The sequence below is a fragment of the Cibotium barometz genome, chromosome 56 (assembly GCF_041138505.1).
Source record: "Cibotium barometz isolate CiBa-2024 chromosome 56, ASM4113850v1, whole genome shotgun sequence".
Lineage (NCBI taxonomy): Eukaryota > Viridiplantae > Streptophyta > Polypodiopsida > Cyatheales > Cibotiaceae > Cibotium > Cibotium barometz.
Genome location: NC_141101.1, coordinates 15,251,295 through 15,323,383, shown reverse-complemented (window position 1 = coordinate 15,323,383; position 72,089 = coordinate 15,251,295). Strand labels below are relative to the sequence as shown.

The window sequence follows — 72,089 nt, the reverse complement described above, 5'->3', positions numbered from 1 at the left end:
AGCTTCTTTCTGTCTAAGGTTATCCACATCTTCTGCACAATCTAGCAGCCCAGCATTAGTAAAGATGTTTGACATTAACAGATATGCAGCAGCATGCTTCGGCTGAAGACACACAGCACAATGAAAAAACTGTTTTCCCAGCTCCACATTCCCGTGCTTTTGACAAGCACTCAGCGAACACAACCACGTGATTAAATCAGGCTCCACAAGCATTATCGACAACATGTCTTTCACTCTAGTGAAATCTCCTGCTCGTCCCAGGAGGTCTATCATGCAGTTGTAATGTTCAATTTCTGGAGTTATGCCATAGTCTCTAGTCATGGATTGGAAGTACTCAATACCTGTGTCAACAAGGTTAGCATGACTGCATGCAGAAAGAATTGAAAGATAACTAACTCCGTTTGGTTTGATACCAGCATGCTGCATTTGCTTGAATTTAAGAAGGCTTGACGTATAATCCCCTTCATGGACATACCCAGCAATCAATGAAGTCCATGACACAACGTCCGGACTGTCCAGACCATCAAAAACAGCCTGAGCATCTGCCATGCTTGCACAACTCATGTATGTACGAATGAGAGTGCTTACCAGGAGAAAAATCCCATCATATCCAGCAAAGACAATCATGTGATGGATGTGTCTGCAAATCTCCATGCTCCCTGTCTCACAACAAGCTTGCAAAATGTAGGAAAGTGTAGTATCATCCACAGTTGCACCTTTTTCTTGCATCTGTTTGTAGAATTGCAGAACCTTCTCTCCTTTCTCCTGTTCCATGTATGCTGAGAGCATCGCATTCCATGACACAGCATCAGGCTTGGAAAACCGACCAAACATATTCTCTGCTTTTGTGATATTCCAACAAGTGCCATACATACTAACAAGAGTATTACATACAAAAACATCTGATTCTAAACCCTTCCTTCGCACATCAGCATGCAAAGCCTGGCCGATTTCTGAAGCCACCACTCTGGTCAAACAACTTTCAATAACAACAGCTGCATCTTTCTCAGCAAGCATGCAGCATGCCTGAAGAGCTGTCACGAGTGTCCGCTCATTCGGACTCACACCTTCCTCGTGCATCTGTCTGTAAAGTTGTAAAGCTCTCTCTCCTTGGCCCTGTTCCACATATGCTGCCAGCATAGCATTGAATAGCACGACATCCCTTTGAGTTAACCCAACAAACACATTTTCTGCTTCAGCAATGCTATGGCACTTACCATACATATTCACAAGAGTGCTGCCAACAAAGATATCCAAAGAAAAACCCTTCCTCCGACCATCAGCATGTATTGCCCGGCCAATCTCCAGAGTCGCCACTTTCCTTGATTGCCCATCGGGTTCTTCCTTCTCTGCAAGCATGCAACATGCTTGTAGGCTCACTACAAGCATCTGCTCATCTACATCTTGCATTTGTCTATAAAGCTGTAAAACCTTCTCTGCTTCGCTTTGCTCCAAATATGCTGAGAGCATTGCACTTCCTGACACAACATCATGCCAGGACAACAAACCAAACACTTTCTCTGCTTCTCCAGTGCTCCCACATTTTCCATACATGCTTACAAGGGTGCTACCAACAAAGACATCTGAAGCAAAGCCCTTTTTCTCAGCTTCAGCATGCAGCACCCTGCCGATTTCAAGGGTCACCAATTTGGTAAACCGCCCATCCAACATGACACCGGTTTCTTTCTCTGCGGAGGCACAACATGCTCGAAAAGCAATCAGATGTGTCTGCTTGTTTACACTCACATCTACCTCCTGCATATGGCTGTACGCCTGCAAAGCCTTCTCTCCGTCACACTGCTCAACATAGGCTGAGAGCAGTGCATTCCATGACACAGAATCAGGCTCTGACAATCCATTGAACACATTCTCAGCTTCTGCAATGCACCCACATTTGCCATACATACTAACAAGGGCGCTTCCAATAAAACCATCTGATGTGAAGCCCTTTCTCTGGGCATCATCATGCAGTCTCATGCCCTCTTGCAAGTTAGGTATGCTACCACAAGCTTTGAACACGCTGACCAAGGTGTATGCATTGGGCTCCACTCCTTCCTCTAGCATACACTGATACATATGCAAGGCGTCTTCACATTTCCCACAATCAATGTAACTGGAAATCATGGATGTCCAGGAGTAAACTGATCCATGTGGCAGTCTACGGAAGGTCCGTAGCGCGTCTGCGAGGCCGCCACATGAAGCCAGGGTGCTGACAAGGTAGTCACCAAGAAAGCTAGAGGTTTCCAAGCGATGTACGGCCATGTGGGCCTGCAATCTGGTGACATGGGTGAGGGCTTTTCTCTTGTGGCATGCTTTAAGGAGAGCAAAGAAGACATCACCTGAAGGGACAAGGCCATGTTGGGTGATGTAGGAGAGCGCATCAAAGGCCCTGTCCAGCTCTCCATGTTGACAAAGACTTTGAATTACACCAGATGAACTCTCGTAAGAGAAGCCCTGTAGCTTGTTGCCCTGCCATGCTGATGAGGTTGGGCTGCTTCTTGTGACCCTTGGAACGACACAGAAATGGCGGATCCACACAGGGCCACTGGCTAAGCGGCCCATAACTGGCCATTTACTTGGTGAGGCAACATGCCTCAATTCCCATGAATTATTTATCTAGAATAAAAATATATATACTATTAGATAAAACCATTTTCGTGAATAATGATGTTATTGCTAATGTTAATATAAAAACACTCATAAATTATAACCCAGCAATGTATCTAAGACACATATATAGACATTCCCACACAAAAACATTTATTTATTAATTTACTTGTAGCAATTTCAAACAAATAGCAAGTTAAATAAATATTTTATTGGTTCTACCTAATGCCAAGACTCATAAGTAGTTGGTTTTTGGGTCGACACTATACGGATCCAACGTTGGGAATAATTTTGGTTGTTTTTGTGTGTAAATGACTGGATAATTTTGGATTTACTTGAGATCCGTAAATAAGTATGAGTGGCCTAAACCCCTCCGCCGGGTCATTTGTGCTAACCGATGTAACATGCTTGGGGTAAAGTAATCTTGGACCTACCTTCAGCGGGTTTTGGCTTACTCTTTGGCATGCACAAATAATAGACATGCATGTCCTTGTACCGATTGTAAGGTTCTACGTAGACATATGTTTGTTCACATATGTCCTTGTACCAATTATAACTTCCTACGCAGACATATGTCTGTTCACATAGTGCATACTCGTAGCCTCTATACACATGTTTGTGTCTATGCCACATGCACATAGAACACATACACAAGCACATGAAGCACACATATAGAACACACATGCACATAGAATAAGATCATCCTTGCTTTGTAGGATGAAAAAGACCAATATCCAAAAAACAAAATAGTGAAAGAAGTGAGAATAAATCAACTGATCTAGCAGTCATTAGAAAAATGAAGCTTATGCTTCCTAAAGCAGATAAAGCTATGTTGGCAAGTGCTACAAAGAACTTGTATCGAAATGAGTAGCTCTATATGAAATAAATAAGACCCAGCCCCCTCTGGTACAAAGTAACCCTCAAAATAGGTGACATATGTCTCTATGTCATGGGCAATGTCAGAAACACACTCTTTCCTATATAAATATAACCCCAACTCCTCACCGGGAACACTAATCCCATATCTCTTGAAGCTCTCATCCATAACTTTGACCATGAAGAAGTTCATTGTAGGTAGAATCCTAAAACAAAGTAGAAATTAAGAAGTTACATAAAGAAACATGTAAATGTTTATATGATTTGTTATAATTTACATACAAAATTTACATACAAAGTAGTATCCTTAAATAAAGTAGAAATTAAGAAGTTACATAAAGAAACATGCAAATGTTTATATGGTTTGTTATAATTTATGTACCCATCCCTGTGGCCGTCTAGCATAATGCCTGTCGAGAGAAGGAAGGGATGCTATGTGTGAATTTCTCTCAAAAAGAACATATAGATTACCTAAGGAAAGTCTTTAAGCTATGCAGGCTGCTGAGTATAGAATTTCTCTTGACCCCAAAAAGTGTCAGTTCATGGTGCACCACGGTGTAATTCTTGGACACATTATCTCTAGGAATGGCATATCCACTGATGAGAGTAAGATCAAGGTCATTCTGTAAAGAAACTAAGTTATATAATGTCATATATTTAAAAAAGCTATAAATCAATAGAAAAAAATAGATATAAAAATATTAACCTTCATCAACCCTCGACCAAAGTGAATATGATGTCATACATCCTTGTCCCTAAAACAATTTGATTTTTTTCAAATACATACACAAAAGAAAGGACAAAGTGCCATGTGGCATCATATGGAGGCCTCTTTTAGCATGCAACCTCCTTATGTGCCACGTGGCAAGGGAGGGTACAGACAAAAAATTAGAATGCATAACTTTAATAAGATACCTAAAATAATCACTCGAAAGCATCTAAGATCTCTAACAATATTGATTGTCGTAAGCCTATGACTCTCAAGTAGAGCTAGTGCTAACACACTTGCTAGTGGGCCGAGGTAAGTCGGTCAGGGACACCTGCTAGTGGGCCGAGGTAGGTCGATCAAGGACACCTGCTGGTAACACACTTGCTACTAGTGGACTGAGGTAGCTAGGTCATACCTCCACCCCTTAGGAATCAACCTCGTATGTGACCACATAACGCTAAGGTTTGTAAAGAGTGGCAACACAAAATATCATTGAGTGTTGTTCTTAATGCCCACAATATCAAATAAATTGGGTCATTGACCAATTGATGAGGTGGATACCCATCACCAAAGTTAAGGTTGTTTAAATACTGTGTTGTATACAAAGTCTCTAAAAAATTTCACATTGACCATTTAGGTACTCTGTTGCATACAAAAACTAACCTTCACCAGTATCATTGATTGAATCCGCACTTAGTTGCTCCTTGTTCTCACCATGCATTACACTTAGTGCAGTGCTATTGATTTTGTCAACCTCGAGGTTTCAAGGTGCAAGAATAGCATGCTCCACAACACTTGAAATTCCTCTATACACCCATTCAATCAAGTATTCCATAGACTCTCTCTCTCTCTCTCTCTCTCTCTCTCTCTCTCTAAAAGCATTTTTGGTGGAATTATAATAATACCTTCTTTTATACCCCTGATTGTCCCATTGGCAATGTCTAGAACCCAATGTATGAATTCATGCTCCTTTGAGTTACTGCCATTTTGAAGAATTCGCATGTTCTGTGTAAGCTTCAATATTCTAGTGTCTCTAGATCTGTGAGAGTGACATAATGCGTCATTAACAACGTCCTCTCATCCTCCCTTTGGAACAACTAGTAAGGTCTATCTAAAAATGCTTCAAAGGCATATTGATGGGTCATAGCATATTGATGGGCCATGAGTTCCTCAACCCATATTATTAGCTTAGCTAGCTTCACAACATTTGCAGAGATGACCATTAACCTTTATATTAGCAGCATGTAGGTCTAATGGTATTTTGAACCGTGAGTGAGATGTGTAGCCAATCGCAAAGCAAGGCCGCAATGCCAGAAGATGCACATGCCAAAGCAATGTGCCCCTCCACATGCAATCAAAAAAGCAAACAATTATATGGAAAGCTCTTGCCAAACCCTCCAAGACTATCTAGAAAAAACACTTCACTAGCATCTGCATAGACTACTTCCAAAACACTTCATAAGCATCTGCATAGACTGCCTCCAAAATCTGATTAAGGGTAGCCTGTTGATAATCATTTAGAGTTGTTTTTCCATCTGATTGGCTGGCTAATCAGCATCAAACATTCTCTCTTATTACATTAAACCATTTTTAACCACCGACATAGTAGACGTGTCTTGCGAGATAGGAGGCATTCCCTTAAAATCAGCCAACCTTCATCCATACCTTCGGCCACGTTGTGGAAGAATGTGCTCTAAATGCAATAGAGACTCGTTCTTTGCCACTTCTTGCCAATCATTGAAATTTGCCATAATCATCGTAATGTATGAAAAAATTCGTCCGAAAGTGGCGATGAAAATCTTTCTCATAAAAGGTCAGGAGATACATGCTCACAAAACACCAAAATTGTGGCAAACAAGTGTCTCAATCGTGTGCTAATGGTTTGATGGAATGTAGCTTCTTACATACACACAAACCATTCTTCATCAATTTTTCAATAGACCTCTAGCTATACACATTGGACCTTGAAAGTAGGATAAAGTAGCCCATCAAAAGTGCATAAGTCATTGAAAGACTTACAACCCGTGTAAACAGTAAGCAACATATGTAGGAAATATTACTCACACCAATATTGTGTACATGTGGCCAATACTATTTCCTACCTTCTTTCTAGACCACTTCTTATTAATACCTACATTCCAAAACACACTTACATGGAAAGTCATTGTGAATCAAATCATTTGCATCATCGTGTAACTCATTGCATGTGAACCACTCAGCTTTTCTATTACTTTCTTTGCCCACTACACTCCATAAATCATTGTCATCTCGAAACATGATGTTATTATACATCATAAGATGAACTTGTAATCTTTAGACATTGGGTTTTTCATCATATATATCATATTCATAAATTCACCAACATGCTTTCGATGACACATAACGCACATCCAAGTACCCCCGCTGATCTCATACATAGTTGAATTTAACAATTTTCCTTGCCTTTCCACATGATTTACCCTCTGTATCTTGATTGTTGCACTAACATGACCCTTGTACACATATTTATATAAAATACTTAACTATTGTGATTGTGGAGCATACTTCAATGTTAGTGTGTGCCTTGTACTTTATGGAGAAGAAAGGATTAAATGGCATAATCCAACGATTGTCTACCATAACCCCTTTCAATTGTATGTTCCTGCCCCATCATCCCAATGCATGTAAATAGGATATCAATGGATATCTACCACATCAAATTGAGACAAGGTATGCGGATAACCATGACTATATTTCCCATCAATCATGCAAGGAGTAGCGGGATTTAGTGCACCACATGGACCATGAACATTACACTGTCTACTAATCTCATGTAACTCAAGAAACATTATCCTATTAGGCAACTTTACACATACTAATCAATCATAGTGACCAATCATAGTTGGCTTAAATTCATCTTCTAAAATCAATAATATGTGTGAGTGTGATAAACCTCTCTTTTTGTCTTATGCTTTTGATAAAACACACGGGTTGTTAGTTCTGATGAATCATGCACACTTTTCCCTAGCAGCAATGGTTCAAATATTTGAGGCCATTTTGGATTGCAAGTGAATATAATGAACAAATCTGGCTTACCCTTCTTCCTTATAATTACCATTGCATTCTGGTATAGCTGATACAAATACTATGGCCCTCCTAAATAAAAGAGTATGGTAACACAACTCTACGCCCTACAGTATTACCTATTACAATCCTTGCACCATCATTTGCATTAACCATGTTTGACAATCCTTGATACACTTCTTTACTTGCGCAAAGTTATTTGGTTATTGTGCATCCACACAAACCTTGATCATTCCTGGATATGCCTCATAATGTACTATTGGCAGTAGTCTCTCCCCACATAGAGGCTAATCATTGGTATCATGTATGTTGATATGTATAATCTTGTTCCTCTATCTTGTCCACTAGCTCTTCAGGCAAATAATCTTTCTTCCACCTAGAGCTTTCTATTTTGGTATCTGACTCCCTACTCAGTGCATCCAGCCACCCAATCTTAGCCACGAGAACATTATTAGATACGATGTTGCTTTGCCTTAAGTCTGTCGTAATGCTGCACCTCAAGTCTGACGTAGCACTGCATCACGAGTTTATCATTGTTGCCTTACTCCATTTGTTCCAGCTCATTGCTACAATGCCTTCAGCTCAGCTTCGTACCTTTAGCCAAGAATGATGAACAACTTACCTTTTTCGTCTAGTGAGACGGCTACCTCTAAGCTCCACAATCGCCTTCACAACACACAAAGTTTAGAATAAAAAGAACTTTAAATCAAGAAGTTATAGTGGATTCATACGATGAAATGCCACAAAAACTCTCTTTTGTGGGTGCCTTGGCAATACCATGAAAATGACTTACACTCTTTCCAATAAGTGGTGAGTGGACATAATATCTCATGTAGCAAGTTGTCTTGCTAAAGGGGCAATGCCTTACAACCTTGGAAAGAAAACATAGCCATGCACTTTTTGAGACTCAATAGGTAAAGGAAATCCTCATGCAAGTGAAGGAAGTGAAGGATGAGATAAAGGAAGAGGTGAAGGAAACAATTAGTAGCATAAGGGAAGTGTCACACATAAATTGAAGAAAGTAAATGAAGGGAGTTAGTGGCTCTCAAAATCCAAGCTGGAGGATTACTTGAAGGCTGGGAGAACTATGAGATTGATAGGTGGAAGGGATTGTGCCTAGAATCATAAAAAATAAAACTTAAGACATGTACTCATCATGCAATCCTCTCTTGGAGATACCAAAGTGAACAAAGTGGAAGTCTTGAAGTAGCACAGAAGCTTAAGGTAGAAAGATGTGGATTGAGCTCACCCCGTCATAATTGAAACAAAAAGGCATCAAAATTGCTAAAGTTTGAGCCACACATAAAGAAGGTAAATGGGTCGTTTTGCGTACTAGAAAAGCTCTTATCTAAAAACCTTCAACCTAAAGAAGCTAGCTGCTCAATCGTGACACCTATAGTCACCATAGCCTCAACAACATCCAATGTTGCATCTCCTAATTGCATAGTAAAATGGACATTCTTTTTTTGTTCCAATTTCTTTTGAACCCAAGATTTGGCATAAGACCTTTATGGCCTTCATTTATGTTTTAGGTCTCATAGGCCATTTTGGACTTCTGCAGATGTTAATAGAAATTTCTTTCTCTCACACACACATACACCCACCTCTCTCTCTCTCTCTCTCTCTCTCTCTCTCTCTCTCTCTCTCTCTCTCTCTCTCTCTCTCTCTCTCAACTGCACAGAGCTGAACATGATCATCTCATGAAGGACATCGTGAGACTGGATACTCAAAGGACTTGGCACCCACCTGTCTAGCCCCTTGGGACAAAGATGGCCTTTTATAGGGAGCATTTTCTTTGCTCGACAAAGGACGCCTTCATCACATGCCCACACTACATGGTGCGATGTGCGATTGGACAGCAGATCTACACCTCATCCCGTCAATTTAGAGTGGAGACAGCCAGATATAGGCCAAGGGTAGCTACACCAAAGGACATGATATGTCAGCTTTGTCACACAGAGGTTGAGACAGAGTTCTATCTCTCTCCCTCTCTCTCTCCACACACACACATGGACCTAACCCTAATTGTAACCTTAACCCTACTTCTAACCTTAGTCTATTTGTAACCTTAAACCTCAACCCTAGCTCTATTCATGTTCCTAGTCCTAACTCTACATCTAACCCTTGGTTTACCCATAGCTCTAAACCTAATTGAATGAACCCTAGTTTTGTAGGTGCCTAAATAATTTCAACCACTTCTTCCATGGTATCTCTTTTTTCCTCTCTTGTTTCCTTACAATCAACTTTTCTTTCCTAAGTAGTTCTCTATATTATCAATGGAGACAACAATTTTCTTTCCAAGAAGTGGCAACTATCTCTTAAAATTCATTTGGCAAAGTATTGTTAACAAATAATTTCTTGATCGTCAAATAGAACCTTTAAGTTTTTAGTCTATTGAAGCAGTCATTATCTCTAAAACTTCATGAGAAGCTTGCTCCACATATTGACATAGAAGAAGGCAAGCAGAGACCACTTCATTCTTGATGGATATTTCTCCCAATTATTTGAGCTAAATGCACTACAATTGTAATGGATAAAAGACCAAGCCAACAACTTCTAAAGTAAACTTTCTAGGTGTGCCCTTGTATTAGTGTGTTGGATTGTTTGCACAAAACATTTCTTTCTTCATATGCACTAGGGAAATAAAAAAGGTTATTGCTTTGTTTTCAACATGTCAATCAAAGGTCTAGCTTGGGTTGATCTAGTAAACTAGATGAGGTGATGAGCCGCTCTAGTAATAGTTATCTAAGGAGGGCACGGGTACAAAATTTGACCACACTAGGTGCATCAAGGATTGGGTAGTAACAATGTCTGGCCATATGATTTTATGACCTAAGGGATGTTCCATTTGCACTCTTTCTCTCATGACTATATCTTGGGGATAGTGGCTTAAACAATATTATAAAATGGGCATGGCTTGAGTGTTAGAAGATCACAACTCATGAGCATGATAAGACTACCATCTCGCATATGCAAAGACCAGTAGCCCACGAACGAAGATGTGCTAAATGAGTAAGCGAAGATGTTAGTTACAAAGAGAGAGTAGAGAACTTGCAACTTTCAGTGTGCCCCAAACTCTCGTTCGGTAAGCTTGGTCAATCTGAGAGAGAGAGAGAGAGAGAGAGAGAGAGAGAGAGAGAGAGAGAGAGAGAGAGAGAGAGAGAGAGAGAGAGAGAGAGAGAATTGGTCATTTAGAAGGTGAAAAGAATAGCTTAGGGGAGGTGTATATTGGAACCTTCTAGAATGTAGAGATTTTTATGGGAGGTATGCATGCACTTGAGAGTGTGTTCATGTTTGTGTGGATACGTTTGCTTGTGTGTGTTTGCAGTGTACATATGATTGGGTGGATGCTTGTGGATATGGGTTTGTATATGCTTATGAGTGCATGTAAGAACAATATAACACGTACATGTTAGTCACACATAATGCAATCCCTTATAAATGTGCATGCGTACACATACAAAGAGATAAAAATTATTAGGGATTAATATAGAGCACACACATGTTAGTCACACATAATATAGAGCACACACATGTTAGTCACACATAATGCATTCCCTTATATGAACGTGCATGCGTACATGTGCACACACAAAGAGATAAAAATTAATAAGGATTAATAAAATATTTATTATAGGTGAATATTAATATTAATAGTATAGGTCAATATTAAAATAAGTTTTTTAGAGTATTTATAGATTAATATTTAGTATAGATGAATATTTAAAGTATTTACAAATTAATCTTTAGTATAGGTAAATATTAATATTAGTAGTATAGGTAAATATTTAGTGTTTTTTATAGATAATAAAAAGAAAACAATAAGTATTAATGAAATATTTTTTAAAATAATTTATAGATTAATATTTAGTACATTTAAATATTAGTCTTTGCAATATAAGTTAATATTAGTACATATAAATATTAGCATTACCAATATAGATTAATACTAATATTGATATTGATAGTATCAAAATTAATGAGGAATAATAAGAAGATTTTTATAATATTTATCGACTAATTTTTTGTATGTTGGTAAATTTTTATTTCATATATTATTATTATTATTTTAAAAATATTTTATTTATCTATAACCTTTCATGTGCACATGAAATAAAGATTCCTAAGGATTAAATAAAATTTTAAACATAAATAAAAGGCCTATACAACTTATAATAAAAGTACTTAATTGTTCTTATATGTTTAATAACATGGACAACAAAGATCATAATAAAGGCCTTACTGCAACGTTCTTTGGAAGTTGATGACAAAAGGCCTTGCTACAGAGCATTCAAAACCTCAAAAAGGTGAGGTGATTTGAGATAGGAGCAAGTTGTTTTATTTGCAACAAATTTTGTGTGTATATGGGTGATATATGAAAAGGTCGGTAATAAGAGCGATGCCACACCGTGTGAAGAAAAGTGTTTCTCCAACTTCAAAAAAACTATTGCAATCCATGTGAAGAAAAATGTTTCTCCAAAATCAGAAAAACTATAGCAATCCATTGGTGTCACCACCAACTCGTGCATGTCTAATGTGGAGAGCATGATTAGTAGCTTGGGTTGCCACTTAAGTAATGACCATGCTGAAAGTAGTTCTACGAGAGAATCTATTGCTTCCAGTGTAACTAGCAATCATTAAATTAAGGAGATTGTGAAAAAGCTGCACGAACGTGTGTTATATTTGTGTCGATGTTTTTTGAGAGGACTAGGTTGTAAAAAGACTATTAATGTTATGAAGGAGTAACATGATAAGTTAGATGGTCATGTTGCCATGTTAGGTATAAATAACCAACTTAATATAACTTTGAATAAGATTACAACTTTAATAACCAAGATGAATCACACATTTGAAAAGCGTCTTGATGATCATTATGTATTCAAACTTATATTATTTAATTAACTTCTTTAAAGTATTAAAATGTTAATTATTTTCTTTAAGTACACATATATAGATACATACATACATGTGTGTATACGTGCCTGTATAAATACATGGAGAGAGAGAGAGAGAGAGAGAGAGAGAGAGAGAGAGAGAGAGAGAGAGCGAGATTTGGTGGGCTTAAAGTATTTGGGACTTAATTGTGTTTGTAAATAGAAGATGGTAGGACAAAGCAAAGATATACTATCAAAATTGGATAATGTTTCACATTTACCACATCTTAAACGGAGAATATTATTGGATTTAACATGTAAAGGACATCATTATATGGCTAGATAAAGAGAAATGTTTAAAAAACATGTGATTAGAAATGTAGAAGCAAGGGTGGTTTAAGTACACGTATATAGATAGATACATACATGTGTCTTTATGTATATATATGTGTATGCATGTCTGTATAAATACGTGAAGAGAGAGAGAGAGAGAGAGAGAGAGAGAGATACAACATCTTCAAAAGACCCAGTGGGTCTGTGAGACCAAAAGTGATACAATAGTGTCCATGTAATCTCAACATGGTACAAAAGAAAACAAAGCCTAGAGCTATGGGTGTGGAATGTCAAATTTGAGCCATATGATACAAAGTGGGAACATCATCATCGTACAACCTATGGAGCTAACCCATTGGTAGGTGGAGGGGGCTATCAAGGATATTGAGCATGGGGTTATTGTAGAAGGCTGCAGATCCGCCAGGTGTGGGAAGGTAGCTTTGTGCCTCTCCAAGATCTCCTGAAGTTGGGGCTGATGTTTGTGTTGTTGGGCGAGGTCCAAGGAGTCTGGGGCATTGGGTTCGTTGTAGTGCCATGGCCCGCTGGCGGTCTAGAGTCATGCCAGAGTGGGGTCTGGTGGGGGAGAGAGAGAGAGATTTGGTGAGCTTAAAGTCTTTGACTTAGTTGTGTTTGTAAATAGAAGTTGGTAGGATGAAGTAAAGATAGACTGTCGAAATCGGGTAATGTTTCGCATTTACCAGGTCTTGATTATTGGAGAATATTGTTGGATTTAACATGCAAAGCACATTGTTATATGGCTAGATAAAGACCAATGTTTAAAAAACATGCAATTAGAAATGTAGAAGTAAGGGTGGATTTTATTAGCATAGGAATTGGTTATTCTAGGTAGTGGCATTTGACAAAAGAATGTAGTGACCAAGAATGCAACTTGCGATGATATACTTCTCGAGAAAGGAATGTATAGATACACCGATTGGAATCAGTTCGATCCAACTAGGTCTTCTTGCCATTCAACTGCATATGAGAACATGTTTTTCACATCAAGGGTGTGATGACAAGTAGAGGAGGGTGCCTCTCTATTCTTCATCAATTTCCCTTAAGAGAGGGTATAGGGCACCTGGATATGTACATGCCCATTGGTGTTCAATACTCCTACTCTTCACTCATAGGATATTTTAATCATTTTAGTAGTTTTTCTATACTCAATTTTGGAAACATGAGACAAAAATATATATACGTTAGGTTGTGGGAAAGTGTTGTTGTAAAGTAAGACATGTGTCACTTTTGCCATTAGAGGAACCACCTGAGATTCTAAAAATTATATCATATGGCAATGATGCCATAAGAAGCAAATTATTTAGGAAGAACATATGGCTTACAATAGTGCCCTAGCTTTTGTATCATTGGGTTCTCATATTAATGAAATGTTTTATGAAAATGGAGGTATATATAACTTTTGAGTACATGGTAGTGTATATCATTATTGAGGTATATATAAATTTTGAGTTCATGGTAGTGTATATTATCATGGAGATGTATATAACTTTTGAGTTCATGGTAGTGTATATCATCATGTTGGAACTTTGTTGCTGCCAAATGAAGCAAAACAAGAGGACATAATTATACATGTACGATAGAGAGCATGAGCTACAAAACCGTTTGGATGGCAAGCCTGGTTTGGATCCTTGTATTTTGGGATTGTTTTAAGAGAATGATGCATGCAATCCATATATCCATGTATTTTTATGAGCTGTAGGGGAAGTATTGAGAAGCAATCCACATGCAGTCTTCAAGATGATAATTTACGAGAGCCACTCTTCCTCTAGATAGTAATTGGCATGCCCACGGCTAATGAGGTTGTTTCTATCATGTCAAGGCAAGGGGATGACTTCGATGTTGGCTATCAAGACATCCAAATTTTTAATCGATATCTAATTTGCATCGATCATACATGCCACTCCTATATATATCCAGTATGGTGATGTTCCTACCCATGTGTTAATACATGAGATTCAGAGTAAAAAATATGTTACTCATAAGTGCAACTTCTATGCCTTTAAGCTTTGGGTTGGGAAAATTATTCAAGGTGGCTTACAACGGTCTAATCTCTTCACTTGGCATGCTTTTCAATAGGATGGCAATGGCATCTTTTTCTTCTACAGGGGAAGCCAATACTTGCTAGTTGTTGCATGATGCTCTTCATTTTTGTTGACATGTGCGGGAAAAGAATCATTAATTTCATGTCCAAAAAAAGAAGAAGAAATTTAAGGCTGATTTTAGAGTTCTTTCACTTTAGCCCTAAATTTTTTTCCAATTCATTGTATGCCCCTTTTGAGTTCTCCTTTGATAAACTATAGTGTATGAATGCATCACTTAATCCCAATGTAATGATGGATATATGTTTTTTCATTTCCATCTATTCATCTCAATCCAAACTTCTCATACACTCCTCTTATCTCCCATTTACAATGCCCCTCTTATCTCCCATTTACAATGCCCCTCAAACTATAGCATACACTCCTCTTCTCTCGCATTTACAATCCCCCTCTTCTCTCATAAGTAGATACTTGATTTTACTTGCCATGTGTGGAAGCCTTCGTTTGTGAACTTCTCTACTATCAATCCCATGGCCAAGACTATGCAAATAAAGGAAATATTAGCACTTGAATGATGTCAAGGCTAGTGTCTACCCTTATGGAATGAATATGAGTATAAATATTAAGATACGTGAAATTAAGAAAGCTATAAGTACACATATAGAAGAAATATTACGAAGGTGGGTTTTCTTGTCTTCTCTTTGAATATAGGTCTCAGTGGAAAAGCACATGTTCTTTAGCTAGTTCTAATCTTATTCTATTACAATCATGCCAATGCAGGGCTCGGAGTATGCTTAATGCCATCATATTTTATATGCCAAAGGTCGCATTAAATAAACATATGACATTCATCTTAAGGGTGAGTGTAGGTCAAACTCTGAATCCTTGGGAAATTTGGAGAAGGAGTAGTGTAAAAAGATGGAAGAAGAGAAACGATTGCTGAGTAGAGCATCATTGCAACAAAAAGCAAACTCTCAATTCTCAAAACAAGTAATTTGGATGAGAAGCACTGTAAGAAGATGGAAGAAGAGAAAATCATTGAGCATCAACAAAAAGAAAACTTGTCAGATGGCCAAAGAACACATCCATTGATGATTTGTGTATAGTGATGCAATAGATGTTTAAATCATGTGAAAGATCCCTAGGAGGATATCCAAACATAAACAAAGTCATATATTAGTAGCCAAACTAACAAGATATTGCATACTCACCTACATGCCACATCCAATTTCTTTGGAATGGCACTATGCTTACTAAGGCCGTGCAAGTGGAGAACACATAACTAATATCTAGCCATAGCCATCCATAACAACTAACATTCCACTGCCAATGATCTACCATGAGAAAACTATTATGCTCCACCATGGATTGCAAATCAGCCCCCACAATCTTTTGCCTCCGATTGGACAAGCTGCAACTTCAACCTCTTTGCCCAATGCAAAGAACCATGGGATTCATGATCCCATCACATAGCAACTTTTCCAACTTGAGCAAATCCAAGCTCAAACACCAAAAACATTGAGGCAAATTTTGTAAATTACCTTCTATGATAACTTCTCTTGGTAGCTCCATTAATGATACAGCAAGGCTTTATCCTTGCTGAAATCTTTGCTCCAACCTCTGTGGTAGCACTCCATGTTGCAAATCTCTCCTTGCAACTTTTATTGGTAGCTTCATACTCTCTTAAATGACCCAAAGAGTTCACCAAGAACATAATCCCTTTCAATAATGCAATCATAATGATAATGAGTGTGCTTAATTTTTTTCATAAGAAAATGCTAAAAATATAACATATGCTTAATCAAATTAACTCTCATAAAAACTACCATACATAGATATCCACCATAATCAAGAGCCCATCCTAGCTCTAATACCATGTTGAAAATCCTAATATGGGATTGATCATGGTGGTAGACAAAAGATAAAGCATAATATTAAGGTGTGATAAACATTCCACGACTAGAGAGTGTAAGATTCCTCCCCAACCTCTCAAAATGTCCAGCATCTTCCCCTGTAATCAATCCCTCTTCAGAAATATAAAAGACTTGTTTCTAACTGTTTTAACCTAGAGAGAGAAAATATTCTAGAGAGAGAATATTCAAAATTTTAATATTTTTGGATAGAAAATTATCTCATCTTATAAAAATAAGTTCCCCTGAAACAGAAATTCAAAAAGAACTTTCCAATGTGCAATTGGAATTAATTGGAAATGGGTATAAAGGACCTTAGCCTAAGGGTCTAGACTTTCAGAAATTTTTGGATTATGGTCCAATTAAGGTTCCTATGGGCCAATAGCATCAATCCATGTGTAGGGAGGAGATAAATCCAATTTGTAAAAGAAGATACCCAAAAATGAGTAAATGCTCACATAAGATGAAGAGTTGAAAATGTACAAGGTTTATTAGTAAAAAACTATGAGCAATATTAAAAATATGAGATATTTTGGGTATCCAAAAATGAGTAAATGATCACATAAGATGAAGAGTTGAAAATGTTCAAGGTTTATTAGTAAAAAACTATGAGCAATATTAAAAATATGAGATATTTTGGGTATAATGATTTCATTATGACACATATGTAAGGAAGGGGAGTTCTTTAAAGGAGGTGCATATTTCACATGCTTGAATGAGTTTTAAACTCATAAAAATTGAGATATTTCATCTCTCCTCTCTCCTCATTCAAGTCTAGTTCCAAAAAGTTAGCTTAACTGACCTAAAAATGGTCAAATATTGACCAAACCGATTTAGAAAATTCTAGAATCAATTTGTTTGGTTAGGAGCTCAATTTTTCCTATAAATAGAAGCCTCCCCCTTGTTGAAAAATATATAGTGTTTATGCATCGTTACTCTACTCCACCTAAGCCAAGAACTGTGAATTCATTAATAATTCACTAGTTTTTGGAGCTTCCCTCTTTCTTCAATCCCCATTGGTGGCTCCATCAACATACTTAACCAATTGATTGGTTGGGGGCCTCTACCGTGAACAAAGAAACAAGCAATTTGTAAGGTAAATGGTGAATTTTGATCTTTTCTATAATTTCTCAATGTTTCTCTCTTCTCAACCCCTCTCAAGCTTGAGAAGCTTAATTGGAATGGTTTTTGAATGCTATTGAAGTGAATTGATGAATGTTAGTGAAGAGTTACATAATTTGATGAATGCTATTGAAGTTAAGTGATTAATGATAGTTAAGAATTACATAAATTTCCATTTATGCTTAATTCTAATGGTTTTTATGTAATTTCTCTCTCTCACTCAAGAAATGGTCATACTCATGACCCATTCTCAATCCAAATGAAGCTTTTCCTTAATCCAAGATTAAGCTATGCTTGAGGCCAAATTAATGGTTTTTTTCTATGCTTTTAGTTTATGTATATTGATGATTCAATCCATTATGGATTAATGATCCAATTAGAGACCATTCTAATTATTTCTTTAATGATCAGCTTTATCCCTTAAAAAAATTTGAGATTTTTCAGTCTCATAGCAGCGGAGCTATGGCAAAATTTTTATAAAAATTACGCATAAAATAATTTCATTCAAATCATAAAAAGAGGACTTCCTACCATATTCTAGGAATTATCATCCTAGATTAATTGAAAGAAATTCATTATAATCATGGAGAAGTTGAATTTTTATATTATGCATAAAGGATAAGTTTTTATATCAAAAGTGTTACTTTTACCATTTTTATTTTCATGCATAGAAGTATGCATAATGGATAAATTTTTATATCAAAAGTGTTACTTTTATTATTTTTATTTTCATGCATAGAAGTATGCATAATGGATAAATTTTTATATCAAAAGTGTTACTTTTACCATTTTTATTTTCATGCATAGAAGTATGCATAATGGATAAATTTTTATATCAAAAGTGTTATTTTTATCAATTTTTATTTTCATGCATAGAAGTATGCATAAAGGATAAATTTTTATATCAAAAGTGTTATTTTTATCATTTTTATTTTCATGCATAGAAGTATGCATAAAGGATCAATTTTTATATCAAAAGTGTTATTTTTATCATTTTTATTTTCATGCATAGAAGTATGCATAAAGGATAAATTTTTATATCAAAAGTGTTACTTTTATCATTTTTATTTCATGCATAGAAGTATGCATAATGGATAAATTTTTATATCAAAAGTGTTACTTTTATCATATTTGAATTTCATGCATAAAGGTATGCATAAAAGTTGATTATTTTATTATAAAAGTGTGTCTTTTATTATATTGAATTTCATGCATAGAGGTATGCATAAAAGTTGATTATTTTATTATAAAAGTGTGACTTTTATCATAATTGAATTTCATGCATAGAGGTATGCATAAAAGTTAATTATTTTATTGTAAGAGTGTTACTTTTATCATATTGGATTTCATGCATAGAGGTATGCATAAAAGATATTCTTTTTATACTAAAAGTGTGATTTTCATCATAAATGGATTTTATGCATAACTTAGATGCATAAGAGAAATTCTTTTATTCTAAAAGTGTAATTCCTACCAAATTGAATTTATGCATAAGAAGATGCATAAAAGATTGATTTTAATTTCAAAAGTGTTAGTCTCCTTAAATGGAATTTATGCATAAATAAATGTGTAGAGAAATCTTATATCAAATATAAGAATTCTCTTAAAAAAGATATGAAATGTGATAAGAGGTGTATGAGATGTGATAAGATTTGATAAGATGCGTATAGAAAGTGATAGGATGTGATAAGAGGTGTATGAGATGTGAAAAGATGTGATAAGATGTGTATGAGATGTGATAGAATGTGTTAAGATGAGTTAGGATGTGTTAAGATGTATATGGGATGTGTTAGGACGAGAATGGATGTAATATGGTTGTATGAATATGATGTGGATGTATACATGTAGATGTATATGTATGAATGTGAATGTGGATGTGGATGTGGATGTATGGATGTAGATACGGATGTGTATGTATGTATGTGGATGTGTATGTATGAATGAGGATGTGAAAATGGATGTATACATGTAGATGTATATGTATGAATGTGAATGTGGATGTGGATGTGGATGTATGGATGTAGATACGGATGTGTATGTATGTATGTATGTGGATGTGTATGTATGAATGAGGATGTGAAAATGGATGTATATATGTAGATGTGGATGTATGGATGTATGTATGTAGATGTGGATGTATGTATGTAGATGTAGATGTATGGATATGAATGTGAATGAAGAGGTGAATGTGGATGTATGGATGTAGATACGGATGTGGATGTATGTATGTGAATGTGGATGTATGAATGAGGATGTGAAAATGGATGTATGCATGTGAATGTGGATGTATGAATATGAATGTGGATGTGTGGATGTGGAAATGGAGGTATGGATGTATGAATGTGGATGTGGATGTGGATGTATGCATGTAGATGCGTATGTATGAATGTGAAATTGGATGTATGATGTGGACGTACGAACATGGATATGTATGTAGAATAATGAATATGAAGGTGTATGTGAGATAATGTGTAGTCTATATGAGTGAATGGATGAGAACGAGTACACATTGAATGGAATGTGGAATAAGTAATGTGGTCCGAGAGTGGATAATATGGAAGGACAAGAGTTCGTTATAGAAACTGTATTTTGTGACTGTTTGTAAATGACTGTTTTATGTCAAGAATGCTGGAGAAGCATTTTGACCGTCTTGAGGATTAACGTCATGAAGACCGAACTGATAAAGTTGCAACTGCTGACGGAGAGTCAATGGAGGATGTCTCGCGTAGCAAGGTCGATCGAGGTCTTGACCAGCCTCGGTTCGATTTAAATGGTGAGCTTCCGGTACGATGGATGAGGGACCAAGGAAGCGGCCTATGAGTGAAGCGCTAGGTCACCTGCGAAGGATCCTAGAGGGTGCTGACCATACGATGCCCGGGCTCTGGGTCGTCGAAGATACCCACACGTGCGTCGTGGAAGATATTGGAACAAGGAGTAAGAGTTGTTTTCTGAAACCGGGCATGGATCTAGTTGATTGACCTTACTGGTCCTCAACGGATGAGTCCATGGCTCTTTTATATGGATCTGTGGGTTGATCTAGCTAATCTTCCACGGAGATTCCATTCTATTATATGAATATATTGCCGGTTACTATGAGCTAGGAACTATGGAAAAGGCCCCTGAGCGAACAGGTGGTGAGCGTTCTGGTTGCCAATGATGCCATAAGTAAACCAATGAATGAATGACTGGAAATAAGGATTCAACCAGAGACTTTGAGTATTGTCATCAGTGACATAATGGTTTTATTAAAGGATTATTTTAAAGCTAGTTGATGCTAAGAAAAAGGCAATTTCATATTGGGTGTGTAAGTGGTGTGACTAGTTTTATGTTTGCATGAACTTCCGGCTAGGGGGCCTTGGAACTCTTTTCCTTGGTACCCGGGACAAAACCTAACCAAATTCTTAATTGGATTCCATCACTACAGTGGTTGGGCGGTTGGCTAACCCCTTGGACTGGATGGCTAACCCATGGGACTGGATGGGGTTAGGCTGGACTGATGGATCCGTAAATCGAGATTTAATTTCTATTATTACGATAGATGAAGTAAATCCCAGATAGAAATTGTTCTATGGATAGGAATCAACGGCTGTGCCTCTTGATGGGGGAAAAAGCATTGATCCCAATGATCCAAGTGCAAGTTTCTTCCTTGATTTGACCAAGTACCGTTAAAGGTGCAGTCAGATCAGTTGATCCGTAATGATCTTGACTACGTTAGAGTAAAGAGTTATCCTGGTGGAATCGCCCATGCTTTCCGGGTAAAGGAAGTTTTTCCGGTTTCGGTTTTGGACAAACCGACGGATTAGTCTCTTGTCCGGATATCCGTGGTGGGCGAGGCCCCGAGTGTGAGACCCCTACCCGTGCACGATGTGCTACTTCCGCTGCTAGTACCCCGAATCCGTTGCGCGGTGGAGACCGGGATCTCACAGAGAGAGAGAGAGAGAGAGAGAGAGAGAGAGAGAGAGAGAGAGAGAGAGAGAGAGTAGCACACTCAACAATACTCTATTGCATATGATATCAAGCATACAATGAAAGGCTTCTAATATAGATAGCCATTGACCCAATCTCCTTTACACATCATCATGCCGTGTGGCAATCTCTATCCCACATCTTCTTGTGTGGCTCTCATAATAAATAACATCCCACATAATATATCAACTCACCCATAAGGCTCACACAAACATAAACTGAGCTTACATATTTCAGCTCCATACTCCTCCTGACTGACCTGAAGTTTGTCATGGTTGCATGCATCAAAGAGGGGCTTTGTCATCCTCTGCTACTTGCTATACTGGTTCTAAATCTAGAAGTTATGAATGTATCTTGGATGACACATATGGTACAGAGTAGGCTACCTGTGTCATTGGTAATCCTTGCTTGATTTTATGGAAACTTTTGTATAGCTTGTCTTCTTCTATCATTTCAACAAATTGTTGTGATGTTCTAGCTTCTTTCTGCATTTTGTCTTATCTCCTTTTCTCCATAAGTTACTGCCCTCGGGTGGTTGTCTTCTCAATTTATCTTGGATTTGAACTTCTCTTGATCCTTGAATCAGATTGCTTGAGATAAAGTCTTCTTGGAATTTTGAATTGCCTATTCCTAAGCCTGCTCTTAAGTTTTTGCTACCACTCGATCGCCTTGAGTCTGCCTCATTTGAATCTTCCTCTTTTGAATTTTCAGGTTCTAGGTCTTCTTTTTCTTCTTTCTCATTCGAGGTTTCTTCTACTTTGCTGGCCTCCATGTCTTCCAAATCTTTCATGATTTCATCTCTACTATCTATTTAGAGGATTCTGCCTCATCATCATCTTGAATGATGACGAGGATTTCATGATTTTATCTCTACTGTCTTTTTAGAGGATTTTGCCTCGTCATCATCCTAAATGATTTCATAAATTTGGCCCTCTTTTTTCTTTCAACATTGTTTGAGTAGATTAGGCACAGATTTCCCTTTTCTCTTACCATTTTTAGGGGTTGCATGCACCACCTTAATGAAGGGAGGCCCTAGCTTTGCTTGGTGCCACACTCTTTTTCTATCTTTCTTTATGTCTTGCAAGGTGTTTATTTATGCATCAAGAAGGGAAAGTTTTGTCTTTTGAGTTTAATATGTTGTTTAAAAGATGTTTGATTTCATATATGTTCTTTTGATTTGCTCAATTGCATCTTTGTTATGTTAATTTCATTAATTTTTGTCTTATTAGTTCTCTTCTTTGCTTTAGCCTTTGAAGAGTCTGGATCCCGCCATGCCTCTTCTAGGGCTCCTATGTACTCTGGCTTCATTCCTTCTACCATCTCCTCTAGAGCTTGGAAGTTAATGGTGATGTCTCCTCCTTTCTTGAGCAGTTCACTTAGAATGTGCTTAAGAAAATTTTGGCCACTTGCTTGCTGATAGTAAGTTCTTCGATGAGTGTCATTGGCTGCTTTAAGATTTGCATTGACGTCGATATGTTCTTTTAAAAGCTATCGTGCTTCTTTGATTCTTTCTTCTACTAGTGCTACTCTTTGCTCCCATTCAATGATTTTTTCTTTTTCTTCTTTAAGTCTACCTCCTGAAGTTATAGTTTTAGTTCTTTGCATCCCTCTCGTATAGTTCTAGATTTTGAGTTTTTAAAGCCTTTCCTTTTCTTCTCTTGGCCTGCAGTTATTTTCGTAGCTCTTGGCCTCTTTATGTTTAAACTCAAAGATGTTGCTTGACACCAAGGTGGTGAGAGCCCAAAAAATAGTGTTGATGCTTGTGAGATCGGCTCTTAGTGAGGCCTCCCTTATTTTTGCAGCATTTGGAGCTAACCCTAATTCAAATCTTGGCTCCAACACCATTGGCACCCCTATATAGGTAAAGCATCTCTTCAATTTTAGGTTGCTTTGTTCTTACTTTGCCCACCTCTCTTAAGGCTTGTTCATTTGGCTTGACTCGAGGTATGGTGATAACTCCTAGAATCCCAAGTTTTCTTCAGTACGTTTTTTGGCCTCTTCCTCTTCTTTTCTTGCTTTCTCGGCTTTTGATTGTGCTTTTTCTCTTTGTAGCCTCTGTTCTTCCCGTGCCTTTTGCTCTGGTTCTTTTTGTGCCTTCTGGCAAGCTATTTGTTTCGCTTGCTCGTGCACTCTGTTTTCTACTTCTCTTCTTTCTTTTTCTTAGGAGTTCTCAACTTCTTGCTCCTTTCTTTGTCTTGCCTTGGCTTCTTTGATTGTTTGTTATTCCAAGCTTCTGATTAGTATCTATGCTCAGCCCACCAAAGCTTTTGCAATGATTTCTTCAGTTCTATTTTCCTCCTTCCTTGCTTGATTTAACCTTTATAGAACCTTTTGTAAATTCTCCCTTGCTTATTCAAGCTTATTTGTGTGGTCTCTCTCTCTCTCTCTCTCTCTCTCTCTCTCTCTCTCTCTCTCTCTCTCTCCACTTCTTTTCTCTGAATTTCTTCCTATGTTTGCTGTTCCTATGTCTCTCTCTTTTCTCGAGTTTGTTCTTGTGCTGCTTTTTCTCACTTAACTTTTCTTTTTGCTTCCTCCTCCTTGGCTTTCCTTCTTACCCCCTCTCTTTATTTATTCTTTGCCTTTTCTTAGGCTTTCCTTTCCCTTTCCACCTCCTAAGCTTTCCTTTCTACTTCTCCTTTTTCTTTCCTTTCCTTCTCTTTTTTCTTCTTCTCGACCTTTTTGGCATCCTTTTTTTTGCTCCTTTTTAGATTTCTTCACCTTTCTTGCTAGCTCCTCTTTAGCTGCTCTCTTTCCTCCAATATATTTTTCCTTCTCAATGAGATAGGCCCTTACAAAGTCGTTTATCATTCCAAGAAACAACAAGACCTAGTGTTGTAGGCACTCTGTGCATTTTCTCCGATGTTTCTCATCTGCATTTCCCAATTTTCAAATAACATCCTAATGAACTAGTAGAAAGAGGCCTCTCATTGATTTTCCATCTTATTAAAATTGATGCCTTGGTGTGAGGCCTTTTTTGTTACTCTTGGGTAAAACTTGTGTCAACATGCTTTTCTCCACATCTTCTCATGTTTCCTCATCCTACAGGTAGAGGAAATCTTTAATGTTCTATACTAAGGCACTTCTACTTTGTGTCCTACAATGGGTGTGTAGTCATGCCCTTCACAGTTGTAGTTCCCTACTACTTCTTCAAAAATGTTCACTCGAGGTGGGAACCACTATAGGTTATAGAAGTTTTCAAGGTGGCCTAGACCAAGCAAAAGCTGGATGTTCCCCTCCACTGTCACCTTGGCTATAGGCAAAGGTAAGTGATTAACCAACACCATGACTGTATAAAGCACTTCACACAAAGGCTTGGTGTTTAGACATAGTTAGCGAATGCCATGGAAATGTGGTATTTTCTTAGTAGTGCATACCCCAAGGCTATATGATTTTTGGCAATAATGCCCATAATTTTACGATGTCCTTTTTTGAGTGGCCATTGCTCCACTCACTTGCTTTAAGTGGCCATTTATCCACTCGCTTACTTTGATGAATCTCGCACCACCTAGTAATTAAATCTATAATGAGTATAATGGATTTGCACTTTATTACTCTTAAACTTAGGATCAAAAACTCTAAGGAAGCTACCGCTTCAAGGCCATAGAGTAGCCTAAAAGGGGTGTGGGGTCTATTGTGACTTTATAGGTTGTCCTCCTATAAAGTGTTTTAATTGTGATGCCCATTACATCTTGGGTAATATGTAATTGATTTTATGTGCACTATCATGAACATACTCGGTTGTGACTATGATGTACTTGTTCGGCCTTGGTGTCACCTTTTTGAAAGATCCCATGAAATCTAGCCCCTTGACATTGGTCACACTAGCTACAACACTTGTGTGTGTTGGTGTAGATGTTACATAGGAGGAGAGCACCCCTCTCTATATAGCTTGTGCTGCATGTGTTCTTGTCTACTTTGGGCACCTTTGATACGATGGTCATTTTGCCCATGTGTTCTTGTCCACATGTGCATCGTGTGTGTGTGTGGGGGGGCGTCTTCGCCTTGGAAGCTACCGGTTATCTTCCTTGGAGTGTGGACGTCGTCTTGGCATCAACAAAGAACTCACGACATCTTTGCCTGCTGCTCTATTCAATCATGTGCATCAACAACAAAGAACTCATGACATCTCTGCCTACTGCTCTATTCCATAATGTGCATCTTCAACAATAAAGAACTCTCATAGCATCTCCCCCACTCCATACTTAGAGACCAAATCCCGCCTCTCTTCTTTGCATGCACCCATGTCTCTTCCCTTCAAGCCAACAAGAGGCTTTCGCATGCCAAAACCAAGAGGTTATCCCCACCCACTCTAAGGGCTTCCCCACCCACTCTAAGGGCTTGTTTCTATGCCAAGCTATGTAATGACTATAAACTTCACAATTGAGGTGCCCTTTGGGCTTGTTCCCACCCACTCTAAGGGCTTGTTTCTATGCCAAGCTATGTAATGACTATAAACTTCACAATTGAGGTGCCCTTTGGGCTTGTTTCTATGCCAAGCTATGTAATGACTACAAACTTCATAGTTGAGGTGCCATTTGATGAATCTTAGGGCTTGTTTCTATGCTGAGCTATGTAATGACTACAAACTTCCTAGTTTGATAAGTCTTAGGGCTTCGTATTATTTGGGTTTTTGTTTTGTGCTATTGAGATTACCCAAAAATATTCTCACTATTGTTTTGGTACTTATTTTGTGCTATTGGTATATTTTTTTAGGTGTTGATTAAAAGGTCACACATAAAAAACTATACAATTTCTTGGGGTACCATTGTGTAGGTTATATTTTTTCTTATGTGATCCATGAAGTTGTTTCCCTTTTCTTAAAGTTCATAGTCTTTAACTCTATTTTTCATATGTTTTTTGTTGCAAGAATGCTAGGTTAGGAAAAACCCTTAATTCGTGTGAATATGTACATGCTTTATAAACTTGTAGGTCATAAAGCTAGAGGCTATTATGTACAATAAATGGATTAATTTTTAAGTTCTATAGTATGTTTATTTGTCTTCTTTGTAAATAATAAAATCACTAAAAACTCAAAATGGATGCTTTAAGATGTTCGCTTTCTAATAATTAGAAACATTAAGATAAGGATAGACATTAGAACTCTCATAGCTTCAAATCCCAAGGAAAACCCTTTAAAAATGGTATAAAATCCTAAACTTCTCACTCTTTGTAAATTTTCCATAGTCTAGAGTCACTCATCACACATAAGTTTGTAGACTTATGTGACTAGTTGAGATTTCACTATTTTCATTTTGTTATATATTTAGACCTAACAAAACCAGTGAAAATATAGGCACCTCCTAGACCTTAATCATATGACAATTATAGTGCAATTTAAGGTGATGTGGTAAAAATAACTAACACATGGGATTTCTCGAAATCAATGTAGATTCATGAGCATGAGTTATTCTTCACTCACGGTTATTGCCAATCTTGATCACTCACAACTTAAGACCATCCTTTATGAGTATGAATTTGGTAATCACAACACCTAATAAGAACACATTTTTATGAGTTAAGCCACAATATTTCCTATGAGAGTGCCCACTTCACTCGTGTTTTTATCTTCAAATATTATTGTAAGTCAATTTCTCATAGACTCATATTTGTATAGTTGTGGCTACAATTATAAAATTTCCACTCATGGTTATGATTAAACCCACTCACAACATGAGTTGATCTTCACTCACAAGTCAAAACCCTCACACACCAGTCAAAACCTTCAAACACAAATTATATTTTATCAACAATCCTTCCATAGAACTTATAATTATCACGCATTCAACAAATTATCACACAAAAATTCTATTTTATCAACAATCCTTTCATAGAACTTATAATTAAGCCAAACTTAGACCTCGAATAATAGTACATTTCACTCAAAAATGTGCGTGTAGAAACTTACTCAAGGCCATGAGTTTGCAAATTTAAATGACATGTCACACGTATAGTGTATGATATACTCACGTTTGTGAGTCTAGCCATGTTTGAGATAATTAGACTTTATAGAGATGTTCATTTTTTCCCAACTTGAACCAAACAATCTTGGAGGAAAACTTTGATCTACCTTTCATTTGAAAGAATTTTTGGTGACAATGGTTAACTAAACTGTAGAGCATCTAATGATCCTAGATCTTATTATTTGAGCCTTTGAGCCTACCATGAAAACGAGACACAAATGAGCACATTCTCTCTTAAGATATATTTTTAGATTACCATATTTCTAAGAGACTACCATGTTTTTAGCCAAAATATCCAAGATTTTGAGCTTAGCCAAGTTTGATGAAGTTGTTAGAGCTCTAAAGTGACACTTGTTTCTCAAAAGCACTATTTGTATACACCACCCTTTCTCAAAGTTCTCCAAGAAATGGTGCTTGGAAAAGTTTCTAAGCTCTAAAATAACATTTTTTTATTGAAATATGTTGCAAAAAGATGATTTTTAAATAGAAATATTACAAAGACAATAATTTAAAACTTTACTCTTTTTATCACAAGAGATAAACATACTCACAATTGAGGACAATTGCTAACTCAAGCAAGAGAGATGTCACATGATTACCCTCTTAGATATCTTCAAGATGCAAACATACAATGCCACACTTATGTTGTACGATAAATTGTATTGGTGGGTATCAATAAAGATCATACAATATAAGAAGCTCAAACCATAATAAGGTCAAGAAGTAATTGCATATCAACAAATTAGTAGAGTGGATATCCATTAGAATATAATATCTATAGACACATTTCCATGGATTTGGATTATATGCTAAAAATAACATATCTTTAAATAGAGATGTTGATGAAGAATAAAATATTACCTCTATGTAAGATAAAAGTATCTACTACATATCAGAATCATGTGAATCATCACATATACATGGATGTCAATAAAGAGTATCCAATAAATATGCCCATGGATCTCATGAAAAATCATAACTAATCTTACCATGCTCATGCATGAATTGCAAATCTATATTTTAAATATAGCCCATCAAAACTTGGGAAGTCTATCCCATATAGACATAAAATCTTCTTATCTAGATTAAAATCATTAAAATTTAGACAGATATTAAGCATCTCTATTTTCATGCATTCTTATTTCTTTCCAATCATATTAGTTTCTTCCACTTAGCTGATCTCCTCTTCCTCTTTTCTTGGGAACACCTCCATTGGCATGGTTGTTTAAGAGTAAACTTGCTCCCTACTTGAAAATTTATGAGTGACACTTCATATGTGCTACCCTACTTGAAAATTTGTGAGTGCCAAGCTTAGGGGATGGGTCCTTTGAGGATTTACAAAATGAACATGGGAAAAGCTATCTACTTAGAAACATTGGACGGAGTCCAAATGGAGGGATTTTATCAGTAAACTTAGAAAGTTATATGAAACTCTTTACTATGAACAACTCGTCACCCATCCACCAAGCTAAGGAAAGTTTAAAAAAAGGAGACCTAATTGAAAAATAAGCTCCATGTGAAAGCCAAGGTCGTGCGAAGAAAAAGCAAAACTATAGAGAGGCATTCTACGTATCCAGATGGCTATAGTAGATAATGATGATGGAGAAGAAGAAGTGAAGGGGCCATAAGTATTTTCTTGGACTTCATAACCAAACAAATGAGTAAAATGTCGAGAGGTGGATCTCATTAGGAAAACCAATCCTCGATCTTATAAAGGCCTTAGTGTAAATTGTTTTACGACTGTACAATGAATGTGAAGGATGTGTGAAGCTTGATTTCCACATAAACTTGTATCCCGCAGAAGTTAGTTTCTTTGTCATGACTCCAAGAAATCATCCTTGGAAGAGAATGGATAGCTAAACATGACTGTAACATCGACTAGAGAGCAAGAACCATGACCATCAAATTTGAATAACAAACCATAAATGTTTTTCTCGAAGAAGGAAAACCAGAACAAATCTCCTCGGAGGTCTAGAAATTGCTCACTTTATTGCAAATGGGTCCTATCAAAGCCAAAATAATAATAATAATCATCCACCACAAGCTCCAAGCCTTGTCAAACCAACCCTTCCCAAGATTATTGAGAGCCAAGGTAATAATCCAAATGCCGAACCTCTCATAATGAGATCTTCAAGCCAAAACCAAGGAGGAACTCCAAGAGAAACAAAAGAGCCACTAAGGATACTCCATCCTTGTTACCTGCACTTCACTAAAGATCCCCAAGGGTAAAGTACAATACGTGTGAAAAGCCTCACAAAACCTAGTAATTGGTTGACCGTTTTCACTATAAAAAAACCTTGAAATATATAGAAAAATGTTATAAAAACCATAAAAAACCAAAAAAAAAAACATAAAGCACTCTCAAAGTACCTCAGAGAAACAATTTTGGTGCTGGATTGGGTGCTTATAAAATATAAAAAACATTATAAAAGCCAAAAAAAAAATCATAAAGTAATCACAAAGAACCTCATCAAAAACAATTTTGGTGCTGGATCGGGTGCTTAAAAAAGTTATAAAGCCATAAAAAAAACTCCAAAAAAATCATAAAGTACTCACAAAGAACCTTAGCAAAAACAATTTTGGTGCTAGATCGTGTGCTTATACATTTGTAGTTAGGCCAAATCATTGCTTATTCTTATTCAAATCTGACCTTCGAATACAAGACTTTGTCTCATGCTCTGACATTAGAGAGTGGTACTAGACCATGTGTAGAGTTGACCTCCTTAATTGTGCCATACACTAGTTTCGAAGCATAGTAAGAGTCCTTCAACATGTCTTGGGTAAGAGGTCCATAGTAACGTTTGAGCTTGCTACCATTATAATATCCTTCCATCTCAACCCCATCTAGGGTCTCCATCTTTATTGCACCTTGAGAAGCAATTTTTGTGACTCAATGGGGACCTTGGCCTCCTCTGTACTTGAGTTTTCATTTGGTGTTCTTGACATTTTAAGTACCATATCTCCTACTTTCATGCACTCATCCTTTAGTTGGTCATCATTGCTTGTATCCTAGTTTCTCAACCATCAATCCCCATAAGCGGATTGCAATCTTTGCTCGCTTAAGTTACTCTAAGGCAACTAACCTCTTTGTTAGAGGGTTTCCCATGAGGTTATGCCTTGCTATAATTTGAAGGCTTGGAACCAAGTGTTCCATTAGCATGATTGTGTCAAGCCTAAAAGTAAGCTAGAAAGGTGTTTTGCTATTCATAGCCAATTTGTATGCGGTGTGGTGGACCCATAGGGCAAAGTATAACTTATGTTCCCAATCACTTCTTGAGGCCTCTATTGTCTTGGTGAGGATAGTGCACAATCTCTTAAGTTTATGGTTTTGGCTTGGTCATTTTCTTGTGGGTAGTAGGGTGTTGACTTTCTATGCATCACAAGGAACTCTTTGAGCAAGAACCCCACCACTTCAATTATAAAATGTGTACCATGTGATTGCTCAATATTTCTAGTTAGTAACTAAAATAAGTAATCACATTCTCATAGAGGATCTTACATTAGCATTTTAAATAGCTTTGGCCTGAGCCCACTTTGTGGCAACTATTATGAGGCGTGCCTAGGTTCCCTTAGTGACTATGGGCTAATCGGACCCACAAAGTCTAGGCCCCATTTTTTAAATGGTTGTTCCAAAATTTCAGGGGTTATGGGCATTCAATACTTATCTTGGACCATGGTAAACCTTTGGCATTAATCATAGAGTTTGGTAACTTCAGCTATGTCCCCAAAGAGTGTTGGCTACCATAGTTTGATTTGAAGAACCTTGCAGGCAGAGTCATGTCCCTGTCAAAGTGTCCTCCACCTATGCCAGAATGGGATTGCTCAAGGGGACATAAAGTCATCTTTAGGGGTGCATTTCCTCATGATTCCATCTTGACCTTTCTTATAAAGCATTATTACTATCAAAGGGAGCGGCCTTCCTAATGAGGCGTCTGGCTCTATACTTCTTGATGGGATAGCTAATTGGAAATCCATTGGCCAAAAATTAGCAACGTCTTCACTCGACACTCTAGTATGTGGTCAATGTGAAGCAATATAGTATTGGTAAGATTAGCTTCCACTCTTATAAAGGGGGTTCTCCATTTGGGATTCTGGAAAGGTGGTCGACATAGTGATGCACCCCATGGTGCAAGGCTTGTTCACCAAATAGTGCTAACCCCCCATAGATGCTTCTGTCTCATTGGGGTGATTGTCACTCTATTGGGATAATCCTTGTAAACATGGTCGAATCTGCATTTATAACATGTGCCTCCATAAGAAATTACATTAGGGTTTGGCACAAGTTTTGGATCGCTTAGAGTACGCGGGGGAGATATGGTACAGGGTCTTTATGAGGATACTCTATAATAAGGTGTGGATATTTACATCAAAAGCATTGCATTGGTGGCATTTCATATAAGGCAAGTACGTGAGCAGAGTTCATATGAAAAAAGCATGAGCTAGCATACTAAGCTTGGAGACATGTGCCTAAAGGCATGAGTTTGCATATGTGAGCCTGGAGGCATGAGTCTAGAGACATAATCCTAGAGGCATGAGCCTTGACACGTGAACCTAAAGGTGAAATCCTTCATACATGAGCCCCTAAAACACATGAGCTTGGAGACATGAGTATAGAGGCGTAAACCTAGACATGTGAGCCTACCAGCAAACAAAGATTTCAAAAATTATATTAAAAAAAACTTATTTAAAACCATTCTCAAAAATGATCTAGAAGCACCGATGACCTTTGATGCAAATCATAATAATACAATTAATTATAGTGTATCAAACCACATCTCCTCAAAATCACCAAGCCTTCGCTCCCAGCAAAAAATTAGCACTCAAAGTGTTCCCGAGTTATACGAGTCACGTTCTCCATGGGAGCTTATTACATAAGCACCTTTACCATGCAACCCAATTCTAGTCCTCTATTTGGGCGAGGAACATGGAACACACGGGGAGGGGTAAAAAGGAGCCAATGTCAAGGACTACCTCATTACAAAGGGATCACAAGGGAATCCACAGAACATGTCCTCAACCACAGCAAGCCTACAGTCTCAAAGCAAGGCTGGCGAAGGATAAGTGCCATTAGAAATAGCACAGCCCAATCCTATAAGGCAAGAGACCCCGTACCCTGAAACAAATTGAGTACGCGGAAGACATGCTAAGGATGGTGCTTGAAATGGAAAGGGGCAATGAAAAGGGGAGTTGCAACCAATATAACACCTAGAGGCTCAGAGTTGGGCAAAACAAAGCCAATCCACATATGAAGGATGATGACCAAATTTGATGGAACCGGAGATCCCATTCAATACATAGAGAAGTTTGACCATATTTACCAGACCATAGGACGTATTGATGATCCCACCAAGATCTACTCATTCGAAATTAGCCTTGAAAGCAAAGTAAGCCGTTGGTTTAGGTCTCTAAACCCACTTAAAAAGGCTAGCTATGAGGTCGAGACACTTTCTAGTTGGATTCTTGCCTAGTGGGAGCCAAATGGACCCTAATTACACATATCTATAACCTCCAGCAAGAGGAGGGAGAAACCGTGTGACTACATTGTTAGTATCTCCACATGAGATGCAATCCCCGAGAGAGATGACTTATTGCTCACATAGATCAATTAATGATCCGTCTCAAGAAGCTTCATGAACAACACCCATCTTTGATGAGTGTTGTTTGTGAGGTAATCGCCCTAGCAGAAAATCTTCGAGACAAGGATGTAGAAGTCATTCACCACCCAAACCAAGAGATAGGGGACACATCATCCAAAGCCTCAATAGCCCAACCAGCGCACCACCAACCAATTAGAAGAGAATATGTTCAACCTTTTAGGCCAGCAATGCCAAGACTAGCCCCAAGGGTAACCTCAAGGCTAGCCCTAGCCAACACCTTTAGCAGGACACCCACATCTATTTCCACAAAGAGATGGTCTGGTGTGCAATCTGCCCGAAAGCACCGTGTCCAATGCTAAGGCCTAGATAACAATAGTTTTGTGCTCATTTCCAGTGCCATGGGAACCAAGATACAACCCATTGTTAGAAACTCGACACCACAGCCTATGCTCCCAACACACTAAAGCAACCACTAGCCCTATTGCTCATATCAAATGTTTCTTAACTAGCACCTACATATATCAAAATCTTTTACCGAGAGGTATGTAGTACAAACTACCACCAATGCCATACCCACCTCAAGGCGAGATCACATTGGTCCAGTTGAAGGGTGAGGTGCATCCACTTAGATAGTATGGGGAGGTCAAATGACTCTAGTATTACCACCCTAGCTAGTTCCTCCTGGAACCGCACCAGTGTAATAGTACTCGACGACATTGCCCAAGGACTCCAAGAGTCCAAAAGGAGAGCTATAAGTCATATGAGCAATAAGATTCATATGGATATCTAGAGCAACCTCCAACCATAGACTATATCTCTCTTTTCGAGGCCACGATGCAACGAAGAGCAAGAGACCTCAACAATATGGCACGCAGGCCACCAATGCAATGTTTTCATTGTAAGGGTCCACACTATGTTGTCAAGTGTCCACATAGAGTTGCCATCGCACCAAGTATCCCAACTCCATCCCCGAATCCAATGCCAAACCCCAATGTCATTCCGTATGCAAGCATATGTGAGCAAGTGGTCGAGTATGAATCACTGACCTAGAGCCAACCATAGAACCACTGAGGAAAGTTGACGAAGACCGTAATCATTCTAAAGAAGTTGTGAAAAGAACCATTAGCCTTTTCCTCTAGAACCAATCCAACCGAATTCCGCAGCATTGCTAGATGAAGTGAAGGAGGATTCAACGAGAGATGAAACTTGGTCTTATATTTTCTCTGATGTGGTAGCTGACAACTTCATTTCGACCCCATCAGAGGCAACATCTCCAAGGAAGGATCCATGCATATCCCTTACACATTAGCAAGCCTAAGCCCACCTCCAAGTGAGTACGAGCTAAGTAGGCGCGAATATCGCATGAGGAACATAGCAAGCCTCACAACCTTCTTACACGCTCGGAAGTCCAAGTCCCAACAAATTCACTTCTATAAGGGAATTCTCAAGTTTGGAGAGACTTATTAGATTGGATGAATGGAAATTTAAGAGCCCATATAGTTGAACCTAAACTTGAAGTGGATGAGGATGAGGCATGCCGTATAGTGAGCACTGTCCCTCCATACCCAAGACAAAAGAGCGACTACAAGTGCCCATGAACAAAGCTGGGGCACTACTTTGAAAGAGATGAAATGAATGCCGTGTTACCTACCAAAGGAATGACAGTCCCCACAATCTTGGATGGTGGTGTTAGTATCAACATAATTACCAAGGATTGCTAGGAGGCATGGGAAAGCCCACCACTTTAGGTACAAGTCTCATGTTCAAGCTTGCCAATGGAACATAGCTAAACCTTTGGACCGAGCTAAGCTTCCACCACACATTCGTGGTGGTGGATTTTAAACAAGGGTCATACACAATGATCCTCGAAATGCCTTACATGAGACACCCAAGGTTGGTTCATGATTGGGAAACCAATCACATTTATATATGTAAGGCTAACCAATCCTTGAAAATAGGAAAGACTCGTCCTATGGGTCCGAGCATTCTTACCAATGAGTGACACAATCAATCAAACCGCTTCAATTTATATTTGCAAAGCACATAATGCAGCTCACACAATAGCGATTGATATCTGTAGAGCTTATAACAAGATGTTGGATGGTGAAGATAATGACCCATAATATAAGCCCTTCTTAGAACCTGCTAACTCCGAGGATTGGATTCACATTCTTGCAACCATGGACACTCTTCCACAGATGCTTGGGACAAGGTTTTTCACATCGAAATCACATCCAAGTTCGTGCTCGACGCATTTGAAACAATACCAATGCTGCAACAAGTTCATCTTGAGTTAAGAGTTTCCCAAAAGGACCATCTAGATGCGTGTGGCCCACCCTAGTTGCCATCGAGTTTAGCCACAATGTTTTGTCTTCGAAGTGTGGACCTCGTTAGGCCACCCGCCTCAAACACCATCCTTTGCAACCATTACCCGCAATAAAACAATCCCCAATCCATGATTGTTGGTTGTTTTGAAGCGGAGTAACATGTAAGATCTAAATGTGCATCATGCAAGTTTTGTGTAACTCTCGTATGTACAATTAGAGAAACCATCATACGAGGAAGGGGATGGATCGCGGCCATGGATTGCTTTGTTGGTGACGGCAAAGAAGGATCACACAATGCACGAGCTTCCCTTCGAAATGGCTTTTGTATCCTTGGTGGATGAGAACACTCCAAGCTTATCAACATCTCAAGTCTCTGCCTCCACTTTCAAGCCATCACCTCAAGTAACCCCAACCCTACACAACACTCTCGCCTTGCTGCATCGACCACCCCCTCAAACCATTATGGAGATCCTAAACCTTGTCGTCAAAGATGAAGAACACTACCCAAACCTCACCTCAACAACCCTTCAAGAAGGTCACCAAGATAGAATGGGTACCCAAGAGTACGCTGGCTAGCCAAGGAAAGCACGACACCAAAGACCTGGCAACCACCATTTGGCCCAAAGCCCACCAACCATGAGCAGAGATTTGCCAAGCAAGCACCCCATGCAACAAAGTTTTACCCAAAGCACGAGCCCTATTGGATCCCCATCAAGCTGCTAGAAGCCCAGGGCTTCTACGAAGGGAACCCATTCGTCTAGTTACCAAAAACCCTGTTGTCCGCACAACCTTGGAAGCCAAAAAGATTCAGGCGACAGCCTCAATACCTACTACCATCCCAAAAGTCTACACTTTGTTGGATCGTGTGATAAATTTGCTAGAAGCCCAAGAAGGAAACCCCCACTTTTGCGTGCTAAGATCAAAGAAACTCGTGCCTTGGACCCCCACAAACGCACCTTCAAACTTCAAATCCAAGTAGGTGTGGAGTCCAAAAGTCATGCCTCCAATACCAACTCCAAAATTTAAGCAAGAATTGAAGTACTGGCTTCCACCTTGACTCTTGTGCCAATATTCCCTTCAAAAAAGTCAAAAGATCCCATGGACTCCAAGTAGCAAGAGACACCTTGCCTATTGCACTTGCCTACACGTCCATGTCTCCCTCCAAGAAACGCCACCCATGGTAGCAAACCCCAAGGAGAACCATGCACACACTTCAGTGACACCACTGAGGGCTCAAAAAGATCACCACAAGCCCACAACACTTGTATGCACCATGCCACAACACCAACTCCAAGCTGGAACTACAAAGACAGATCTCAATCAAGCACGCCAACAAAGCCAACCATATTGGCGTCCAAGATTTCGTCGTGGATGGACACACAATTCTTTGCTCTCGCCCGCAAAGCATGTGCACAATAAGCCTAGAACCCTAACCCATGTGTACATATGTAGCGTAGCTTCCTTGCATAAGCACAAAGCCCTTCACTGGGAATGATTTAAAAAAAACCAAAAACATAACAAGAACGTCAAAAGACAAATAACCACGCACACATTTTTGACACACACTAACTTGCATCTGCACGTGCACAAATCCATGCCCCACATCCCATTTCACCCCCCACATATCCATTAGTGCATTCACATTCACACGCACATGCACACACATCTACACATGTACCCCCCACATTCACATCCAGTGCAACGTGTGCATGCACCTTTGCACGTGCATAAACACACACCTACACCCACCACACTTGCACATTCCATCATTCACACCTTCACCCATTTACACCCACGTGCACACCCATTTGCACATGTAGATACCCTCACGCACGTGCATGCACACTTTTGCACACCCCATGCACGCACACCCATTTGTATGCACCGTGCACTTGCACATGCACCACTCCCCAACATTCTCACAAGCACACGCACCTCGCACATATGCACACATTCACATTTGCAACACTTGCACCCACCCTTCACACCTCGTGCACATGCACACATGCACGTGCACACACCCCTTGCATCATTTGCACGTACACCATCTTGTGCACTCAAGTGCACCCTGCCTCGTATTCCTATATGCACATTTGTATCATGCACGCACATGCACATGCATGTACTCATGCACTAACGCATACATACAAGTACACCCGCACATGCACGTGCACACTTACAAGACACGCAAGTACACCCACTATTTACACCGCACAAGTGCACCCACCCCACCCCTTGGTGCACCTGACCCCCCACATTCACATGCAAACCTGCACTCCATACACTTGCACCTATATGTGCACATGCACATGACTATTTAGACCGTGCAGGTGCACCTAACCCCCCACATTTTCACACGCACATGTGCACCCCATACACTTGCACATGTTGTGCATGCACATGCACACATTCACATTTGCATGGCAACGCCCATTCACTCGCATGCACACCCATTTGGTACACATGCACGCCCTCACACGCACATGTTCTATCGCATGCACGCACTCAACACGTGCACATTATCCCCCATATTCATTCATGCACACATTTGCATTCACCTTTACACCCCTACGTGCAACTTGGCACCTCCTGCGTACATGCACACACACATGCTCCGCATGCGTTCTCGCGTGCACAAGAATTTCTCTTCTTTTATTATGATTCTTAAAAACCCCTAGGTTCTCTTTTCCCCCTTTATATATATATATATATATATATATATATATATATCCATCCCAAAAAAGGCTCCTTTGCTCTTTCTTTTTTCACCTTTTTTCTTGCTTATTTTAATTTTCTTTAAAAAAAATCTGTTTCTTTTCTCCTTGTTTTTATTTATTTCTCAACTTACGAAATTAAAACTTTAAACAATATGTATACAGATATATTTAAGTTGAATTTTTAAAAAACTAAGCTAGCTCGCGATTACTTAATTTACATTATTAAACCCCCAAAAAAAAACAGCACGCCCTTACCGTTGGTTGTGCCTGCCGTGAGCTCGGCCGCCTACACCTCATGCGCCTTGCCTGCACGCACCTGGTTAGAGCTGCCTTTAGAGGACCATGGATTGGGATAGAGGCAGTGTGGATTAGGAAGAATAGTTGACGGTTGTGGGTGGAGTCCACAGTCAACTTCAGATTACGCGTTGTGTGGTGTGTAACCCCAACGCCCAACATCGAAAGGACCCTCTAACCTAAAGGCTCACCAACAAATACTCTCGTGAGTGATGCAATCCCACTCAAATACCAACTATTAAAACATTCCCTGGACTTCCCTGCATAGATAGCAACCACTAATGGCACTTGCATAGAGATAGCAGTTATGAATTAACCCAGCCAACCCTAACCCCTGAGATCCAAATTACCCTCCAGCACGTTTTAACTTGAGTATATATTCGCGCAGCGCTACGCCTTCACATCCTGGCCACCTTGCCCTTGAGTAGCTCCCACCGTGCACGCCCCATACCATGCATGACAGTCACTCTTGGGTTTAGTAATCCATAATCCAGCCAAAGTCCAAGATCCTTGCAGTGATGCTCCACACTTTATTATTTGCAAATCATTCAGTTATATAAGCTCAATCGCCCGGTTTTCTTTCTCCAATATTTTGAAAGAAGAAAATATACAACACCATTTGTGCAGGCAATGGGAATCATGCACACTCAACCATGTCCATCTGTTGTGTTGAGGATATTGAGTTTTCTGGCTTGGACGTTTGATGCCATAGAGATGAAGGTTTATCTGGCCAGTCAGAGGCTACGGAAAATGGGTGCTCATCAATGCCCATTTGATAAGGTGGCGGAGCAGCATCGAGAACATGGTCAGGTATGACCGAAAGGGTCCTGTTTAACAGCTCTGAACAGCTCTACACAAGTATTAAACCATATAATTTCAGTAACTTTGAGCAGCATAAAGAAGTCAAGGTAAATCCAAAGTCATTAAGATCTTACCACACAATCCCGTATTGCCTCGTCAAGAGCTCTCCTCCAAACCCCTGCACCTTTCTCGGCATGGAAAAGATGAAGCAAAGGCTGCACGTCAAGCATGTAACTCAGTTATATATTAAAGGCTCAATTAAAGCATTTGTGTAATGAAAGACTCTCAATGGAATAAACCACAATTTCATTGTAGGCTCCTTTCTATCCTACCAATTAATCGGTGGGGCAAGGAAATTGATTTGTAAGGGTATACCTTAGTCAAGCTTCCCTTCTTGTCCCCACCCCCTTAGAAAAGGCACAAGATAGGAATAGAAAGAACCCTTGACCTCTAGTTAGTTTGTAATACAACATGAGCTCTACCAACAGACTGCACATACATGTGGTTTACCTTTGCATTACTACAAATATAAACCTGTCTTTTACTTGCTGCCTTTAATAGCACAAGCTTTAATCATTGCTGCATTGCTTTTTGGGCATAGACTAAATTGCCTTTTTTTCATAGCCTTTCAAACTTTGTATTGCTAAAGGTTATTCTTATTACCTACTCCTCTAGTTAACGGGGTAAACCATTCATTGCTGAGATGACTCATTACCATATGCAAGAAAAAGACAACTGACACAGTACACTACACACCTTTATGGTATGCCTAACACTTGGCCTCCCAGGTCCGAATTTTCCAATGACTGAATCAGCATACTCCTCATAGGACCTTAGTATCTGAGAAGCCAGAAAAGTTGAGCTGATCCCATTGCAAACAAAGGGAAAGGGCCAAACCTACGCTTTTAAAAAAGGTTCTATATGTTGACCTCGAAAACTGTGTGAAAAGAGAGAAGGCATTTACCTCACGCCGGGTTGTAGCAGGTCCACAAACACCATATATATCAGAGTCCACTCGTGCCAATAATGACCAAGGACTGCACTTCAAAACTTTACATGTGAGCCATAGACGTGTGTAAGATCACTTTCCCATGCCAAGCAAGGAGAGCATCCAGTGTAGGGTAGAATGCTTCTGTTGATTCTTTTTAGGGAGTAAAACACCATACCCAGAGTCTATGGTGTCATAAATCAGATACGGCACTTGCTGAAATACGCTCCACATTACAGCTGGTAGAAGGTATGGTTGCAGAATTTAGGTACACTTGCAACATGTTGTCACAAATCTAGTGGACTGGCCCGTCTTGTTTCAGCAGAACGACTTCAGCAGAACGACTTGGGCCAGCTTTCATATCTTACCTCTCCAGCCTCTATTGCATGGACCATGGAGACATGACCTACACTTGGGGTAGGGCATCGGCCAAGGAGGTAACATGTGAACCCTCGTCTTGGTGCACAACTGTGCCTGTGTGTGTGTGTGGGGGGGGGGGGGGGGGGGTGTTTGTCGGGTGGTCATCAGTATGTGTCTCTAACCCACAGAAAAATAATGAGTTTTGACCAAAGCCCCTCTTGTTCTGGCTATCATGTCATTTTTTACAGTCAAAATTAGAAAATAATTCACTCATCATGATTCATAAATCAGCTTCAATTTTGTAAAGATAACCATGCAGCATAAATCCTCAAAACTAAACTAAACTAATGCAGAAATCTAACCTACTGCATGTTGCACGACCAACCATGACACCATGAGCACCCATCTGAAGAGCAGCCTCCACCTTTAGTTCAAAAAATCAGACTTAGTAAAAGCTCCTCTCTCTCTCTCTCTCTCTCTCTCTCTCTCGTAAGAAGCAGGGAAAGGAAACTTACACTATGGGCCCTCAAGTTTTCCCAAGGAACTCCAAGGATAGCATTTGGGCACAGTTATTCGAGGCTTACCACCACCGTCTGGGGTTGGGAGTGAGATGACTGCTCATGTGACTGAGATGAAGAGTCCCATAGTTAAGGAGAGATGTTCACTTTTCTTACGACTAGACAGCAACAAGCGGCTAATATCAGGAGACAACGTAAGGCAACACCTAGACCTCAGCTTAACCCAGAGGATCTCACTGTGAAGGCACATGAGCAGAGGCGCCCTAGCAAACATGCAGCTAGAATATCCTACAAAACTTCAACTTTTTTAATTAAGTTTTTTCCCCCCTTTTTGTTTTATATATACCTTTATTAAGATTGGAATATATTACAACTACAAATTGAGAGAATTATTGCACTTTTTTAACTTATACAAGGACATAGGAAAAAAATTACAAATTTCTAAAATTAGCTTAGGATTTAAATCAAGAAAACTAGTCTATAAAAAATAGAGAGAGAGAAAGAAAGAAAAGAAAGAAAGTAATATTAACGTCTATGAAAGACCCCAAGGGTCTATGAGACCAAAAGTGATACAATGCTACCATGGATATACCAGCCATGGAAAACTGAAAGAGAAAACATCCAACACTACTGCATGTACATGTAGTCAACAAACGATCCTGCGTAGAGTAATCAGCTAATGACCATACCCACCTCAGCTAGACCTGATATGATGGGAAGCCTTTGTGTGTGTGTGTGTGTGTGTGTGTGTGTGTGCATGTGCGTGAGAGAGAGAGAGAGAGAGAGAGAGAGAGAGAGAGAGAGAGATTTCATTAGCGTCCACCAAAGACGGAATGGATCTACGAAACCAAGAAGTGTTACATTGTTGGGGGTGGTGAGGTGGTGAAGACCCGCTCCACGAGAGAGAAGGAAGGGAGTTGACGAATTGAGACAGATAAGGTAGTTGAACACAAGCACACATTATCATTAGAAGGAGGGCTATTAAATAGCCTTCGAAGTATAAGGATAAGTTCGTGAGAATGATACACAAATGAAAGGTTTACATCACACAAAATAAAATCTAGATAATACTAGGGTGTGTTCACATACACTAAATTTAGTGTTCACATACACTAAATTTACACACATTTTGCCTAAGGGAGGGTTCATACACGGGTTTTTATACATTGCCACTACACATATTCAACATATCCCCTTGTAGTGGTGATGTGTCTAGAAGGCCCAAGTATCATTGACCATGTTTGCGCTCTCCTGTTTCTCCTCCGAATTGTCCTTTGCTGAATTCGCTTGCTCTTTCCTCCACTCGCTAGCAATCTGCTTCCTACATTCATTGATGAAATGTCCCTTCTTGTGACGGCAGTGACACTTCCCTTTCTGCTGGAGTTTACCCTGGACTGCTCCTCCTCCAAAAGAAGACCTACCAGGTCATCAAAAGTTACTGGAGGTAGGATGGCGGGAGTGAACTGAGAGCAGTGTTGACCAACTCTTGATCTGAAACCATTTGTTGATGTTGAGCAAATGTTCCTTGAGGTCTTTGATCTTGATCAGATAATTGGTGACTAATGTAACTTCATCCATGCGAGTGTTATCTATCTCACATTTGAGGTACATCACCCGAGCCTCATTCGATGTCTTGCAAGACCGGATGTGGGGGATGATGGTGCGTTTGACCGAGAGAGAGACAATGAAAAGGGCCTATGCATCTCGAGCATCCCACCACCGTTGGTCTTCGATTTGAGGGATTCCTGAGAGGGAGCTCCCGTTGCACCTGCCACTACCTCTACTAATGATCTTTGTGGAGTAGCTGACTGATTGGAAACTCGACGGGACGGTCAAGGCTCAATGCCAGAGACAATCCCCCAAAGACTTTTGGCAATGAGGATATTACGGAGCATAAAACTCCACAGGCTAAAGTTGGTGCCATCCAACCGGTCCATCAGCTGTAAGGAATCCAAGAATCTTGGAGGCCATAATCACCCACACAAAGTATGCAAACTCTCTTGATTGTGGAAGAATCCCCTTGTGCAGGGAACTCCAAGAAGTAAGAGAGTGCTGCGGAAGGCTGAGAAAACTGAGGGAACCAAAAGTTACAGAAGAAGGCTGAGAGCGCCTAGAAACTGAAGTGCTCAAAGATGGATTGCTAGAATCCCGGAAAGTACACACTGAGATCTCCGAGTGTACTTGGAGGCTGAGTAACTGCATGAGTTCCCCGAATGGTGCAGCAGAATTTAAAAGCCCTTTTAAGATTAAAACTCTCTCAGCTAAAAGATAACCAAAGGTAAATGAATGAACTGAATCTGATATTTACCAGAACTCTCTTTGTTTGATGCAAAATCTCCTTAGCAGACAGAAAGCTCCCAGAATACCTCTTTCAACAAGATGCTGCCACGTGCTGAATCAGCTGGTAGGTAGATGGACGGAAGGTTAATATCACGATGCGGAGAGCCACGTGGCTGAGCGAAACCGGGCTGGCAGGGCTAAGCCTTAAGGTGGTTCGTTCCCCACTAGCGCCGCCCCAAATGCCAGTGGAGGTGGTGCGCTACACAACTAGCGCCGCCCACTTCAATGGCGCAAATTGGCGCCGTAGGGCTTTGGGAAGCTCTGAATCGGCGAGCGGGCGGAAGTGGCTCTGAGAGTAGCAGTGAAGTGGGCAAGAAGGCAGAAGCAGCTTAGACAATGGCCAGCAGAAGAGAGGCCACGGTCAAAGGCTCTAATACCACTATTGCTTTCTTGTGGCGCCTTTGAATGGCTGTGATGTATTACTTGGAAAGCCTTGGCATACACGCATTGATCCATGGCAAGGCTTACAAGACCAACAGGATCACCTTCAAGGCTTCATGTATAAAGGCCGAGAGCATGTGATTGATGCTGGTGAAGAGGATGATACCATTCCCCTTGTATCTCATGTACAAATTAAGAAAGTAATGAAAAAGAGTGTTTTTGCGTACTTGATTTTTGTACGGGATCATGTTGAAGAAAATAATGTGCTTGTAAACACTCTTAGTAATGATAGGCTAAAATTCTTGCAAGACTACAATGATAGTTTTGCTGATGAGTTGCCACCCATACAAGCCGAAGACCATCGCATTGATCTTGTGCCGGGTAGCTCCTAGGACTGTAAATCCCATAGGTAAGTAAACTAGGACTGTGCACAATAAACTAAGATATAGTCCTGAGGATAGGTAAGAGCATACATACTCATGTAAATCCCATAGGTAAGAGCTCAAATCGACATCATGGCCTAGTTTAATTAACAATATATTGTTAACTTCTCAACTTTGATGTTTTTTTACCAAAAAATCGAATATGTTTTTAACAATCTATGTTTTGCAAGCTTACATGTGGTACCCATACACCAGCATGACAACGATGTGAGGTGCATAGACGCCATTACTCTTTTTAAAACAAGCATATATTTGACATATGGCATATTACCCTTTACATGGGACACCCATGTATATATATATATATATATACCTTCATAAGGTCAGAAAAATCTGAACTTATGAATTGAGAGATTTGAGAAAGAAATAATAGTGAAGAAGTACAAAGACAAAAACAAAGCATTTGAAGGATCAAAAATAAATAAACTAACAAACCTAGCTACTAAGGAGAGGAAATCAAAAGATAATATCAAACAAAGACTTTTAATTAAGACATTAACCAATAAAAGAAAAAACAACAAATAAAAAACAAAAAACAAAAAACAAATTAAAAAAAAACCAAAACAAAACAAAAAACCCCAAAAAAAAAACAAAAACAAAAACAAAAAAAAAACAAATCAAAACAAAAAACAAAATAGCAAAACAGAGAACTATAAACTCTAGACCTAAAGCACTAAGAGCCAAAACCAAACATTAAGCTAAACTTTAAAAAAGACTTTGACTCAAAAGTGCAACCAATAACTCCAATGTCTATCCGAACATGAAGTGTAGGTTCATCAACTCTATCATGTATAGCGTGGACAATAAGCTATGACATCCCTACTCACGTCATCAGTGCCCAAGAGAAGGTGCAGGTTTGTATAAGGTTAGTCCAAAAGAACATACTTTATAAAACCAACAAACTGAGTTTCTATCACTCTCCGGGGGTGATGGGCATACTCAGCCATGATAGAGACTAGCACTCAAAGTCTGCTCTAAGGTATAACAACAAACAATCACAAAATATAGGAAAGAACCATATATTAACCTAGAGCGAGAAAGAAAAGACTAAACAAGGCCTACTCTAAGTTAAAACAACAAACCCTACTCTAAGCTAGAATAAGCCACTTTTACAAAACAGAGCATAGAATAAGCCACTTTTCAGCTCCCCACTTCTATAAAACTTACTCCTTATCATTTTAAAAATTCCAAAAGCTGAAATACCAAAGATAAACTTACTACGATTCATTTCCCAAGGCCTCTGCGAAAAGCATTCTTCAGCATTTAGCCAGCATATGTCATCCCTCAGTTTTGGGCTTGCATAGTGATCATTGAAAGGAGCTTGGACAGCATATGGTTCAGCCTGCGTTTGGTCTACTTCGTCCTTGTGTTTGGCAAACCTCAGTCATCACTCATACTCATTGTACAAAGTTCTCTAAAGAAATATAAGCAAATACTCCTCCTTGCAAGGGGAGGCCCTTCAATGGGTAATTGGGACGCAATACTGTGTCGACTATCTATCTTCTCTCTCTCTTCTCTTCTCTCTCAAAGTGGAATTGCATAAACTCACGGGTGTAAAGAAGGCTTTATGGCGCATTACGACGATCAACCTATTGCATGCTACACTCTCTCTCTCTCTCTCTCTCTCTCTCTCTCTCTCTCTCTCTACACTGCCACATGAAAATATGGATATGGAAGTTTTCCATCACGCCCTCTGTTGGGGTAAAGGCATTATGCCCACCCTTATAGTGTGTACAAGCCCGTAAGTTATAGTACATAGTACACTTAGTACTTTTAATGTACTAAGTGCACTATGTGTACTAGTGCAATATACATGTGTGATAGGGGAGTCACACACTCACACTTGGTGAGTTGACTTATCCCCACAACTCTCTCTCTCTCTCCCTTGTTGTTTCTCTGTGTATGTCTCCCACATGAATACTCTAACCTAACCCTAATTCCATCTCTCCCACACAACTAGTATCAGAGCTTGAGGGAGGTTTGCCCAGCCAATCAGGCGCATACCCAGAAGCTCCTTCTCGTTGAAGAAAGCACGGTGACCAGCTTCTGTCAAGTTGCGCTAGAGGGAGGTTTACCCAGCCAATCAGGTGAATCTTCATAGAAGGCTGCCCAGGCTGCCTAGCGCAGTTAACCTACAGCAGCTGGGCGTAGGCAGCCCAGCCAGCGTGGGCTGTGCAAACTCTTTGTGAGCTGTGCGAACTCAGGCGATAGCACCCAGGGCGTCAATACAACAAGTGCTGGCCGCTATCGCTTGACGTAGGCAAGTGAACGCAAGGCGAAGGCGCCAGCGCTAGGCGAAGCAGGCAAACACAAGCAAAGGCAGCGTAGCTGGAGGAGTCGGGCAGCCATTTCTGCGCTGAATCACAAGCAGGCGTGTCAGCGCTGGACAGTACAGGTACGCAGTCGAACCGCTGGGCAGCGCACGTACGAAAGCGAACCATTCGGCAACATTGAGTCGGCGCCATTAATACGTGCGCTACACTAGCGAAGGGGATGAAGTGGCGGGTCTGGCTTGGTCTCGTTCAGCGAGCTCGCCTTGCTGCATCCAGAGGAGACTCCGCCAAAGGGCCCCTTCGGAGCTTATCTGCAACAGCTCGCCGTTTCTCAAGTGCTGCATCACGGAAACCATGGCTTTCGTAAGAAACACTAAGAGTTCTCAACAGCAGAGCGCTTGCCATTGAATCACTACATGCCGGATTGACTAGGGCCGCCTCGCAGAATCGAATACACAGCAGCATCAATACAGCAAACCCCCCTTTCCTGCAACAAAAAATCAGAAATTACAAGGTATTTTCCTCAATTTTTTTTGGGATTTGCAATTGAGCAAGTACAATCAACAATTGAGCAGGCACAGGTGTCGAATTGCTCAATTTTGAGCAAAATTGGCAGAATTGGGTGACATTGGTCACAATCAGGATCAATTTGCAAGAAATTGGTCACAATCAGGATCAATTTGCAGGAAATTGGATGTCAAAATTTGGGGCTTTTGATGTAATTGTGCAATTAAGCACTCATACATGCTGTATGATGTGAGAAATCGCACATTTGGGCAACATTGCAGCAAATTGCAGTGCAAATCAAGGGGCTTTTGTGCCGATTGGGTTGATTTGCATGCAGGCACTCGCAGTTGATGCTGTGGATAATGTGTTGATGCCTTACAAGCACTCAATGTGCCTGTAAATCAAGGGGCTTTCATTATTTGGATGTATATGTGGCCAGGGGGAAGCATCGTGAACACTCTGGATGCCTTCATGTGCGTCAATGTACCATGTATGATCAGAAATTGATCTCAAATCAAGGGGCTTTTCAAGATTTTATGCTTGTTAAGCTTGGCAAAGCAGCAGGCAAGACATTTATGCCTTGAATCCTCAAAAATCAGCTTGCAGTCAAGGGGCTTTTGCCCAATTTCTGTTCGGGACTGTTTTATGCAGTGTTCGGGACTGTAAAAGTCTGATTTTTACTCATTTGGACAGCCAGGAGAGCATTTATTGCTATTGTACCTGTTGGTACAGATTTGGCACAGCTTTGTGCAAGTTTTGGCATGGCTGTACACTGATTTGAGCGAGGAAAAGGTTCAATTTCAGCTGTTGTACTTGCCGGTACAGGTTTGGTACATCATTTGTGAGCAATTGGTACTGTTGTACCGTACTTTGGAAGGGCAATAGAGCACATTTAAGGTGCTGTCCAAAATCCGCAGCAACCAGATTTTGGTGATTTCATCACATAAAGTGGGAGAAAAGTTGCATTTGTGCTTCCGCAGTGAGAGATAAAGCTTGGGAGAAAAACTGTGAGCACTTTGTGTGCTTTTGGTGCAGTGTTTGCACATTTTGCAGGGAGTCAGGCATTGACAGGTTGCATTTTGCTATGGCAACCACAGGTGAGAGCTCTTCATTGCTTCACATCAAGAAGCTTGAAGGCTCGCATAATTATGATATTTGGCAAACCCAGTGCTACAATGTGTTGCTCCAGAAAAAGCAGCACAAGCCTATCAAAGAAAGGGGTGTAATGCCCGCTTCTCTTACTGCTGAAGAGTGGGAAGATATGGATGAGCTGGCAAGATCTACTATCATGTTGTCTGTGTCAGACTCTTTACTTTTCAGCATTCGTGAAGAGAAGACAGCTTGGGGAATGTGGCAGAGATTGCAGGACTTGTATGCCCAACAAAGTGCCTCAAGCAAAGTGTATTGGTTGAAGAAACTCATAGGTCTTCAGATGAAGGAAGGGGCGTCTATGACAGCCCATCTAAATGAGTTTAATGGTATTGTCAGCCAGGTCATTAATCAAAAGTTGGCAATGGACGATGAGTTCAAAGCCACTTTTCTGTTATGCACTTTGCCAGAGAGTTGGGACACATCCAGGACAGCCACTAGCAATTTGCATGCTATGCTGTCATATGCAGATGTTGAGGGTGCTCTTCTTCAAGAAGAGATGAACAGGAAAAACAACTCTGTTGGAAAGTCCAATGCAATGAATGCACGTGGGAGATCCCAGCAAAGGGGTAAAAGCCAAGAACGGGGAAGGAGCAAGTCTCGCTCCAAGAAGGATTTGGAATGCCATTATTGTGGCAAGAAGGGACACATTAAAAAGCAATGCTACAAATGGAAAAATGATCAAAAAGAAAAGGGAAAAGGCAAAGACAAAGAGAAAGATGAAGCCAAAGATGTAAAGCCAAAGGGCAAAAGTGGAGTCAAGATTGAAGAAATCAATGTGTCACATGCAGGTGGCAGTGAGGATGAGGTCCTATTTACGTCTTCACTTGATGCCCATTCACTTCTTACAGGTGGTCATGGTATGCACTCATGGATCATTGATTCAGGTGCCTCCTTTCATGTCACAGGTTGCAGAGACTTGTTTGTCAGGTATACTGCTGGCAATGAAGGAGTGGTTTATTTGGGTGATAACCATGCATGCAAGATTCTTGGCAGAGGTGATGTGAGGCTTGTGTTTTCAGATGGCTCACAGCTTATGCTCCATGATGTCAGGCATGTGCCTGAGATCAAAAAGAATCTGCTTTCTACTGGACAGCTTGATGATGCTGATTATGTTACCACATTTGGTCGTGGAAAGTGGAAGATTAGTAAGGGCTCACTGGTTGTTGCCAGAGGCTCTAAGGTGGACACTCTTTACTTCATGCATGCAGGTGTTTGTCACCATGCTAATGTAAATGCAACCGAGCTGCCGGAAATTTCTATGTGGCATAGCCGGTTGGGACACATGAGTGTCAAGGGAATGAAGCAATTGTCTCGTTTGGGTTACTTGCCTTCTCTAAAGCTTTCAAGTTTTCAGTTTTGTGAGCATTGTATATATGGTAGGCAACTCCAGTGCCCCCACAAGAAAGCTCTTGGACAGAAAGATGCTCAGTTAGAGCTTGTGCATACAGATGTATGTGAGATGCCTCAGCTTTCTTTGGGAGGGGCAAAATACTTTGTGTCTTTTATTGATGATGCCACATGCAAGGTGTGGGTTTATCCTCTTCGTTTGAAGAGTGATACATTCTCAGTGTTTCAAAAGTTTGTTGCTCACGTTGAGAATCAAACTGGCAAAACACTGAAGGCTTTGCGTTCCGACAATGGTGGAGAGTATAAGTCCAAACAGTTTCAGGACTTTTGTGATGCTAAAGGCATCAAGAGGGAGCTCTCTACTCCTTATGATCCTCCACAAAACGGGACAGCAGAGAGGATGAACAGGACCATACAGGAGAAGGTCCGTTCTATGTTGTCACATGCTGCATTACCTCATGGTTTTTGCGCTGAAGCTGTTATGACAGCCGTTCACCTTATAAACAGGTCACCTAACACGAGGCTTGGTGGGAAAGTGCCAGAAGAAGTATGGACAGGGAAGCCTCCGTCATACAAACACTTGAGAGTGTTTGGTTGCGTTGCGTACGTGCACATACGCAAGGAAATGCGCACCAAACTTGATCCTAAGTCTCACAAATGCATATTCCTAGGATATGGTGACAGAGGTGAAATGGGGTATAGACTTTGGGATCCCATGAATAGAAAGATTATACGCAGCAATGATGTCATTTTTTATGAAACATGCATGTATAAGGAGCCTGCAAGGCAACAGGAGCCTGGCAGAGTCATCTTTGATGATGATGGACATCATGGACAACAACAAAGAGCTGTAAATCAGCCATTACAGCAGGAAAACCAGCCCTTAAATGGTGCTGAAAATGGTCCAAATGGACAGCCAGAGATGGCAGGAGATATCCCTATGGATATACCACAGTTAGAGGAGATACCGGGCATGATATTTCAGCCTTATGGCATGGAACAGGAGCCACCAATGGGTGATATGCAGGCTGGACAGCAACCTGTAAATGATGGTCATTGGGTACGGAGGTCCACAAGACCCTCCAGAGCCCCTGACAGGTTTGTTCCAGGGGTTGACTACTTGATGCTCACTGACTGTGGGGAGCCCTCATGTTATAAGGAGGCTTTACAGAGGGCAGACAAGGCTCTATGGGAGCGTGCCATGAAGTCAGAGATGGATTCTCTGCACAAAAATGGAACATGGAAGTTGGTGCATTTGCCTGCAGGCAAGAAGGTTTTGCCATGCAAGTGGGTTTACAGGCTCAAAGTTGCACCAGATGCAAAGCCAGGATACAAAGCCAGGTTAGTGGCTAAGGGCTTCAAGCAGGAATATGGTGTGGACTTTGATGAAATCTTCTCTCCAGTGGTCAAAATGACCACACTTAGAGCTGTATTAGCTTTGGTTGCTCATTATGATCTTAATTTGATTCAGATGGATGTATGTGAAGACTGCTTTTCTTCACGGTGATCTCCATGAGGAGATATATATGCAGCAGCCAGAGGGTTATGCAGTAAATGGAAAGGAGAAGCTTGTATGCAAGCTGAAAAAGAGTCTTTATGGGCTCAAACAGGCACCAAGGGAATGGTATCATAAATTTGATACATTCATGAAATCCCAAAAATTCAGGAGAAGTGACATAGATCACTGCTTATACACCAAGAAAGCTTTGGATGGCAGTCTATTGATCCTCATCTTGTATGTTGATGATATGTTGATTGCCGGGAAATCTCGTAAGGAGATGGATACCTTGAAGCAGAGGCTGCATCAAACCTTTGATATGAAGGATTTGGGTGATGCAAATCACATTTTGGGTATGCGGATACTTCGGGACAGAAATCAGCATGTGTTGTATTTGTCTCAGAAGGAATACATTGGCAAAGTCTTGCAGAGGTTCAATATGGACGGGGGGAAGAAGACTAGTACTCCTTTGCCTCCATATGTGAAACTCAGTGCTATGGACAGCCCACAGTCAGATAGAGACAGGGCTGATATGGCCAAGATTCCGTATGCTTCAGCTTGTGGCAGTCTCATGTATGCCATGGTTGCTACTAGGCCGGACATTGCATTTGCAGTGGGAGTGGTTTCTAGATACATGGCCAACCCTGGCAAGAAGCATTGGGAAGCAGTGAAAGGTGTCATGAGATACCTGGAGGGCACACAGGATTTGTGCATTTGCTTTGGCAAACAGGATGCATTAGTGCATGGTTACACGGATTCGGATTATGCCGGTCATCCAGATAACCGGAAGTCTACTACCGGTTATGTGTTTACATTCACAGGAGGTGCTGTGTCATGGATATGCAGGATGCAGAAGTGCACAGCCTTATCTACTACAGAGGCCGAGTATATTGCAGCCCACAGAGGCTTGCAAGGAGGCATTATGGCTATCTCGGTTAGTGGTTGATTTGGGTTATACAGGGGATATTCCATTGTTGCATTGTGACAGTCAGAGTGCCATCCAGTTGGCAAAGAACCCTGTCTTTCATGCAAAGACAAAGCATGTGGATGTGAAATATCACTTCATCAGAGAGGTGATAGAGAACAAGCAAATTCAGCTTGTTAAGATTCATACGGATGACAACCCGGCTGATCTGTTGACAAAGAGTTTGCCTCCGGAGCGTTTTGCTCATTGCAGACACTTGATGGGCATTGGATGAGGCTAGTTTCAGCCTTGATATGGCCTTGTATATTATCATGTACATGCTGATTTTTTCTTTTCCTTTACTTAAGGGCACTTTGCCTTTAAGTGGGAGGTTGTTGGGGTAAAGGCATTATGCCCACCCTTATAGTGTGTACAAGCCCATAAGTTATAGTACATAGTACACTTAGTACTTTTAATATACTAAGTGCACTATGTGTACTAGTGCAATATACATGTGTGATAGGGGAGTCACACACTCACACTTGGTGAGTTGACTTATCCCCACAACTCTCTCTCTCTCTCCCTTGTTGTTTCTCTGTGTATGTCTCCCACATGAATACTCTAACCTAACCCTAATTCCATCTCTCCCACACACCCTCCTAGAGACACTCCGTAACAAGTGGCAATCAGCTGAGAAAAGGGCTAAATTTGAGTACTATTGTGATGCCATTAATCCTGATTTTCAGTCATTCTACACACAAGGAGAGGACAACACTCAAGCATACATAAGCACACCAATGCCACCCCATGCATGCAAGAATATAGCATGTCTTCGGACAAGATCACACAAGCTTGAGATTGAAAGAGGAGCATGGCAGAAGGAGCCAAGGCAGGAAAGAATCTGCAAATTTTGTGACATGAAGGCCAGGGAGACAGAAGAACATATGGTCATGGTTTGTCCTCAATATACACATATTCGAGGCGGTTTCAGCAAGCTCCTTGAAGGCCACACACAACTGCCACAAGTATTGCTTACAGCCACACCCACTGTTTTGGGGGCATTCATCACTCGACTCTTCAAACATAGAGAGGAGCTTGAGTCACATTATGCCACACACTACCCTGCATAGTAACAGAAGTTTTTTTTTTGTCTTGTACTAGTTTGTTGGTCCCATGGGTCATATTTGGCCTCCAGTGGACGATAATACAATCTTCTTCTTCTTCTTCTTCTTCTTCCTCTCTCTCTCTCTCTCTCTCTCTCTCTCTCTCTCACACACACACGACGCACGCAGAAACAAATGACCCACCACGTGACCTCTACTATAACCTTTAGGAGCAGGATGGAGTAAGAACCTGTCCAATTGAAGTGATACCTCCATTCAGTGTAAAATTTATGTGAGGAAAATCTCGAATCAAGGCAAAGACGTATTCATACCTGCAAAATTTTCAATGTATCGGTACAAACATTGTCTTCTTAGATAAGCAGGTAAACAAAACAAGAAAATATACTCATTATTGAAAGAAGTGCACCAAAAGCTGGTTTAAATAGTATCCAAATCTGGATTCTGTTGGTGGATCTTGCCTGAGAGACTATTTTACCACGCTGCCTAAAAGGAGGGGTGAGTTCTAATTCCGATCTACTTTTAGGGGTGACAGGACACACTGCCTTTTCTCACAGATAATACAGCATGTTGATTCTGAGCTACTTACTTGAGGGGAGGAACGGTGCGATTAGCTGCAGGACTGATGCCTTTTAAAATTGCTTTCCGAGCATGGATTATGAAATGTTTTGTAGGTGATAATGCCGTAACAGTATCCACGAATGTGCCTGACAATCAGAAGCCTGCAGTTAAAAATAAGATCTGGCACCAGACAGCTTTGTAGCCAAGGACATCAACATGTGCCACTCATAAGAACGCTCATAAGTACAAGGCTGCACACATTGTCATGATGAAATCTGCTATGAAAGTACAGTACTTATGGTCCATATATGGCACAAGCACGCAAAATGATCTAAAACTACAGTACAAACAGTGTGTCACTCTTAGCCCATAAATTATACAGGCCACGAGATCAAATTTGGGAAAATTGGGAAGATATATCTCGGATATCTAAGAAAATTGGGTAACAAATGTGGGGAATTGTATTAACCTGGAATATGGGGGAATTGTTGGAAAAAAAAAATTTGAGAAAGAGGAAAGAGATAGGAGACCAGATAAAAGAAAGGAGAACGTGTAGAGAGGAGAGCTGAAGAGGCAACAAGAAAAGAGGAGAATAAGAAAAGGAGAAAAGAAGGAGATGGGGAGACACGTTAGACCAGAAGAAATGTGTGAAAAGGGGTGGAAGAGGTCTACTCGGCGCCAAGTAGCCAACAGGGGGCACATATATGCTATAATATGCAGTCCAATCCATAGAGCCCTGATTCATAGATGCCAGAGGAGGAGATGGCAAGTAGGTCACAGGATACAAACAAGTGGAGGGGAATGCTGCGTTAAGGCAAAGGACCGAAAGTGATATATATATATATATATATAGAGAGAGAGAGAGAGAGAGAAAGAGAGAAGAGCATCATATTATCGTCTTCAAAAGACCCAATGGGTCTATGAGACCATGTGATACTGGGCCATGGAAAAGACTAAAAGAAACTAAAAAGACTCACATGAAAGGACGGACTAGCCATATGTCTATCTCATCATCATCCATCGTGGTGAGCATCATTGTGGGCATGTGCATACATGTGAAAATACCTCTCCATATCAATAAAAAGGAGAGCTCACTTGGGTGTGGAACTGTCAACAGGCTCACCATGTTCACTAGTGGGGGAGGACCCCCGTGCCTTTGGAGAATCTCCCTCATCAGGAACTCCCGTGCAGAGGGCTGTCGCAGACCAGGGGTAGAGTGCGCTGTAGCTGGTGACTCTAGGAGGTCGGGGTATAGCAACTGGTCCTCCTAGGTATACCATGGATTGGCGCGGTATAGCAACTGGTCCTCCTAGGTGGGTATACAGGCTCAGGAACCTCTCTCGGGTGCTGACTAGTGCTGCCATCCTTTACCAGGAAGAAGCAAGTAATGGACAGCTGTGAGCTGTCCCGAGAGTGAGACCTGCTCCCTTTCCCAGCCTCGGTGCCTGCTGAGCTCCACCACGTAAAGTCCCAGGCATTGCTAGTCGGGAGAATCAATGATCTTGCACAATGGACAAAATCCCTCTGGATGCAGCAATGAAATCTCCCCTGGATCTCGACCTGCGTAGAACCCTCTATCTTGACCTATGGAGAGAGGGGGAGAGAGAGATTATCAAAGTCTACTAAAGACCATGTGGATCTATGAGACAAAAAAGGTGGTACATATGATCCATGGGTAAACTAAGGCCATAAAACATGGAAGCAAAAAAAGACCTATGTACCAAAAGAAAACAGGCCCACAGTGTGCGTGGGCCCTGCATGTACAACAAATTAATGAATCAAGGTGATGCACTCACCCAATGAGCTTGGGTGTGATGTCCATGATTTCTCAGTCCCCTTGGGTGGGGGCCAAGGAAGTTTGTGATGGATGTCTTGAATGGGAGAAGAATTAGGGTTAGAGTTTCATGTGGGAGACATACACACACAGAGAAGGAGGGAGAGAGAGAGAGAGAGAGAGTTGTGGGGATAAGTCAACTCATCAAGTGTGAGTGTGTGACTCCCCTATCACACATGTATATTTTGCACTAGTACACATAGTGCACTTAGTACATTAAAAGTACTAAGTGTACTATGTACTATAAAACTTACGGGCTAGTACACACTATCAGGGTGGGCATAATGCCTTTACCCCAACAACCTCCCACTTATAGGCAAAGTGCCCTTAAGTAAAGGAAAAGAAAAAATCAGCATGTACATGATAATATACAAGGCCATATCAAGGCTGAAACTGGCCTCATCCAATGCCCATCAAGTGTCTGCAAAGAGCAAACCGCTCCGGAGGCAAACTCTTTGTCAACAGATCAGCCGGGTTGTCATCCGTATGAATCTTAACAAGCTAAATTTGCTTGTTCTCTATCACCTCTCTGATGAAGTGATACTTCACATCCACATGCTTCGTCTTTGCATGAAAGACAGGGTTCTTTGCCAACTGGATGGCACTCTGACTGTCACAATGCAACAATGGAATATCCCCTGTATAACCCAAATCAACCACTAACCGAGATAGCCATAATGCCTCCTTGCAAGCCTCTGTGGCTGCAATATACTCGGCCTTTGTAGTAGATAAGGCAGTGCACTTCTGCATCCTGGATATCCATGACACAGCACCTCCAGTGAATGTAAACACATAGCCGGTAGTAGACTTCCGGTTATCTGGATGACCGGCATAATCCAAATCCGTGTAACCATGCACTAATGCATCCTGTTTGCCAAAGCAAATGCACATATCCTGTGTGCCTTTCAGGTATCTCATGACACCTTTCACTGCTTCCCAATGCTTCTTGCCAGGTTTGGCCATGTATCTAGAAACCACTCCCACTGCAAATGCAATGTCATTTCATGAATGTATCAAATTTATGATACCATTCCCTTGGTGCCTGTTTGAGCCCATAAAGACTCTTTTTCAGCTTGCATACAAGCTTCTCCTTTCCATTTACTGCATAACCCTCTGGCTGTTGCATATATATCTCCTCATGGAGATCACCGTGAAGAAAAGCAGTCTTCACATCCATCTGAATCAAATCCAGATCATCATGAGCAACCAAAGCTAATACAGCTTTAAGTGTGGTCATTTTGACCACTAGAGAGAAGATCTCATCAAAGTCCACACCATATTCCTGCTTGAAGCCCTTAGCCACTAACCTGGCTTTGTATCTTGGCTTTGCATCAGGTGCAACTTTGAGCCTGTAAACCCACTTGCATGGCAAAACCTTCTTGCCTGTAGGCAAATGCACCAACTTCCATGTTCCATTTTTGTGCAGAGAATCCATCTCTGACTTCATGGCACGCTCCCAAAGAGCCTTGTCTACCCTCTGTAAAGCCTCCTTATAACATGAGGGCTCCCCACAGTCAGTGAGCATCAAGTAGTCAACCCCTGGAACAAACCTGTCAGGGGCTCTGGAGAGTCTTGTGGACCTCCGTACCCAATGACCATCATTTGCAGGTTGCTGTCCAGCCTGCATATCACCTATTGGTGGCTCCTGTTCCATGCCATAAGGTTGAAAGATCATGCCCGGTATCTGCTCTAACTGTGGGATATCCATAGGGATATCTTCTGCCATCTCTGGCTGTCCATTTGGACCATTTTCAGCACCATTTAAGGGCTGGTTTTGTTGCTGTAATGGCTGATTTACAGCCCTTGGTTGTTGTCCATGATGTCCATCATCATCAAAGATGACTCTGCCAGGCTCCTGTTGCCTTGTAGGCTCCTTATACATGCATGTTTCATCAAAAATGACATCATTGCTGCGTATAATCTTTCTATTCACGGGATCCCAAAGTCTATACCCCATTTCACCTCTGTCACCATATCCTAGGAATATGCATTTGTGAGACTTAGGATCAAGTTTGGTGCGCATTTCCCTGCGTATGTGCACGTACGCAACGCAACCAAACACTCTCAAGTGCTTGTACGACGGAGGCTTCCCTGTCCATACTTCCTCTGGCACTTTCCCACCAAGCCTCGTGTTAGGTGACCTGTTTATAAGATGAACGGCTGTCATAACAGCTTCAGCCCAAAAACCATGAGGTAATGCAGCATGTGACAACATAGAACGGACCTTCTCCTGAATGGTCCTGTTCATCCTCTCTGCTGTCCCGTTTTGTGGAGGATCATAAGGAGTAGAGAGCTCCCTCTTGATGCCTTTAGCATCACAAAAGTCCTGAAACTGTTTGGACTTATACTCTCCACCATTGTCGGAACGCAAAGCCTTCAGTGTTTTGCCAGTTTGATTCTCAACAAGAGCAACAAACTTCTCAAACACTGAGAAAGTATCACTCTTCAAACGAAGAGGATAAACCCACACCTTGCGTGTGGCATCACCAATAACAGACATAAAATATTTTGCCCCTCCCAAAGAAAGCTGAGGCATCTCACATACATCTGTATACACAAGCTCTAACTAAGCATCTTTCTGTCCAAGAGCTTTCTTGTGGGGGCACTGGAGTTGCCTGCCATATATACAATACTCACAAAACTGAAAACTTGAAAACTTTAGAGAAGGCAAGTAACCCAAACGAGACAATTGCTCCATTCCTGACACTCATGTGTCCCAACCGACTATGCCACATAGAGATTTCCGGCAGCTCGGTTGCATTTACATTAGCATGGTGACAAACACCTGCATGCGCATGCATGAAGTAAAGAGTGTCCACCTTAGAGCCTCTGGCAACAACCAGTGAGCCCTTACTAATCTTCCACTTTCCACGACCAAATGTGGTAACATAATTAACATCATCAAGCTGTCCAGTAGAAAGCAAGTTCTTCTTGATCTCAGGCACATGCCTGACATCATGGAGCATAAGCTGTGAGCCATCTGAAAACACAAGCCTCACATCACCTCTGCCAAGAATCTTGCATGCATGGTTGTCACCCAAATAGACTACTCCTTCATTGCCAGCAGTATACCTGACAAACAAGTCTCTGCAACCTGTGACATGAAAGGAGGCACCGATCCATGAGTGCATACCATGACCATCTCCTTCAAGAAGTGAATGGGCATCAAGTGAAGACGTGAATAGGACTTCATTCTCACTGTTACCTGCATCATGTGACACATTGACTTCTTCAATCTTGACTCCACTTTTGCCCTTTGGCTTTACATCTTTGGCTTCATCTTTGTCTTTGTCTTTGCCTTTTCCCTTTTCCTTTTGATCATTATTCCATTTGTAGCATTGCTTTTTGAAGTGTCCCTTCTTGCCACAATAATGGCATTCCAAGTCCTTTTTGGAGCGGGACTTGCTCCTTCCCCGTTCTTGGCTTTTACCCCTTTGTTGGGATCTCCCACGTGCATTCATTGCATTGGACTTTCCAACAGAGTTGTTTTTCCTGTTCATCTCCTCTTGAAGGAGAGCACCCTCCACATCTGCATATGACAGCATAGCATTTGAATTGCTAGTGGCTGTCCTGAATGTGTCCCAACTCTCTGGCAAAGTGCATAAGAGAAAGGTGGCTTTGAACTCATCGTCCATTGCCAACTTTTGATTGATTACCTGACTGACAACACCATTAAACTCATTTAGATGGGCTGTCATAGACGCCCCTTCCTTCATTTGAAGACCTATGAGTTTCTTCAACCAATACACTTTGCTTGAGGCACTTTGCTGGGCATACAAGTCCTGCAATCTTTGCCACATTCCCCAAGCTGTCTTCTCTTCACGAATGCTGAAAAGTAAAGAGTCTGACACAGACAACATGATAGTAGATCTTGCCAGCTCATCCATATCTTCCCATTCTTCAGCAGTAAGAGAAGCGGGCATTACACCCCTTTCTTTGATAGGCTTGTGCTGCTTCTTCTGGAGCAACACATTATAGCACTGGGTTTGCCAAATGTCATAATTATGTGAGCCTTCAAGCTTCTTGATGTGAAGCAATGAAGAGCTCTCACCTGTGGTTGCCATAGCAATATGCAACCTTTGTCAATGCCTGACTCCCTGCAAGATGTGCAAACACTGCACCAAAAGCACACAAAGTGCTCACAGTTGTTCTCCCCAAGTTTATCTCCCACTGCGGAAGCACGAATGCAACTCTACTCCCACTGTATGTGATGAAATCACCAAAATCTGGTTGCTCCAGATTTAGGACAGCACCTTAAATGTGCTCTGTTCCCCTTCCAAAGTACTATACAGCAGTACTAAGTGCTCACCAATGATGTACCAAATCTGTACCGACAAGTACAACAGTTGAAAATGAACCTTTTCCTCACTCAAATCAATGTACAGCCATGCCAAAACTTGTACAAAGCTGTACCAAATCTGTACCAGCAGGTACAGTAGCAATAAATGCTCTCCTGGCTGTCCAAATGAGTGAAAATCAGACTTTTACAGTCCTCACCACTGCATACAACAGTCTCGAACAGAAATTGGGCAAAAGCCCTTTGACTGCAAGTGGATTTCTGAGGATTCAAGGCATAAAAGTCTTGCCTGCTGCTTTGCCAAGCTCAACAAGCATAAAATCTTGAAAAGCCCCTTTGTTCTGTTCGCGTTTCTGAAGTTGTCAGTACCCTGATGCTTAATGGCCAAAGTACCAACCCTGTTCCGATGAATCTTTCCAAGCAGGTCCTTAGTCTTCTGGGTTTCATTGGCGACCATCCCATCAATGTGCTGGTGGACAGTGGCTGTTCCACTAATTTTGTGGGCACTTCTTTGGTTCACAAGCTTTGCCTACAGACCCGACATTTTGTGGATGCTTTTCAAGTAGAGCTTGTTGATGGTTCCTTCCTTAATTGTAACAAAAAGGTGCAACAGCTTCAGTTCCAGATTCAAGATTACCAAGATCACCTTAATTTTTCAGTGATGCCGTTGTCACATTATGACATGATACTGGGACAATCTTGGCTGTATCGATATGATTCGGTGATCAGATTTCGTTCTCATTCAATCCAGTTATATCATGATGGTCGAGAGCTAGAACTTCGTGGCCTTTTCAGTGCCAAACCCATCACTGTTGTTTCTGCCCTGCAAGTCAAACGCCTCGTCCGCAAACGTGATTGTACAACATCTTTGGTCATGTTACGGGAGGTTGAAGCAGACACCAGTGAGCAATCTCAAGCCTCGTCATCAACAACTGCTTACTTGGAGCAACCCTTCTTCAGGCCTTTTCAAGATCTGTTTCCAAATGATCTTCCGACGACATTGCCTCCTCGTCGTCCTATGGATCACCCGATTGATCTTATCCCAGGTCAACCTCCTCCAACCCGAGCTCCATACCGTGTTTCTTACTCTAAATCTCAGGAGATACAAAAGCAATTACAGGAGTTGCTGGACAAAGGTCACATCCGTCCCAGCAAAAGTCCCTTCGGAGCCCCGGTTTTGCTTGTCAAAAAGAAGGATGGATCAATGCGGCTTTGCATTGATTACCGTGCTCTCAACAAGCTGACAATCAAGAACAAGTTCCCTTTGCCTCGCATCGATGAGTTGTTCGACCAACTGCTTGGTGCTAAGGTGTTTTCCAAGATTGATTTGAAGTCCAGCTATCATCAAATTCGTATCCGTAATGGTGATGAATACAAGACAGCCTTTCGGACAAAATATGGACAATATGAATTCTTGGTCATACCTTTGGCCGTACTTGGACAAGTTTGTGATCGTTTATCTCGATGATATTCTGTTTTTTAGCCGATCTATGGTCGATCACAAAGAGCATTTACAGATTGTCTTTGAAGTACTACGCACCAATATGCTATACATCAACAAAAAAAAGAGCGAATTTTTCAAGAACCATGTAGAATATCTTGGTCACGTCATTTGTGCTAATGGGATTGCAGTAGATCCTAAGAAGATTCAGGCGATTGTGGATTGGCCTTTGCCTCTCACCATTTCAGATGTTCGATCTTTCTTGGGACTTGCTAACTTTTATCACAACAAGGTGCATAGATTTTCAGAGATTGCTGCCCCTTTGACAGAATTAGAAGTTTTCAGCCATTCAAAGCAGGTATCCTGTGTATGATAAGGAGTTTTTGGCAATCGTGCATGCTTATCGAACTTGGAGACATTATCTTCTTGGAGCAGATTTAGTTGTACGTACAGATCATCAATCTTTGACGTACATTTTCACTCAACCTGTTATGAACTCTCGACAAGGCAGATGGGTTGAATTCTTGGCTAATTTCCACATGATTATCCAGTATGTTCCTGGTCTTCAGAATGTGGTTGCAGATGCTTTGAGCCGCATGCCTCGAGCCACTAATTTTGCCATCCCAGATGTGCAAATGGAAATCCCTGCTTGTTTCAAAAATGAGTATTTGACTGATAGAGATTTTGGAGATGCGTTCCGTGCACTCAAATCTTCTAATCCCAGTCCTACAGAAATGAACATGTTTGCAGCCTACAACATCATGGATGAGTTGCTGTTCTTTTCTGATCGCATTTGTGTGCCTCACAATACTTCATTGCGGAAGATTCTCATTCAAGAGCATCATGAAGTTCCTTATGCTGCCCATCATGGTATCAACAAGACATATCGGCTTTTGTCTACTACATACTTCTGGCCTCAGATGCAGCAAGATGTTATCAAATTTGTCAAAGCTTGTCATTCATGTCAGATAATGAAAGCATCTCGACAACTTTCTCAAGGGTTACTTCAACCGTTGCCAATTCCCAATGAGAGATGGGAAAGTATTAGTATGGATTTTATCACCACTTTGCCTCGTTCATCCAAAGGTAATGCTCAGATTCTTGTAGTGGTTGATCGATTTTCCAAAATGGCGCATTTCATTCCTTGCAAGAAAGCTGCTTCAGCCCCAGATGTGGCGTCATTGTTCGTGCAACATGTCTTCAAATTGCATGGTTTGCCAAAGACCATCATCTCTCACAGAGATCCAAAGTTCACTGGACATTTTTGGACGTCTTTGTTCAAATCTCTTGGCCCGAATTTGTTGTTCAATTCAGCCTATCATCCTCAAACAGATGGACAGACTGAAAGAGTCAATCAGATTTTGGAAGAAATGATTCGACATTACATTCAATTCCGTCTGGCATCATGGGAAGATTATTTGCCACTCGTGGAATTTGCTTATAATAATTCCCATCATTCAGCAATTGGATTAACTCCATTTCAAGCAGCATATGGGCATACTCCTCTTGTGCCTACAAACTTTGTTTTACAACACAAAGTGACGTTGGCAGATCAGTTGGTTCAGGAGATGCAAGATGTGCTTGTGCAAGTTCGAGATAAATTGGTCCATGTGCAACAAAAATATCAAAAACAGGCCAACAAGCATCGTCGCCATGCAGATTTTCAAGAAGGAGATTTGGTCTTGTTATATGTGGCACCTCACCGCTACAAAACAGTGAAGTCAGTTTTTCCAAAGTTGCGACCTCGCTTCTATGGGCCTTTCAAGATTCTTAAGAAAAATTCACTTGTCAGCTACAAGTTGGAACTTCCACCTTCATGGGGAAAGATTCATCTGACTTTTCACATTTCTTGGCTCAAACAGTATGTTCAAGGAGATTCGCCTATTCCAGACTTATCTTCATATGTACCAGAAATTGAAGATGATCATATTATCCTTGTTCCAGAAGTAATTCTTGACGTGCGACAGAAGGAAACAAGAAGAAAGTTGACTACAGAATTTCTTGTGAAGTGGATGGATTTGGATGAGTCTGATTCCACTTGGCAAACAAATGAAGAAATGCAGCAGTACCCTAACCTTCTTCAGGAGTTCTTTGACAAACGGATGTCTATCATTTGACACATGGGTTTTATTTTAAATGGGAGGGAATGTCACGATTGTGACGCATGTATGTATCAGATTCTCTCTTCATTGCTGATGATTCCTGTTGCAGATGCAAAGAGTAACCAGCCAAGGGAACCCCTACCCTCCTTTCGTCTATGGTCATGTCCTTTCGTCAAAGGACATGCCTCTTCAAATGTGTCTCTTCATCTCCTATATAAGAGACCTATTGTACTCAATTTAATAAAAACAAGTCAATTCAATCTTCTCTCAAGTGTTCTCCTGAAGTCTCTTGTTCTCTAAGTTAAGTACTTAAGTAGTAATTAGTACACAATATGAGGGATTAACAACATAATCCTCACACAACATACTCGCATCTCTCAATCATCAAGTGTGGATGGCACTTGTCTTTCTTCCTCAATGTGGAGCTTGTGTGATGACACCCAAGCTAACCCAAGGAGATAGGTTCTCGATGCTCTCTTTGCTGCCAAGAGGGTCGGGCTCTACAAACCCTAGATCCTCTTACTTGGGGATGACCTGAATTTGCCTATGAATAGGCATCTGATGTGCTGGTCAGCCATCACTATTCAGACCCATTCAAACTATGCCCAACTTGTGCCATCCATTGGGTGCATGTCTCAGGCACTTCTAGGCGCCTACCAGGCTGCTAAATCTGATGTGCTGGTCGACCATCACTATTCAGACCCGTTCAAACTATGCCCAACTTGTGTCCCATTCATTGGGTGCAAGTCTTAGGCACTTCTAGACGCCTACAAGGCTGCTAAATCTGCCTCAATTGGTCCACACTCACTCTCGTATCTTCCCCTTTAGACAGCTGCCGCAGAGAATTCTGTCCATGGGCATCCTAATAATGGCATGCACATGACATCCCCTCCTACTAAACTCAGAGCATTGGAACCCTTGATCCACCTTCGCTCCACTTCTACCTGAATTTGTCACTCCCCTCTTGTGGCCTTCTGGCACTACCTTGTCGGAATCCAAAGAGATCGCACCTGATGGCTCAAACATCAGCATATCAACCATCACATGACCTGTGGTACTCTGCTTGTCACAATCTGCAACTACAATTCCCAGTAACTACCTGTCACAACTAACATATATGAGGAAGCTCAAGCACATCTCCTTCCGTATCATCCAAATCTCCATCCCTGTCATCCAAATATAGGTTCTGCTCAGAACTCTCTGGCTCTGCATTTAATAGTACCTCTATTTGATTTGTTGTAACATGCAGAAGCTTCGGGGGAGATCGGTAACTTCAATGCTCAGAAATCAGCACACTTGTCGCGACGAAATCAACGCACAAAACCGAATGTAGATGTGCAAAAAAATAGCCAGAGAGAGAGAGAGAGAGAGAGAGGGAGAGAGAGGGAGAAGAGGACATTATTGGGTCCCGAATACCCTCTGTGGGGCCCCCACCACGAATGGTGTATTTGCTTTTATTAGAATGGTGCAAAATCTGAAAATAAAAGACTCACTGAACCTGTTTTGTTTGAGACAGATCCCTGCCCTTGACCTTCAAACCTTCACCCTTGCGTTAGCTTCTCCCTTGGCTGTCCTAGCCCTTGAGTAGCTTCAGCACCTTGTGAATTATGAGATATCTAGGACTGAATTATGCCATGGGTATTTATACCCCTTCAGTATGCTGGTCGGCTGGTTTTAATCCAGTCGGCTGATTAATAAAAGCCTCACGACTGCATAATATAGCATTTAATGCTGGAAAACCGTGCGCCTTCAGATCTGGCTGGCTGGCCAGCATGCGCATCTGACATTGGCTGCTGGGCAGCCTGTGTGAGCTGCCCCACACCTGGCCGACATGCCTTTAAGGGCTGGATGCCCTGTCGGCTGCCTGTCCAAAGGCCTTAGGGCTGGCCTACAGCCCTTCCAGCCCATCCCATGCCTGGTGGGCACAGCCAAGGCCCTCCTGGCCCTTTGGGGGTGGTTCTACACCTCCCCCATGCCCACATAACTGTTCTTGGGGCAGCCCTATGGGCTGGCCCCATTCCTACATGCAAATCCTACCTGTCTACACAACGGTTTGGCATCCGGTGTCATACTAGATACACAAAACCACTGACATCATTCCAGAGGGAGACTCCGTGCGGATTGGCACTGTTTCACGTGCACGACAATGCACACCTGACCTTGGACGCACGTGCAGGACAATGCATACCTGATCTCGGTCAACTGGAGTGAAGCCCTGGCTGACTCATCCCGGACTCGGCTCACATGGGACTAGTTTTCCACCCCAGGTCCTGCACCATCTGTACAGATACGTCAACGTTTCATTTTCTCGGGAAAATGATTTGAGAAAGCCGCTGGTGTCAATCTTGCATCCGAAGCCCCTGGTGTCACTCTTGCATCCAAAGCCGCAAGGTATCGCTCATGTTCCACGCGTCGCATGGCTTCGTCTTCACATTGTCAGATCTACAATGCACACACATGCAACTCAAGCATCGAACTCGGCTGTTGTTGTGACCCTTCAAGAGGGTCCCTATGTAGAGAATCTGGAATCTAGGATACGGAAGGAGAGGGAGGAGGAGACGGGAAACGGGGCACTGGAGAACGGGTGCACTCTTCCAGAGCCAGTATCCGCGCCTTCTGCTCTTCCAACTTGGTACTCTGGTCTACGATTGCTCGCATCATCTGTTGGAACATCTCTTTAACGCTCATGCTCGATGCCCTAGCTGGGCTACCTGGTGCACTTTGGTCCCAAGGTTCTTGGTCTCTCTCGTCGTCGAAGCTCGGCGGCTCGCCATAGCAAGAAAATGCACCTCCTTTCCGGAACGCAATCTAACCATCCACTATGTGCGCGGGAGACTTTCGGAGGCTTCCGGAGGCTGAAAACCAACCGTCCTTCGAGGGATAGAAGTCACTCCGAAAGGGGTGGTCCACCGGAATCTGAAAACCAACCACACGAGCGAGAAAAAAATTTCTGGTTTCTTGTTGAGTCTTTACACTTGAAGTAGGCTCTGATACCACTATAACATGCGGAAGCTTTGGGGGGGATCGGTAACTTCAATGCTCAGAAATCAACACACTTGTCGCGACGAAATCAACGCACAAAACTGAATGCAGATGTGCAAAAAAATAGTGAGAGAGAGAGAGAGAGGGAGAAGAGGACACAGTATTGGGTCCCGTATACCCACTGTGGGACCCCCACCACGAATGGTGTATTTTGCTTTTATTAGAATGGTGCAAAATCTGAAAATAAAAGACTCACTGAACCTGTTTTGGCTGAGATAGATCCCTGCCCTTGACCTTCAAACCTTCACCCTTGCGTTAGCTTCTCCCTTGGCTGTCCTGGCCCTTGAGTAGCTTCAGCACCTTGTGAATTATAAGATATCTAGGACTGAATTATGCCATGGGTATTTATACCCCTTCAATATGCCGGTCGGCTGGTTTTAATCCAGTCGGCTGACTAATAAAAGCCTCACGACTGCATAATATAGCATTTAATGCTGGAAAACCATGCACGTTCACATCTGGCTGGCTGGCCAGCATGCGCATCTGACATTGGCTGCTGGGCAGCCTGTGCGGGCTGCCCCACACCTGGCCGACATGCCTTTAAGGGCTGGATGCCCTGTCGGCTGCCTGTCCAGAGGCCTTAGGGCTGGCCTACAGCCCTTCCAGCCCATCCCATGCCTGGTGGGCACAGCCAAGGCCCTCCTGGCCCTTTGGGGGTGGTTCTTCACCTCCCCCATGCCCACATAACTGTTCTTGGGGCAGCCCTATGGGCTGGCCCCATTCCTACATGCAAATCCTACCTGTCTACAGAGGAGTTTGGCATCCGGTGTCATACCAGATACACAGAACCATTGACATCATTCCAGAGGGAGACTCTCAGCGCGGACTGGCACTGTTTCATGTGCAGGACAATGAACACACCTAACCTCGGATGACTGGAGTGGAACCCTGGCTGACTCGTCCCGGACTCGGCTCACATGGGACCAGCTTTCCACCCTAGGTCCTGCACCTTCTGTACAGATATGTCTACGTGACATCCAAGTGCGGGATGCACGTGACATCTGTTGCCATAGGAACTACTGCAACACTTGTCTCATCCTCCTCCCTATTGGATTCAAAGAGACACACTTGGCACTGCTTGGATAACTCTGGCTCTAGCAATTGCAACTCCACAGGATTTTCACCCTCAAAGGTAGCATCCTCCAGAAGCTCCTCGCAGTCTTGGAAGCTTTTCCACACAAAAAATGACAATCAGGCTGAATTTCAACCCCTTGTGACTCCACTTCGATGCTTGTCAATGCTACAACACATGCTGCCAACTAGCTTATTGTCCTCTGCAGGACATTGGTAACTCCTGTGAATTGGGCCCCGTGTTCCTCGTCATCCCGTTTGTGTCGAGCTTTGTATTCTTCACATTCCCAACCGAACATACCATGGGGGTGGGGGGGATAGCCACGATGGGGACCCATAATGTAGAGTGATCCCAGAACAAAAGGTCCTGGGCTACAAATGCACAAAGTTCAAACAAACTACCCTCCATTTCTACATAGCCCTGATGCTGCCCTGAAGGGGCTCCCATCAACCTCCAAGAGTAATTGGTTGGGGTGAGAGAAAGGGAAGGGGGGGAGAGAGAGCGCATATATGCAACAAGGCAAACAATCCAGTAAATAGTACTCACATAGCTCATTGTAGGAATCAGCATCATCAACCCCAATACGACACTTCACACTAACAGGCACGTTGCAATTCTCTGCAATAGCTGCCATGGCATGGCCCACAAGCTACTCCTCGCCAAAAACCATAGTAGATATCATCAGCTTAAGCTTTTTTATTTCTTCGACTTAAAGCGTGGGTATAAAAATGGCAAACTATACCCATGCTAATACATGGTTACCATGAGACACTTTCCAAAGATCTGTGAACAAGCTTGAACTCTTTCCATGCTTACCTGAGCATCAAGCATAAGGCGTGCGCCGAAGCATCCATGACCAGCCACCTTATCACTTGGGCACCCACAACTGCCCAGAAGATCAAATTTTTAAGAACCTTGAAAATTGTAAAGAAATAAAGCTTCATAAGAAGGGAATAATAACCTTGAAAGGCAGCAATTTGACGTACTTGAGATTAATCTCATCATAACCATAAGCATTGGCTAGACGGGTTGCCCTTGCAAGGGTAGATACATCGCTTCCTCCAACTTGCAGTACAATTGGATGTTGTGATTCTGGAAATTCCAAAAACCTGTCCTGCAAAGGCAGCAATGAGAGATTGTGAATGGGACGAAAAAAACATTGGACGCTTTCTTGGGTGTGAAAGAAAGAGCCTCTCCGTTAAGCATGTACTTAGGCAGCTTTTGAAGGGCCTAACAAGTAGAAGACTACATGAGACTAGGGGCCCATAACTTTCATCTTGCTGCTGGCATTACATCTCTTGCTCACATCTTTCATTGTGTGGAAGGTCTCCATATGCTAATGCTCTCATGCTAGAGGAGTTGGAGAAGTCCTAGCAAAAGATTGAAGCTGTATCTAAAATTTGTGAACCCAATCAGAAGGTGTTGAAAATATGAGAATGAATAATAAAGATGCGATAAATGAATCAAGTAGCAGGTGGGATAGTCAATGCTTATCGTGTGAACAATAGCATGCGGGATCCACCTAAGGAGGGTGCGGTCATCACTATATGATGTAGGCTTCACTAGAAGCCCGAATGACATTGCATTATACTTAAATCAATCTGTCCAATCATTTCTCCCATTTGTGTACCCACATTGTTCTATCAATAATGTAGCCTTCTGGGTGGTTGAGTTTTCTTTCTTCCCTCTCTCCTCCTCACTAGACTAGGATTCCTTTACTATCACTCGATCTGCTCTACGTACACTTCCATAGAGTGGAGTTTAGATAGCTGAAAAGGAGTGATGGAGATGCATAGCGAGGGCAAATGTGAGAAGTAGCAGGATGGGGGCTATAGGCCCTTAACTCCTTGTGAGTGGCCAACCAATGGTTGGTCCCCTGCATGGCTGCCTGCCCCACACGTGGACGCCGTCCCTGTCAAAGGTCCTAATCCAGTGTCCCAAGGCTGCCCCCCGATGCTGCATTCTGCCCCATTGTTTCTGCTCCTGCTCCTGCTCCTGCTCCTGCAGGCCAGCCCCACCACCTGTAAAAACGTGTTTGCACTGTTCACGGATGCATATTGCCATTGTGAATTTGAGAAAGAACTGCCATCAAATCTCTTATTACATCTCTGCCTAGTGATCTGTGTTTGCTCAAGTTGGCTACTCCTCATAAAAAGGCCCTACAAACAGAACAAGCTGGAAACCCATGCGTGGCATGCATTACATAATGATTATCAAAACAAGATAATGCTCATACTACATGAGACATGAAGAAGATAGACAGGCAACAATATGTGGATCTGTCTGCAAATAAAAGTGTGCATGTGTTCTTGGCTGTGTGTATCACAAATGGCAAAAGAGCAAAGCGTGTAATGCTTTGCTTGTGAGTAAGTAAGTGCATGTGTCACATAAGGCATAGAAATATCAATGTGAAGGAGTTCAAAAAATACCAGGTTTTTTTCTTGATGCACAATTGTATCGGCCACCACCATCTCAGTATACAACCATGCATGGCGTGTAAGAAGCCTTGCAAGTGATCGAAAGTGATTGTCTGTGTAGTCCATCATTGGTGCAACACTGCACTGTGGTTGCATGTATATTAGTCAGACCATTGATGAAATCCCTCATAGTTAACACTTGCAGCTAGATGCAGTTCTACTAAGCCGGAAGGTGTTTTGCAAGAAAAGCTCATGCCCTGTACAGTATGAGAATTCTAGTATGGTATCGGTACCTCTTTAAAAAGCACCCTCAAAATCCCCCAAAATAAAGCATGGCCTACCATCTCCAGGTTGGCATGTGCTCCTTCTACAGTATCACCACCCACAGTTGTCTCCGTGACTCCAAAGTTGTCTAAACTTTACTACATACTTCTTGTTGATTTTCAATGCAACCCATGTGATATGTGCTGCTACAATTTGCCCAGATAGCTAAGGCAGGTTTCCACCTTCTTTTGTCTATCCTAACATGCAAAATATGTGTTACCGTAGCTAGGTTGAATGCTTGTAAAAGGAAAGTCACACTCCCACCCTGGTTCCACAAGAGCATACAACCCTTCTAAATATTTGCTCAAGGCCACAGACAAGCTGCAGGATGAGCCCCCACAAGTGAGCCACTCGACCGGTTTGAGTGAACACCCTGCTGCATAGTTGTTAGCAGAACGGTGCCTCAAAGTAGGGTAGTGATCTTCAATGTCCATGGCAGCCAATGCCCCTTTGCTAAAGATGATGAAGCTTTGACAAGCCAGTTGTGCACTTATGTCGTCATCCCCATATGAACGTGGATGAAGGTGGAGCCCATCCACCAACATGTCATCCTCCTCGCATGAACTCGTGGCCGGTGGTTGCTACACCCACACATTTGACTCATCAGCCTGACCTGTTGGTGCTTCACCTTCTTCCCCACTTGCACAGTAGAAGACCATGCGAGCCCCAACCTCTCTGTGGAGATTTGTGGGCTCTAACAAGAAGTTCACAAATGCTAAAGATACCTCAAGATACATGCATTTTACAATACAAAGAACAAAAAGAGGGTTGGAGGGTGACCTGAACAAGGGGGGCAGGTACTGTGGCTTCTTGGGAAGGGGAGCTTGATGCTCTCCTGCCAAACCACAACATGGACGTGATGGGATCCTGCGAAAGGCTGCGTACGCTGATGATGAGCACATGAGGAAGGGTTGATGATGCTGAAGCGTCCTTGACCTATACGCTGGAAGAATTGCCCTCGCCGAGACCAACGTTGCTCCCATCGTCTTTCAGAGGAAGGATTTTTAGATTTTTACGAAGGTCGATTTTGTAAGATGATAAATCAATATACTATTATTATAAGTAATTTTTTAATCATATATATTATGATTATTTTTTGTAGCATAAACAAAAATGCATATAATCAACAACATATTTTTCACATCAAAATAATTTATTAACTACATTATTAATATATTTATTAACTAGCTAGAGTTTGTCTTTTATTTACAAAGGCACGCCAAACTAGAATTATGCAAGGCATAACAACAACAATGATGTCACCCTTTGGAAAGGTAACGAAGATTATGTCTTATTGCTATTACGAGGCTTGGAACCAAGTATTCCATTAGCATAATTGCATCAAGCCTGAGTGCAAGTTAAAAAGGTGTGTTGTTGATAAGTAGTGTGGTAGGCCATAGAGTAGGTGCAACTTCTGTTTCTAATCACTTCTAGATGCCTTTTATCATCTTGTTGAGGATGGCACACAAAATTCTTATGCTCTTAGCTTGGCCATTTGCTTGTGGGTAGTAAGGTGTCGACTTTCTTTACACCACAAGGAATTCTTTAAGCAAGAACTCCACCTTTTTGATGTGCCATGTGGTGCAAGGTAAGTTCAATAAATACAACAAGGCTTGTCAAAACAAAGAAAACCAATCTTGTAGACATATTCCTCTTTACATCGTACACCATGGCTAACCCCTGTCTCTCTATGGTAATGTAATTGCATTTAGAGTCATTAAGTTACTGGCTAGCAAAGGTCATTAAGTCATTAAGTTACCGCGACTAGCAAAGGTCATTGAGAGCTGTTATAAGGAAGTGTGGTGCTCATGAGTTATGTCAGTATCATCCAATAGCAAATGTAATGCATTGATATACACAATGTAGTTGGGGGATCTCAAGATGGGTGCAGTTGTTTGCTAATGCCTTCTTTAGCTTTTTGTATGCTTGTTGGCATTCATCTCTCCATTCAAAG

At 41.2% G+C, this 72,089-nt stretch overlaps 2 protein-coding genes across 7 annotated transcripts in view; both read right to left on the bottom strand.

Annotated features, from left to right (window-relative positions):
* Nucleotides 1–2,600, bottom strand: part of LOC147606947 (putative pentatricopeptide repeat-containing protein At3g01580) — a 4,576-nt gene extending 1,976 nt beyond the window's left edge. For all 3 annotated transcript variants that reach the window (XM_086791584.1, XM_086791585.1, XM_086791586.1), the window contains exon 1: nucleotides 1–2,600. This exon is cut by the window's left edge and continues 711 nt beyond it. In XM_086791584.1, the coding sequence (XP_086647710.1) occupies nucleotides 1–2,562 (2,562 nt within the window). In that variant the 5' untranslated portion in view covers nucleotides 2,563–2,600.
* A 36,322-nt stretch (nucleotides 2,601–38,922) lies between these two features.
* On the bottom strand, nucleotides 38,923–71,149 carry LOC147606946 (uncharacterized). 4 transcript variants are annotated; one of them, XM_086791227.1, is made up of 12 exons: nucleotides 70,916–71,149; nucleotides 69,824–69,950; nucleotides 68,381–68,508; nucleotides 68,211–68,280; nucleotides 67,941–68,043; nucleotides 53,635–53,752; nucleotides 53,278–53,359; nucleotides 40,924–40,985; nucleotides 40,178–40,250; nucleotides 39,970–40,053; nucleotides 39,348–39,428; nucleotides 38,923–39,262 (listed from the first exon to the last, which is right to left on the bottom strand). In XM_086791227.1, the coding sequence occupies exons 1-12, from the start codon at nucleotides 71,116–71,118 to the stop codon at nucleotides 39,050–39,052; spliced, it is 1,344 nt and encodes a 447-aa protein (XP_086647353.1). In that variant the 5' UTR covers nucleotides 71,119–71,149; the 3' UTR covers nucleotides 38,923–39,049. The 4 variants fall into 4 exon arrangements, with proteins under 4 accessions (XP_086647353.1, XP_086647354.1, XP_086647355.1 ...); XM_086791228.1 differs by having other exon boundaries at nucleotides 69,824–69,955; nucleotides 70,916–71,137; XM_086791229.1 differs by having other exon boundaries at nucleotides 68,381–68,503; nucleotides 69,824–69,955; nucleotides 70,916–71,137.
* Between the last annotated feature and the right edge of the window lie 940 nt (nucleotides 71,150–72,089).

Bases quoted from the DNA above. Each gene is read 5' to 3' on its own strand.
- LOC147606946 (XM_086791227.1), bottom strand. From the start codon at position 71,118: ATGGGAGCAACGTTGGTCTCGGCGAGGGCAATTCTTCCAGCGTATAGG. The intron at 68,509-69,823 runs GTATTTTTTGAA...CTGCCTTTGCAG, and splicing joins TGCATCAAGAAAAAAACCTG to GACAGGTTTTTGGAATTTCC. The intron at 40,054-40,177 runs GTAAATGCCTTC...CTGGCTTCTCAG, and splicing joins CTGCTACAACCCGGCGTGAG to ATACTAAGGTCCTATGAGGA.